Source organism: Nicotiana tomentosiformis, chromosome 10 (assembly GCF_000390325.3).
Source record: "Nicotiana tomentosiformis chromosome 10, ASM39032v3, whole genome shotgun sequence".
Taxonomy (NCBI): domain Eukaryota; kingdom Viridiplantae; phylum Streptophyta; class Magnoliopsida; order Solanales; family Solanaceae; genus Nicotiana; species Nicotiana tomentosiformis.
The window spans coordinates 23,459,002-23,531,090 of record NC_090821.1 but is presented as its reverse complement, the minus strand read 5'-3'; the positions used below and the strand labels follow the sequence as shown (position 1 = coordinate 23,531,090).

Genomic DNA, 72,089 nt, shown 5'->3' with positions numbered 1-72,089 from the left:
GAGGGACAACCTTCGGGACCCGAGCGGTGGCTTCACCACCACAAAGCACTAATGATAAAAAGAGAAGTAAGTGTAAAATCGACGTTTGAAAATAAATCGTACTTACGTGAGGTATTCCACTTCTCGGGGAATGTCCTACACTCGGCTGGGATTAAGGTTGAAGTCCTCACTCGGACAAAAATGGCCTTACCAGCCTCGATCTCAGTCCTCGTCAATACTTGAGAATGGGGCTTTACTACCCGACGCACAAGCTTTTTTACCCCCCCCCAGAAGATTCGAGGACGATATAAGCGTAGAAGATGGTCAATGGTGAACGGGCACCCATCGAATTTGTTCACAAAGAATCAGAGCGAAGGATGAATCTGACCAAGGCATACTTTGTACTTCTTGCAGAAATCAATAATGACGGGGTCCACCCGGCCCAATGTAAAGGGATACTTGTAAACACTTAGGTATCCCTCGACATGGGTGGTAATGGCTTCATCGGGGTCGGGGATCACTACGTCCTTATCGGCCCAGTTGCAGTCCTTTCGGACCATAGGGAGGACTTCTTTAGTGATCGAGCAGATCTATCTCAAGACCTCCTCACAACGGCCTTCAGGTGCTAGTTCGTCGACGGCAGCATGCAAAACAGTCTCGTCGGCCTTAGTATCTGGCCGCAAAGTAGAAGGGGTTTCTTTCCGGGGAACGGTTTTATCACGACCCAAAATCCGTTAAAGGTCGTGATGGCGCCGGACACCACTGTCAGGCAAGACAACAGTAAATAGTTACTTAAATTGTCATTTTTATATTTTTGAAATCGTAAATTTACTTCAATTTATCTAGTAAAAGACGAATTTATAGAATAAATAACAATGTTTTCCAATTTCAATACTGAACATCCCATAATCATCCCAGAATTCGGTGTCACAAGTGCATGAGCATTTTCTAGGAATTTAAAATAAAATGCAATAACTGTCCGGGATACAAATTTGGACAGGAAAGAAAATACAATACTCCGAAGGAGACTATGCTGGTTGCGGGTCGTACATAAGATGCAGCTCACCAAAATCCCCATAATAACCGCGCCTCCGTGCCCACAAGGTCACTAGTCATATATGTACCAGCACAAAGCGTGCAACAAGTGTAGTATATGTATGTAAATCAACGCGTACCCAGTAAGTGTCCTGCCTAACCTCGAAGAAGTAGTGACGAGAGGTCGACTCCGACACTTACTGTGGCCATCAATAATATAAGGTACAGTAAAGGAATGAATGAATATGAGACAGAGTAAATATATGAAACAACAAGTATAAAATACGTGGTACAATTTCCCTCTTTACAATTTACTCAAGCTCTCAACTAGCGAGTTCCCTCCATAATCGGAGCACATATATATAGATGTAGTGGATCTCATCAAAGAGGTGGTTGTCATAATTCTAATCAGGGAAAAACCCTCAGATACAATGGCTTCTTGCCAAATATTACGCACGATTCCACGAGGATAATATATATATAGGAAATGCCAAGGCGTACGGCCAGATCCAACATAAAGGTAAACTTTGCACTGCCGAGGGTCGAACGACGCGAACCATAGATGCATCTATTAACCTGCCGAGGCGAACTGCCTGCTCCCATGAGAGTGGTAGAAGGAATTTCCCCTCACGCGGATCATACTTGCGACGCGGTCAAATATAAATTTAACATTTAAAATCATATCTCTTTCTTGATTCTTTTCAAAATAAGGGAAATTTCAGCTTGTAGCTTTTTAAGGAAATTACCCCGCTCGCGAAACATACATGGGACACGGTTACACATAGATTTCTTAAGTTATTATGGTGTTCCTCAATTCTTTTCAAAAATACGAAGTTCAAATGAAAACATTTAAGTTCCCAACTTTTCCTCAATTTCAACTCCTTTCGAAACGTTTAATAAGCTAAATCAATCTCGCTTCCTTTCAAGGCAAGAAATAAACATAAATTCAACAACAACAGCAACAAGGCATGATGTAAGCCTAAAACTACCCGGACATAGGCATAGTTAGTAGCTACGTATGGACTCTCGTCACCTCGTGCGTACATAGCCCTCACAAATAGAATCGCATAATAATTTAGTTCACCTATGGGGTTAATTTCCTCTTACAAGGTTAAAAAGGAGACTTACCTTGCTCCGAAATTCCATAACCGGCTCCAAGCCGCTCCGACAAATCAAACTGATGCCCGTCGCTCCAAAACTAGTCAAATATGATGCAACCGAATTAAAATGTACTCTAATACTCACAATTAATCATTTTATAACAATTTCCAACTCCGTTCGAAAAGTTGATAAAATCACCCTCAGGCCCACGTGCCCGGATTCCGAAAATTTTTGATGATAAACTTTACCCATAACCCCACGAACTCAAATATATAATTTATTCTCCATTCATGCCCAATTTCGTGATCAAAATCCAAGAATACAAATTTTTAGGTTTCCTACCAAAATCCCACACTTTCTACGAATTTCCATGTCTAAATCTATATATAAACCATGTATTTAACTCACAATGTGCGGGAATTACTTACCTCATAATAGATGATGAAATCTCCTCTTCAAAAGCTCCAAAAATCGCCCAACCAAAATGAAATGTGGAGGGAAATGGCCAAATCCCGTATATAAAACTTCACTGCCCAGGTCCGCCCTTCTTCGCGATCGCGAAAAGACCAACGTGATCATGAAGGCCAAAGACACACTGCCCCCCAATTTCCTCTTCGCGTTCGTTTTCCTCACGACGCATTCGCGAAGCTGTCCGCCCTCACTACTTCGCGTTCGCATACCCAGCCTCGCATTCGCATAGGCCAAACATCCTCAGGCCCAGTCCTCATTTCCTTCTACACGTTCACGACTCCCCACTCGCGTTCACGTAGGTTCCTTAAGTTCTTCACCGCGTTCGCGTCTTAACCTTCACGTTCGCGAAGGCCAAATCCAGCAGCCTTAAAGTTCCTCTTCGCGAACGCGAGACTCCCTTCGCGTTTGCGAAGAAGGAAACCAAATACCAGATATAGAAACAATAAATCATTCCATTTTGGTCCGAAACCACCCCGAAACACACCCGAGGCCCCCGTCCAATCATACCAACCAGTCCCATAACATCACACAAACTTGCTCGAGACCTCAAATCAAATAAAACAACATCGAAATCATGAATCACACCCAAATTCAAACTTAATGAACTTTGAAACTACAACTTCTACAATCGATGCCGAAACCTATCGAATCACGTCCGATTGTCCTCAAATTTTGCACACAATTCATATTTGGCATTACGGACCTACTCCAACTTTCGTAATCAGATTCCAACCCCGATATCAAAAAGTCCACCTCCGGTCAAACTTCTCAAAAACCTTCAAATTTGTAGCCTTAGCCAAATGACTCCAAAATGACTTACGGACCTCTGAATTCACTTCCGAACGCACTCCCAATACCAGAATCACCATACGGAACTATTCCTAGACTCGGAATCCCAAACGGACATCGATAATATTGAAATTCACTTCAACCCAAATTTATGAAATTCTTCCAAAATGCCAACTTCCACGATAGGTGCCGAAACGCTCCTGGATCATCCAAAACCAGATCCGGTCATACGCCCAAGTCCGAATTCCTCATACGAACTTGTTGGAACCTTCAAATCCCGATTCCGAGATCGTTTACTCAAAATTTTAACCTTAGTCAATTCTTCCAACTTAAAGCTTCTGAAATGGGAATTTGTTTTTTTTCTCAAATTAACTCTGAACTTCCGAAATTTCAATTCCGACCACGCGTACCAATCATAATACCTAAAGTGAAGTTGCTCATGGCCTCAAATTGCTGAACGATGCGCTAGAGCTCAAACGACCGGTCGGGTCGTTACATTCTCTCCCATTTAAAGATATGTTTGTTCTCGAAGGTGTTAAGAAATGCTCAGGGGTTGTCGGAAATCACTGTTTAATACCTCGTGCACTTACCCGTGCTGCCACAACTCAGTTGAACACACTAGCTTGAGCCAGTCTGAAGATTCTCCCTTTTTACTTAGCTAAATAAGCCTTAGAGTCCAATTCCAACATCCAGAATTCTCTGCCAGGCCTGTTACCATCATACGAACACCGTATCAATCAATACATGATGCACGATACATGATTGCATACCTTTGCTGAATTCACACTATGCTCTGCATAACTCACATGACCATAATAACATTCTCTGATAACAATAGCCAAAATTTCACGAATCTGATGCTCGCAATGCACCTCATGACATATATAAGTTTTGTTCCAACTCTTGCAATACCGCCACGACGGAAGAGATGTGTAGAAATTCATAACCAACTGCAAAGTCAACAAATCACTGAATCTCTCCCTTTGACTAGAATCAATACCCCGTTATGAACCAAATAATGGTATTTTCTCTTTAATATACTTCATATAATCCGATCGCACTGATCCCAGATCCCAAAAATCTCGTCTCACCCAGTATAAGCTGCTCAGGCAACAAGCCACCCCAGACATGACCAAAAGTCTCATATGATGCTGTAATGTGCCAATAAGCTACGAACTCGAACGTGATACATAAGGAAAATGAATCTCTGGAAGGGACTACTCAACCCACACAACTAATTAGACAACCAAAAAGGTGTTATGAACCTTCCCTAGAAAATGGAAAACAAAACCCACGAAAATAGATATAGGGGACTGTAATCAACATCCCACTGTTGCGGCGTGCAACCCGATCCAAACAACATACCCAAATATCGGCCATAAGCCCGCTAAGTGCATAATATCATCCCCGGGGAAACAATTAGCGCCATACGCTACAAAACTCAAGCACAACTAAGGTGTGGTATATGATTTGAATCTCGAGAGCCATCCTGCTCACATAACACCATCGCTATGCGGAACCCCCAACACATAAGAAATTTACCAAGCCGTTTCACAACTCACACGGCACAATATAGTATTACATGAAATAGCCGACGACAAAATGACATCCAACGTCCGAATACTCCTCCACAAGGAGCGCTATGCTGCAATGAACACATACGACCTGATATAGAGCCCATATTCGTATTTAAATCTATCCACAAACCTCAAGTCGATTCTGATCGCGCCGTACTAGGCTAATAACCTTTCAAGGGTCCATAATAACCCTTTTTCCGATAACTCACAAGAACAACCATCATAACCGGAAAAAACTTCCACCGTCCACAATCAAGTGAACCGAGCGCCCTCCAGGCATAAATTCTCACAAGAACAATAGTACCGCAATCTCCATACTTGGTTCCAATCTTCGATCAATCCAGTGACTACATGTCACACTTATACAATCTCCCCGTGGGACGTGCTCCCACGACCTTCCGCATCAGATAACAAGTCTGCACATCCATACCATCGGCCGCACAAATGCTGAAAAGCAAATCAAAAATCCGAAATCACTACTCAAAGCCTCTTACATAGGACACCGATCTCAGGTGAGGCTAAAAACAATGTCAGCTGGCTCTAACGATCTGAGTTCTTTCTCGCTCATCCGAGCTCGTGACATTCTTGCCAACACCGAACCGCAACCTTGATCCTGAACTTCCAAATCCCATGTTGATCACTGCACTTAATCATGCCAATGCGCAAGAGCACAAAAAATTTCGTCTGAATTTCCGAACTACTAATAGGGTAAACACTTCATCACATAGAAACCTTTTACTTAACTCATTCCAAGAGAACCATTGCAACACGCGACTGAATCCTCATATCCGCAGAAAATACCAACCTCAAGTAGTTGTCTAAACCACCATAACCCTTTCGGGATCCATCTGCATATAACATGCCATAATACTCAAAATCCTCCAAATAAGATCAGTTACGTCGACCGTCAAACCTCGCACGTACCGTCACCAATCACATGAATAACCCAACACACTGAAGGAGCTGATCATTGCCATCACTATGTCAATTTAACCATTGCTAACCGAACCCGACTTCTCCTAATTTACTCTGGATCTTCCTTAGAAATAACAACAGCTCCTTTATTAATATAACAAACTCAATCCGCACTCATCCTGAGTGACCCCATCTCACGAGACCACATTGTCCCCAAAACCCACGAACCATCTCACACCCTCCTTGTGCGCACATCCGCATCTTCAACTGGTACACCCATTCTGATATTTCCTTTACGATTTCAAAGTTATTTTCTCTCATTCTTCCATTGCTACACCGCATACCGAAGATAACATAGAACACTCCAAGCCACTTTTATAATCCGCTGCAACAGCTCAATACTTAACCATACTACGGACTTGAAATCCTTAGGTACCACACTTTAACTTTTGAATCCACTAAGACCGTTGTTGAGAGTCACCCACTCTGACTTGGTCCCGAATATAATCAAACTCCAGGGCTCCACTAGGACATGAACGCCCTTTTCAAGAAGCACCCAGCTGAATCACTTTCCTTGTAAATCACCTTTACACGAAGCATAAATCCTGAATCTTCCCAAAACCTGAATATGAGTCAATAAGGCCTACTATAGAACACATTCCTCAATCCTTTGCTCAAATTATCATTGTTGTTTTCTCTTCCTTAGTCATAATATCACACCAATATGTCGATAACCAGAAATCTCACAATTAGCCGACCATGCAATCCAACCGTAGGCGGTGGAACTCTCCCACTTAGCTTGAAGGTACCATTGCATAACTCTAGAACCCGCCAAGATTCTTTCTTCATCGTTGAACTGATCTTGCACAACCAACTCACCAAATTCCTCGAAATCCTTCCATTTGACCTTTCATGAACACTCTGAATCACTAACCACATTCACATATTCGACCTTTTGCCGGATAACTAGTAGAATTCTTTCGTGACAGCCCCATCAACACCACACAACCTCTAACCTGCTCACATGAGATAACTCACCTGCGAAAATTCCATGCCGACATCATCCAATGCCGCTGCACTAGGTACAATAACTACGAAATCAGTAACCCATACTGAGCTCGTGCTCATTCACCCGTTGTATAGGTCCATTCACTCCTCATGGACATCAACTAAAGGTGCGATAATAGATTCCAATCCAAAGTCATGTTGTATCCTTCTTCATATCAAGCAACTCCCTCCTGTCACACCCAATCTTCTTCAATATAGCAGCCAATACTCCAATTTCAGTCCGTATACCTACTCACGGTCCACCATGAATCCCAAATCACTCTAATCTTTCTTAAGGCGTGTAGTGATCCTACCACAGAACCCATATGCTGCCCTTCCCTGAAGGCGAATCGAAGAAAATAATAACACCGGCGAACTTAACACATTCAATCAAGGATGAAGACACCACACCTCAGATGTCTATTCCATCATACTAGAAATAGCAAGCCTCGTTACTCCATCAACCCAAATCTGGACATTCATAGGCCAATTTCTTTTTCTCTTCCGAAATAAGATACTGAATCTCGGAACCATGCACTAAGTAAACCTCCTTCCAAGTCATTCACTGCCCCGACACATAGGCAAGCATCCTACCATCACATCAATACTGTGCGATAACAACTGCTGAGCATCATAGCAACCTGTGCATAGCCTCAAAGCTCTCAAAAGTACAGTTACTGGGCTGAAATGACAGAATATCCTTCCATAAGGTGACGACAATAGTCCAATCAACTATGTAAGGAGAAACATCCCGCACCACATCTATAGTACCATTACAATTCCTCAATTTCTGATTTACAACCAGCGCTTCTTGTCGCATAAGAGTGAATGGGAAAGAAATGAAGGCATAAGCCTCAAAGGAATCAAATCGCACGATGAGGAATCAAGAAGGAAAGTGCTCCTAATAGCCCTGTAGCCTCTCGAAGATAAGTACAGACGTCTCCGTACCGATCCGCAAGACTCTACTAGACTCACTCATGACTCGTGAGACCTAAGTGAACCTAGTGCTCTGATACCATATTGTCACGACCCAAAATTCGTTAAAGGTCGTGATGGCGCCGGACACCACTGCCAGGAAAGCCAACACTAAATAGTTACTTAAATTCTCATTTTTATATTTTTGAAATCATAAATTTACATCAATTTATCTAGTAAAAGATGAATTTATAGAATAAATAACAATGTTTTCCAATTTCAATACTGAACATCCCATAATCATCCTAGAACTTGGTGTCACAAGTGCACGAGCATTTTCTAGGAATTTAAAATAAAATGCAATAACTGTCCGGGATACAAATTTGGACAGGAAAGAAAATACAATACTCCGAAGGAGACTCCGCTGGCTGCGCGTCGTACATACGATGCAGCTCACCTAGATTCCCATAATAACCACGCCTCCGCGCCCACAAGGTCACTAGTCATATATGTACTTGCACAAAATGTGCAGCAAGTGTAGTATGAGTACGTAAATCAACGCGTACCCAGTAAGTGTCCCGCCTAACCTCGAAGAAGTAGTGACGAGAGGTCGACTCCGACACTTACTGTGGCCATCAATAATATAAGATACAATAAAGAAGTGAATGAATATGAGACAGAGTAAATATATGAAACAACAAGTATAAAATACGTGGTACAATTTCCCTCTTTACAATTTACTCAAGCTCTCAACTAGCTAGTTCCCTCCGTAACCGGAGCATATATATATATATAGATGTAGTAGATCTCATTAAAGAGAAGGTTGTCATAATTCAAATAAGGGAAAAACCCTCACATACACTGGCTTCTTGCCAAATTTTACGCACGATTCCACGAGGATAATATATATATAGGAAATGCCGAGGGGTACGGCCCGATCAAACATTAAAGTAACATGTGCACTGCCGAGGGTCGAACGGCGTGAACCATAGATGCATCTATTAACCTGCCGAGGCGAACGGCCCGCTCCCATGAGAGTGGTAAAAGGAATTTCCTCGCTCGTGGATCATACTTGCGACGCGGCCAAATATAAGTTTAACATTTAAAATCATGTCTCTTTCTTGATTCTTTTCAAAATAAGGGAAATTTAGCTTGTAGCTTTATAAGGAAATTAAACCGCTCACGAAATATACAGGCGACGCGGTTACACATAGATTTATTAAGTTATTATGGTGTTCCTCAATTTTTTTAAAAAATACGAAGTTCAAATGAAAACCTTTAAGTTCCCAACTTTTCCTCAATTTCAACTCCTTCCGAAACATTTAATAAGCTAACTCAATCTCGCTTCCTTTCAAGGCAAGAAGTAAACATAAATTCAACAAGAATAGCAACAAGGCATGATGTAAGCCTAAAACTACCCGGACATAGGCATAGTTAGTTGCTACGTACGGTCTCTCGTCACCTCGTGTGTTTGTATCCCCCACAAATAGAATCACATAATAATTTAGTTCACCTATGGGGTTAATTCCCTTTTACAAGGTTAGAAAGGGGACTTACCTTGCTCCGAAATTCCATAACCGGCTCCAACGCCGCTCCGACATTTCAAACTGATGCCCGTCGCTCCAAAACTAATCAAATATGACGCAACCGAATCAAAATGTACTCTAATACTCACAATTAATCATTCTATAACAATTTCCAACTCCGTTTAAAAAGTTGATAAAATCACCCTCGGGCCCACGTGCCCGGATTCCGAAATATTTTGAAGATAAACTTTACCCATAACCCCACGAACTCAAATATATTATTTATTCTCTATTTCATGCCCAATTTCGTGATCAAAATCCAAGAATGCAAATTTCTAAGTTTCCTACCAAAAACTCACAATTTCTACAAATTTCCATGTCTAAATCCATATATAAACCATGTATTTAACTCACAATGTGAGGGAATTACTTACCTCATAATAGATGATGAAATCTCCTCTTCAAAAGCTCCAAATATCGCCCAACCAAAATGAAATGTGAAGGGAAATGGCCAAATTCCGTATATAAAACTTCACTGCCGAGGTCTGCCCTTCTTCGCGATCGCGAAGGCCAAAGACACACTGCCCCCCAATTTCCTCTTCGCGTTCGTTTTCTTCACGACGCGTTCACGAAGCTTTCTGCCCTCACTGCTTCGCGTTCGCATACCCAGCCTCGCATTCGCGTAGGCCAAACATCCTCAGGCCCAGTCCTCATTTCCTTCTACACGTTCGCGACTCCCCACTCGCGTTTGCGTAGGTTCCTTAAGTTCTTCACCGCGTTCGCATCTCAACCTTCGTGTTTGCGAAGGCCAAATCCCAGCAACCTCAAAGTTCCTCTTCGCGAATGCAGGACTCCCTTCGCGTTCGCGAAGAAGGAAACCAGATACCAGATACAGCAGCAGCAAATCATTCTGTTTTGGTCCGAAACTACCTCAAAACACACCCGAGGCCCCCGGGACCCCATCCAATCATACCAACTAGTCCCATAACATAACACAAACTTACTCGAGACCTCAAATCACATCAAACAACATCGAAATCATGAATCACGCCCAATTCAAAGTTAATGAACTTTGAAACTTTAACTTCTACAATCGATGCCGAAACCATTCGAATCACGTCCGATTGTCCTCAAATTTTGCAAACAAGTCACATTTGACATTACGGACCTACTCCAACTTCCGGAATCAGATTCCGACCTCGATATTAAAAAGTCCACTTCCGGTCAAACTTCTCAAAAACCTTCAAATTTCTAGGCTTAGCCAAATGACTCCAAAATGACTTACGGACCTCCGAATCCACTTTCGGACGCGCTCCCAATACCAGAATCACCATACGGAACTATTTCCAGCGAAATCCCAAAGGAATATCGATTACATTGACATGCACTTCAACCCAAATTTATAAAATTCTTCCAAAATGCCAACTTCCACATACGAACCTATTGGAACCTTTAAATCCCGATTCCGAGATCGTTTACTCAAAAATCCAACCTTAGTCAATTCTTCCAACTTAAAGCTTTCGAAATGCAAATTGTTTTTTCAAATCAACTCTGAACTTCCGAAATTTCAATTCTGACCATGGGTACCAGTCATAATACCTGAAGTGAAGTTGCTCATGGCCTCAAACTGTTGAACGACGCGCTAGAGCTCAAAATGACAGGTCGGGTCATTACAGGTTTTGGAAGTCTTTGCCATTTCTTTAAACAATTGAGAAAGGTAGAGAAAGAAAGGAAGTTGAAGGATTGGACCTGTTGGCTTGAAATGGAGATGGGTAAAAATTCTTGCAAAGGACATCGAATAACCGGAGTAAAAGTGCTAAAAAGTATTGAAATCTTAAAGGTATGAGGGTAAGATTTGGATGTAAAGTTAAATTGAACAAAGGAGGGGGTATTTATAGTATTCCAGCGGTGTTTCTCATCCAGGGATGGTCGGCCGGCGGCTGACATACATTTAATGCCATTAAGACTTGACCGACGAGACGTTTCGGTTGTTTTGTCGTTTCTATCACGATATATCGAAGTAAGAATCGGAAGCTCATGCCATTTTTCGTCGTTTACTCTCTTAAAAACTAGGGGACTATCTATATACGGGTTAAATCGAGCTCATGGTATACCCTAGCCTTCGACAAGATAAGCCTGGCTCGAGATATGGCAGTAAGGGACCAAAATCGAGTCAAAGTCCCACCGGGCTAGAACCCGGGGGCATGACGCCTGTCTTTGAGGATATCGGGGCCATGATCCCGGAATCGGTCCTAGCCTCGAACGACTTCGATGAACATCGTCAGACAATCCAGCATAGCCAACAGAAGGCCGAAATATCCGTGACCAGCTAAATGTTACGGTAGGAATCTCGGCACGTATTGATAAGGAGCCGACAATTAGCGAATCAGAAGATTTTTTACCTTTTGTAGAGTTGTACCTAAAATAGGACTCCCATACTATATAAAGGGAGTCCAATAATTCATATGACACATTGTAACACGCACTAAAAAGCAATACATTATTATTTTCTCTGCCTTTAATTTCTTGTTCTTTTTTGATCGACATCGGTCGTGGTGAGCCCGGCTCGAGAGCGATTATTTCATCAAAGCTGAAACTATCCAATTCGTATAATTTGAATTTATTTTATCTTTATTTATTCAATAGCAACTTAATTTATCGCTTTGTATCAAGTTAATCCGCATATCCTTAAAACAACTTACAAATTTAATTGTTAATCGGTTTTGAGGGTAAACAAATTTCATAATTTTCCTTCATCATTTTATACCAAAAACCAGTTGTGTAAGCACAAAAATAGAAAAACAGCAGTCTAGCTCCAAACATCACCTAAAAACGACCTCTGAAACTCCATTAAAACGAGCCCCCAAATTCGTCCAAAACATCATCATTTTCAGCCCAAAAATGTCACCCAAAACCCGCCCAAAAACGCAGCAAAAAACAGCCCCCCAAACCCACGAAAATTAGCTAGAAAACAACCACAAATCCACCAAAATTAGCTCCAAAAAATGCTGCCAAAATGCAGCTGAAACAGCCTCCAAAACCGGCCAAAACCAGCCCCAAAAATGCCCAAAAACAGTGCCAAAAAATCAGATCTAAGACACCTCGAAATCCAGCTCTGTTCCACCATAAAAAATGCAGCAGCTTCCATCTTCATTCACTGCCGATTCTCTCTTGAGTTGATAAAATCCGGTGAGGCCGTTCGAGGTTGCCAGCGAGGTTCCGTTCAAGGTCGATGGCATTGGTGTCGCATTCCATTCACTTCATGGACGATTTGCTGTACAAGTTCCCTTATCAATATATTGAAACGTTTTGAGGTTCATTTTTAGCCTTATCTCTCTCTCTTTTTTTTGTTATAATTTCAAATGTCTTTAATATTTGCTTTAATTGTACGTTAATGGTTTTGGTTTGAGCACAAAGGATCTTAAATAGCTCACCTTGCTTTATTCTGTCTGTGTCATTTGGTTTCCTAATACATTGGAGGCTGGTTATTTGCGTGACATGACTTTTGCAACATTCGAATCTAGTTACTTTGTTTGATACAGTTAATATTTTTTTGTTAGTAAATGTACTGTTCTCGTTTCTTGCTTTGGGATTAGTATGAGAAGTTGGTTGGTTTAACTTTGATGCTTAGTATTAGAAGTGTACATAGGTCGGGTTGGTTCGGATTTTCAATTATCAAACCAAACTAATGGTGTCGGTTTTTTAAATTTATAAACCAAATCAAACCAACAAAGTCTGGTATTTCAATCTCGATGTTTCTCGGATTTTTCGGGTTTTCGGGGTTTTTTCCGGTAATGTCTTCATAGCATAAATTATGTAACTTGTGCTCCATATATTTCTTAAGTTCCAATAAAATACAACTATATATAATGTATTTTCCAAGAAACTAACACAATAATATGAGATAAGTCATAGCATTATACTAAATTATTCAATAACAAAGATAAAATAATAAAATTACATAAAACAAATATTGCTAATTAATAAGCCATAATAAAAATTAACATAATCTAAAAATACTATATAGGTTATGCTAAAATAAGTATAGCTAATAAGTACTAATATTAATTACATAACTAAGCACTAAAGAAAAAGATAAACCAAGTTATGCATTTTCATTATAAACCAATGTAAAACTAAAATAATTATCCAACGCTATCGTCCTTCCTAGTATTGAACTGAATTTTTTTTGTTAGCATTAGTATTGATTTGAACTTTATTTGAGTTACTATATTTATGGGCTATAAAATTTATTTACCATTCAAGAATGTGCAGTCGATACTTGAAATAATACGTTAAAAGATAAAATTGTGAAAAAGTTTAAGAAATATTTATAAATTACATTACAATAAATATTTATATGTATAAAATATTTTTAAAAATTATATAAGTATACTATCGGGTTGGTTTGGTTTCGGTTTGACTTTTTTTAAGTTAAACCCAAACCAAACCAATTATAGTCGGGTTTTATTTTTCAATACAAAACCAAATCAAACCAAATCACATCGGTTTTTTTTTGATTTGACTCGGATGACAGGTTTGGTGCGGTTTATCGGTTTTCTTTGTACACCCCTACTTAGTATGAGTTAGTAATGAATGTGAATATGGAGTTTAGCATGATTTACTTTCTAAATGGATTGAAACTGGAATCGGGTCATAGATGAAGATTAGCAGACCATAGGGTAGTGATTCAAAAATCAAAAAGTGTTGGACTTTTAAACCTAGGTTTTGATTTTAAGTAGTATGGGCCAATAATAAATTCTATCAAGCCTATTAACATCATAATCATACATCCTTTTCCACAAATTCTTTGCATAAACTATTGTCCTTACAATAATCACTAATTTAAGAAATAATCTTTGAACATCGTAGTTTGCTTTAAGCACGCTTAATAATGAATTATCGTGATTGTGGGTACGGTTCCCGTGGCATAGTCATGATACATAATTCCAAATTCAAGTGCACGTTCACGTGACTTGACTTCAACTTTAAAGTAATAATATAAAAAAATATGTTGTAGATTGCGGGTGCATTTGACGTGGCGCGATTTGCGATGTGTATAAACAACGAGTGTACGACATCGTAACTCATTTCAAATTAATTCCATAAATGCCTAAAATGGAGTAAATTAATTTCAATAAAAATAGTAAGAAGTTAAAAACACACATAGGTTTCAAATACGTGATAATTGGATAATTATGCTAGGAGTAATTGTAAAGTGATCATGCTAAAATCACGGAATCCGGTAGTGCTTCATACCTTCTTCCGGGTTAACAGAATTCCTTATCCGGTCTTCTGTATTTCACAGACCGTAATTTAGAGTCAAAATTTCCTTGATTTGGGATTCGAAATAAATGGCGACTCCGAACGCCGTAAATAATTATTCCAAGTGGCGACTCTATAAAAAGAAATAAATTAATCCCTTTTCAAATAATGTCACTTAAATTGAAAAAACTCATTTCCCCATAAAAAGGAGGTGTGACAACTCTAGCAACTCTTCTGGGGTCTAGAACCCAGAACTTCTGGCTCAGGGTTCAGAATTCGAGCTTAGATGACTTTTATACTTGGCTTTCTTGTGATTGTCTGATATTATGTGTTTGGGCCTAATGTGCTAATTACCGCTCTTTACCGCTTTGATATTGCCGTGAACTGTATATAAAACTGTTACGACACCCCTCTTCTCTCTAAGTCTTCTAAATCTTATTGGAAGCGTGGGCTTCGCCTGGCTTCTTTTCTGTTAGAGTCATACCCCTAATTTTGGAACGAGGATCGGACAAGTTGCAAAGTCAGTGAAGCTTCTGTATTCCCGGTACGCTGCCCCCCCCTCCCCCGGCTCTAGTTGTCCGCTCAGGTAAGCCAGGTCTAGAACAACACACCCCAAAATTTAAGCCTAGAATAATATAGCCTCATGCCGGATCCTTAGTATGAACGTTTGTTTGCATCACGTGCATTTGACTTAAGGGACTCAATATAGGGGTTGGGTCTGTCTAGGACAGCTGTACCTAATATAAAAGACTATCCTGATACATTTTTACGTGCTACTTGTGCATATGTTTGTTTCAGCTTGCATATTGACCGATTTCTAGAATAGGGAAAGAAAACCAAGAAAAATCAAGAGTGAGGCAGGAAAGAGAAAATTTACACGGTTTCTGAAAAATCCAGGTATTTGAAAATACCGAAACTCTGCTAAAATTTGGAAAAAAAGAAGAGAAAAAGAAAAAGTCATTTCAAAATGAGACAATATTTTCAAAAAGTCATATTTTTCCTGTTGTGTCAAAACTAACCGAACTACGCCGGTCTGATTCTCACCGGATGTGAGATGCGTAGGCAACCTTCATCGGATCCGGCCCCCAATTTTTAAAAATTGAAAAATATGTTCTGTTAATTTCTACTCAAAATTCAAAAAAATAAATCGTTATTCCTTAGAAGTTTTTCTTTCGAAAATTAAAAAGAAAATTCAAAATTCAAAACTATTTTTTTTTCTCTAGAAGTCTTTTCTTTCATAAATTCAAAATAGAAGTTCAAAATTAAAAAATATGTTCTTTCTTCTTTACTATGTTTTTTTTTCTTTAGAAGTCTTTCTTTCGAAAATTCCCAAAAAACTACAAAACATTTAGAAATCAAAAAAATATTTTCCTTGTTAAGAGCTTTCATGGTCTGAATTGTATAAACGTAAGAGTTAGTTTATTTGTTAGTTTATTTACTCTATTCCTGATCTTCCTGAACTACGTAATGATCTGATTTATGTTCAACATGATATGTAGGCAACCTCCAACGGGTTCGATAAAAATTAGTTTAAAACCACAAAAGAGTAAAAATAAATAAAAAAGAAAGCGAGGAAAATGATTGAAAAAGAGGAGGAAAGTAAAGAATAAGAAAGAGAGTGTTAAAGTCAAGATAAAATAAACCAATAAGCCGGGCTGAAGCATGAAGCCTTCCAACCTCATTTTAGAAATGAAAATGGCATTAGGTACATGACATATAATGTGTGATTAATATCTGCAAAATGCCTAACTCTAACACGTTTGTTGTTTGTTATTTAAGATAAAGTTAAACAAAGGTGGTTGGTTTGTGGTTTAAACTCGCGACTCACCTTCACAACACTAGATCAAAAGGAAAAAGTAGAATGGCAAACAACCGTGAGAATGAGTCAGATAATGATGATGTCTATGGACAATTGCTCGAACAAGGTTCGAGATTGGTTGAAGAAGTAAGAGTGCTGAAGCAACAATTGGCAGAGATGTACCAAGCCTGGGTGAATGGACAGGCACCGCCCCCACTACCTATAGGGCCATCGGATAATCTTCATAATGTGTCAGTTTCAACTCAAGTGCCCATCTCCATAACAAGTAACCCATTTTACCAACCTGGATTTAGTCCAAACATTAACCTTCCCACTATCCCCAGTACCTCCATTCCATGTCCTCCAACCGCACTCCTCAGAAATGACCCACCTACTGTACCCATTGTCCATACTTTTACTGTCCCTCAACCGGCTCTTGCTCAAAAGTTCAACAATGATCCACAACTCAATGCTCATGATGCCCAAAATTACTCTCAGGAACTGACTTTCAAGGTTCCAGATTCGTACAAGCATACTCCTCAGAACGTGTTTCCAGTTAAGAATGAAAAGCCCAAAAAAAATATGGAACAAAAGGAGATGACTAGAATAATGAAGAGCTTGGAACAAATAATGAGAAACATACACGGTTTGGGAGGCCACAAGAGTGTTTCGTTCTATGATCTATGCATCTTCCCCCATGTTCATTTGCCACCCGGTTTCAAGTCCCCCAAGTTTGATAAGTATGATGGGCATGGTGATCCCATGGCCCATCTGAAGAGGTATTGTAACAAATTAAGCGGAGCAGGCGGCAAAGAAGAATTGCTCATGGCCTATTTTGGGGAAAGTTTGACAAGAATTGCTTCAGAGTGGTGCATAGATCAAGACATATCTCACTGGCATGTTTGGAATGACATGGCTCAAGATTTTGTCCTACAGTTTCAGTAGAATATTGATATAGTGTCAAACCGCTCCTCTCTTGTCAACATCAAGAAGAAACCAATAGAAAGCTAGAGAATATGCAATCAAGTGGAGGGAGAAGGCTGCTAGGGTCAAACCACCAATGAAGAGGAAAAAATAATTGACTATTTTCTCCATGCTCAGGTTCCTGATTACCTCAATTATATGTTGGCCTCCATTGGCAAAGCTTTTGCTGAGGCGATTAATATAGGAGAAATAGTTGAGAATGGCATGAAGTCGGGAAAATTGTAGTCAGGCAGCCCTTAAGGCGACTACGCAATCAATTCAAAGCGGGTCCGGTAGTTTCGGAAACAGAAACAGGAGAGAAGAGGGAGCCATGATGGCTTCAAGCTCAAGGGAGGCCCGCATGTCATTCAACCAATCATATATGCCACCCAGAACTTTGCAACATTACAACCTGCATCATGATGCTGCATATGTCGTGGCACTACCTCACGATGTGATGATGAACACACAACCTTACACGCAGCCACAAAATCATACTCAAAGCCGAGCTCCGCCTCCCAGAAATGTTCGTCCCTACCAAGCTCCATATAATCCCCAACATAATGTTCTCCAAAACAATTCCTCACCCAAGAGTGCCTTCTAGAAGGAATCCGTTCACCCCTATTGGTGAATCATACTCGATATTGTTCCAAAGGCTAATCAGGCTAGGTCTGGTTTAGCCAGTGGCCCAAAACCGGCCGAACCCAGAGTCCCCCTTGCACCGAGCGGGTGCTAGATGTGAATACTACTTTAGAGTAGTGGGAGATGATACAGAGGACTGTTGGACCCTCAAAAGGGAAGTTGAATACTTGATTGAATCTAAAAGAATCATTCTTAGGGATGGAGAGGCTCCTAATGTAACAAACAATCCTTCGCCTAATCACAACAACGTTCTAGTCTTTGGAATGATCTATGATGATGGTGAATTTTATCCAGCATTAAAAGCCACAGTAGCCATTGCCGCAACAGAAGAGAAATCAAAAAACGGGCACCAAACCTGAAAAGTTCCCTGTAAGAAAGGAATCTCAGTAGCCGGTCTTGCTGTCTTTTCTGCTTTCAGATTATTTTAGGTGTAATCCGGATGTTTTACTTTAATGTCTTACTTTCTGATGTAAACCCTTCTATCTTTAAAAATTAAAAAAAATCAAATAAAATTAATATTGCTTTGTCCAAGAATGTCTCTTTTCTTAATCTTGTCACTTTTCTTATTCTTTTTTTCAGTTCTGTTAAATGCAGATTTTAATAACATGACATGCTTGCGGACTTCATGCCCAGATCCGAAAATGTTGTCAGACTTCGAAATAATGAATCAAAAAGAAGAATGTGTTGAAGATAAGGCTTGTAAGAAAATAAATAAAGAATTGAAACGAAGTTGAAATTTCCTCCCTTTGGACCATTGTTGAAGCCGAGATCGAGGATGACGATTGGGTCAAGACCTAATTGAAACGTCGACTTTGATTGATGAAAAGAGATTGGCCGCATTTTGCCATGGGCAATTGTACCAAAAAACAATGGCCCATGCATACAACAAGAAAGTGCGGCCCAAGAAATTTGAAGTTGGGCAACTCGAAGAAGGTAAGTGAAAATTTGCTCCAAATTGGAAAGGTCTGTACATTGTAACAAGAGTATTGCCAAAGGGAGCATTGTAATTGGGAGACATCTAAGGAAATGTCCCCGAGACAACAGTCAACGCAAATGTAGTCAAAAGGTACTATGTTTGACTCACTACTCGGTGTTAATATTCTCTGATTGGGATCACGAAGGCTTTCATTCTCGCTACCCAAACACTATCAATCCATTACAAACCCTTTGAGATGGATATTTATTCCTTGATCACCCTCTTTGGAAACTTGTATGTAAAAAGAAAGAAAAAAGAAAAAAAAGGAAAAGAGAGAGGAGAAGAAAAATAGAAAAAAAAAAGAAAAAAAACAATAATCAAAACAAGTTCATGTTAATTGAACTACGTCCGACCTGATTCCGAAAGGATAATTAGGCAATCTCATGCTAGGGTTCGGTCACACCAAAACAAAAATCCACATTCCCCCAAAAGGGAAAACTGGGGCAGATGTTACAATGGTTCGATGATGGTTTCGACCGAAAGGTTCCAAAGTTATAATTCAATCCAAATTCTTTTTACCCAAATCCTTTCATGTCTTTTTGATCAATCGGCGAGAATGTTCAAGAATTAGAGGATACAGTTACTTGGATCGGATGTAACCAAATGAGAGAAATAAAATGAGAGAGTCCTACTGGTGAAAACCCTCATGGGCACTTTGGGCTATTATTAGTAGAGAAAATAAAATGAGAGAGTTTTGTTAGTGAAAACCCGCAATGGGCACTATAAGGTGATGGCAAGAAGAGAAATGAGAGAGGTCAGCTAGTGAAAGCCCGCAAAGAGCACTATTGATCAAAAAGAGGATCCTCGCAGCCATGACATCAACACAGTCCTCAGCAAGGCATCTGAGTTTCAAGTCAAAAGTTGAGATGAGTTTCTGAGAGTCAGACGATTTATATAGATCAATTATCACGTCCAAAAGGCATGTCACGTTCATTGAAGTCCGCATGTAGTCCCAGATAAGTCCGTCTTTCTGTACCCCAAAGGGGACACCTCTTGTTTTAAACTCATTCTCTATTCCATTGTTTTTTTTCTTTGAATCCCTTTCAGTCTAACTTTGTTCTTGAAATAAGGCAAAGAAAAGACGGTAAGACCGATTTACAAGGTTCTCGTTTAAAGCGAGCTGATATATTCAAAAGGCGCCCAGCCTTGGCAAGGGCATCAAGTCGACCTCGACTGGCTATGATTGGCCGATGCTTTGAATTTGAAAACTTTGGAAGAACAAAATCAAATTGAAGCGCCAACAAAGGAAAAATAAAGTTGAAAGGTTATGTGCCCCACGTGACTAATAGCCATTGGCAAAGTTTGAAATGCCAAAAGTTCCCCAATGCTCCAAAATTAAAAACTTTGGAAGAAAGAAGTCAAAAGTGAAATGCCCACAAAGGCAAAATAAAGTTGAAAAAGGTTAAGTCCCACGCGACCAACCGTCATGGCAAAGTTTGGAAATGCCAAATGTTCTCCGGGGTCAGAAATGCAATTGGTATTCGGGAAATAACCGGTTGCAGTTGAAATCATAAAAGAAGATGACCCAAGATCAAGAGACTGAAATAATCAAGGCCATAAACCGACCACCATTTTTAAACTAATGAATCTTCCTTTGTTCCGAAAAGGAACAAAATAGTTTTAGGAAATAGTTCGTGAAAAGATGAACACCACTAAGTGAAGTTCTCAAATCCTTGATTTTCTCCCAATATACATGTAATCGTGTTATTTTTAGTTTCATTATAGGGAATCAATACCCTATCTCCAATATAGGGTACTACATTCCCTAGTTGTATTTTATTGCTAATATAGGGTACAACATTCCATGGTAGCATCTCAGAGTGCCTCAAGCCTCATATTCTACCATCATAGGGTACAACATTCCCTAGTAGCATCTAAGAGTGCCTCAAGCCTCATGTTCTACTAACATAGGGTACGACATTCCCTAGTAGCATCTTAGAGTGACTAAAGCCTCATGTTCTACCAACATAGGGTACGACATTCCCTAATAGCATCTCAGAGCACCACAATGCCTCCTCTTATTGTCAACACAAGGTACTACATCCCCTGGCTACATTACTTTCTTCCTACATAGGGTACGTCATTCCCTAGTAGAATCTTAGAGAGCCTAGAGCCTCACCTTGTTGCCAACACAGGGAACTACATCCTCTGGTTGTATTTCTTATTGCTAACATAGGGTACGACATTCCCTAGTAGCATCTCAGAGTGCCTCGAGCCTCATATTATTTCCAACTTACGGTGCGATATTCCCTAGTAGCATCCCACAGTGCCACGAGACTCATCTTATCGCCAACACAGGGTACTACATTACTTTCTACAAACATAGGGTACGACATTCCTTAGTAGCATCCTAGAGTTCCACGAGCCCCATCTTATTATCAACACAGGGTAGTACATCCTCTTGTTTTATTTCTTGCTTTCAACATAGGGTACATCATTCCCTAGTAGCATCCTAGAGTTCGACGAGCCCCATCTTATTTTCAACACAGGGTAGTACATCCCCTGGTTGCCGTCCTTCTTGTTAACACAAGGTACGGCATCCCATATTATAAAAGAAATGATGTCTTTTTCAATTCTTTATTCTGCAATAACAAAGTTAGTTTTTTGTGTTTTCAATAACTCACAAAAATTTCATAGTGCAAACTGGGACAGAAAATTTTTGTTCGTGTTGTTTGTTTGTGATGGCTTGTAGGTTTTTTGCAAAGTACAAATTAGATGTGCAAAAATAAGATTCTAGCTCTTATAAGAGAAAGAGGAACATTTGATCTCAATACCAGCTGCAACCAACTTTGACAAAATGCATGCGGAGACATAGGGTCTCAAGAATCCATATTCTCATTATCTGACCAAGAAAAAAGCCTGTGAGAATATTTCATAGTCTGTTACATCGAGAGAATCAAGTTTCAGTCTAAAGTCAATGGGGGAAGCAAGTCAAGAATCAAAACAAGACTCCAGATGAAATTTAGATAGGAATTTTGTAACTCTAAGATTTCAAGGGTATGTAATTTTCTTTTCATTTAATGTAACAGTAGGAACTGCGGATTGGAACCTCGACGGAACTTCGCTCGGCTCTACATCTAAGCATGCTCTATCAGTTATTTTCTACTTGAACTACACGTGACCTGATTCCTTTATAAATCGGGATATATAGGCTTCCTAAAACCAAGGCTCGGTCACATCTTTTTCATTTATCTTCTTTTCCTTTTTAAATAATAGTGAGGTCCTGAAAACTCTTCATGTTTCCAAATAAAGAGGGGCATGCTGTGAACAACTAATTTTTGACCGCACCCGAATTCTATACTATTTTAGTATAAATATGTTTTTTGGTCTAATCTTAATATTCTAAACTTTTATCTTACTCTTAATAGGTTTTATTTAAAAAAAATTAAAAATTACAAAAAATATTCACATTCTTAGAGTACAAGTTTTATTTCCATTTTTAAAAAAAGTTTACAAAAATATATGGTTTCTCTTAATTAGAATTATAATAAATAATTTAGCTTTAATATATTTTTTGTGTCATTTAAATTATAGTGTAAATATTTAGTTTGCCTATATATTTCTTAGCCTAAAAATTAGATAGTTGATTTTTTTAATCTTTATATTTTATCTTTTAAAGAAAAACAAAAAGAAAAAGAAGAAGAAGAAAAAAACTAAAAACTAAAATAAACCAAAAGATTAACTCGTATCTAATCTCACTAATCACTACCTACACACACAGCAGTCCTCACGTCTCAACCCCCATATCCCCATTTCCTTCACGTACTGACGTACGCATACACGCTCTCACACTTCAAAATCCTCACGATCTTACACCACTTCACAAATATTTTTTCTTAGCACTATACATAGTTCAGACACTTCACAAAAAAAAAATAGAGGGATAGCAATAAACAGAGAGATGAGAGAACAAAAAAAAGGGGCTTGAGAGAACAAAAATATATCTGAGAGATAGAGAGAGCATTGGCTTAACTGCTTTTCTTCGTCAATCATTCCTATCTTCTTTCTCCTCCACTAAACCACAATGAAATTACCTTGAATCTCATAATTTTCCTTCATCATTTTATACCAAAAACCAGCTGTGTAACTGCATAAAAAAAATAGCAGTCTAGCTCCAAACTTCACCTTAAAAACGACCTCTGAAACTCCATTAAAATGAGCCCCCAAATTCGTCCAAAACATCATCATTTTCAGCCCAAAAACGTCACCCAAAACCCACCCAAATATGCAGTAAAAAACAACCCTCCCCCTCCCCCCCAACCCACAAAAATTGGCTGGAAAAACAACCACAAATCCACCTAAATCAGCTCCAAGAAACGCTGCCAAAACCCATCTAAAACAACCTCCAAAACAGGCCCAAAAACAGTCCCGAAAAATTAGATCTAGGACACCTCAAAATCCAGCTCTTTTCCACCATAAAGAACGCAGCAGCTTCCATCTTCATTCACTGCCGATTCTCTCTTGAGTTGAGAAAATCCGGTGAGACCGTTCGAGGTTGCCGGCGAGGTTCTCTTCGAGGTCGACGACATTGGTTTCGCATTCCATTCACTTCATGGATGATTTGCTGTACAAGTTCCCTTATCAATATATTGAAAAGTTTTGAGGTTCATTTTTAGCCTTATCTCTCTCACTTTTTAAAATAATTTCAAATGTCTATAATATTTGCTTTAATTGTACGTTAATGGTTTTGGTCTGAGCACAAAAGATCTTAAATAGCTCACCTTGCTTCATTCTGTTTTGTGTCATTTGGTTGCCTAACATGTTGGAGGGTGGTTATTTGCGTGACATGACTTTTGCAGCATTCAAATCTAGCTAGTTTGTTTGATGCAGTGAATATATTAGTGTTGGTAAATCTACTGTCCTCATTTCTTGCTTTGGGATTAGTATGAGAAGTTGGTTGGTTTAACTTTGATGCTTAGTATGAGTTAGTAATGAATGTGAATATGGAGTTTAGCAAGATTTAGTTTCTAAATGGATTGAAACTGGAATCGGGTCATAGATGAAGATTAGCAGACCATAGGGTAGTGATTCAAAAATCGGAAAGTGTTGGACTTTTAAACTTAAGATTTGATTTAAAGTAGTGTGGGCCAATAATAAATTCTGCCAAGCCCATTAACATCACAATCCTACATCCTTTTTCATAAGTTCATTCTATAAACTATTGTCCTTACAATAATCACTAACTTAGGAAATAATCTTTGAAGATCGTAGTTTGCTTTAGGTACGCATAATAATGAATTGTCGTGACTACGGGTACGGTTCTCGTAGCATAGTCATGATACGTAATTCCAAATTCAAGTACATGTTTGCGTGACTTGACTTCAACTTCAAAGTTATAATAAGAAAAAAAGTTGTAGATTGCGGGTGCATTTCATGTGGCGCGATTTGCGATGTGTATAAACAACGAGTGTACGACATCATAACTCGTTTCAAATTAATTCCATAAACGCCTAAAATGGAGTAAATTAATTTCAATAAAAGTGGTAAGAAGGTAAAAACGCACATAGGTTTCAAATACGTGATAATTGGATAATTAAGCCAGGAGTAAATGTAAATTGACCGTGCTAAAATCACGAAATTCGGGAGTTCCTCACACCTTCTCCCAAGTTAACCGAATTCCTTGTCCGGTCTTATATGTTTTGCAGACCGTAATTCAGAGTCAAAACTTCCTTGATTTGGGATTTAAAATAAATGGCGACTTGGAATGCCGTAAATAATTATTTTAAGTGGCGACTCTCTAAAAAGAAATAAATTAATCCCTTTTCAAATAATGTCACTTAAATTGGAAAAACTTATTTTTCCATAAAAAGTAGGTGTGGCAGAGTTGACAAAGGTTTGACCTTTGAGTAAACGATATCAGAATTGGGATTTGAAGGTTCTTATAGGTTTCTGAGGTGATTTAGGACTTACGCGTATGTTCCGGTTGAGTATCGGATGGTCAGGGAGCGATTCGACCCTTATTATCGGAAGTTTGCATTATTGAAGGCGTGAAATTTGCTAAGTTTGACTTGGAGTGTACTTTGGTGTTATCGAACTCCAGGCGGTATTTCGGGACCTTGGATAGGTTCATTTTATTGATTGGAACTTGTGCGTGAAGTTTTTTCGTGATCCGGAATGTCTGAGTGGGATTCAGACGCATTCGACGAAGCATGAAGTTTTGAAAGTTAAGAGAGTTTAAGAAATTGAGTTTTGATCTTTAATTCTTATTTTCAATGTTGTAATTCGTGTTCGGAGCCTTTGAACAAGTTTATATAGGGTATATAAACTTGATAGAATGATTAGAATGATTCGGAGCCTCGGTTGAGTTTTGGGGTGGTTTCGGACCACTTTTAGGCCTTTTTGAACTGCTGATAACTGATGTCAGAAGTGTGAATCGCGATCGTGGAGGTCTGGGCCGCAATCACGAAAAGCAAAGTGCTTTCCAGGCCTTGTGAATCACGATCGCGGAAGGTAGGGTTGTGATCGCATAGAAGGAATTTCTACTGTCAGTGGTTTAATTTCGGAAGCTTATATTATGCAATATAAAATGAATTTGGGGATGATCCAAAAATGAAATTTGTAGTCCTTTGAATCTAGTTGTCAGAAAATCAAATCGTTTGTCATTTTGAATTTTATACAAAATATTATAGAAATAATACTGGAGCGTGTCTTTGAAGAGGAAAGAACAATTTGTACATCGCGTTTGAAGAGTTTTGGCCACGATTACGATGAAGAAAATGATGCTGGAGCACTTACTAACAGTCATCGCGTGGCTAATTACCGCGATCGTGAAGAAAGAGGCCTCCTAAGTGTATTAAACATCCAATTTTGGGATTTTGAGTTCACTTCTTTACTTTGAAGTTCTTGGAGCACATGAAGGGCGATTTGGGGTGATTCTTGAAGAGCATTTTTGCCATATATAAGAAGGTAAGTTATTCCTACTCGTTGTAAGTTAAATATATCGATAATGTATGGATTTTAACATGAACATTTGTGAAACTTGTGGGTTTTTTGAAGAAAAACCTAGAAATGGTAATCTTTGATTTTGACCGTGAAATTGGACATGAAATTAGAAATGAATTATATATTTGAGTTTGCGGTATTATGTGTAATGTTTATCTTCAAAAAGTTTCAGAATCCGGGTGCGTGGGCTCGAGAATTGACTTTGTTGACTTTTTGAGTGGAGTTGGAAATTGTTATGAATTGTTAAATTACCAGTCATTGAGTATATTTTGATTATTTTGCACGTTGTTTGACTAGTTTCGGATTGTTCGGCAATGGTTTGAAGAGTTAGAGAGGCGTTGAAGCTGGTTATCTGATTTCGGAGCGAGGTATGTCTCCTGTCTAATCTTGTGAGCGTCAATTACACCGTAGGTGTTATATTTGCTATGTGTTACATGTTGTGGGAGCTACGCACATATGAGGTGATAAGTGTCCGTACGTATGCTAGAATTCCTGATTAGGTCCGGGTAGACTTAGACTCACACCATGCTTTAATTGCAATATTGAGTTATCCTTACTTGTTTAATTGCTTTAATTTTTATTTTTCCCTGAGAATAGACTTGTGTAAATGATCGAACTTGCAATTTTAGATATTTCGCGAGCTACTTGTTTAGCAGTTGAGATTCCACTCCCTTTTATAGATTTCTCCCGTGTTGTACATATTTGTGCGAAAGTTTCTTTAATTTCACAACACACACATATATTCGTGAGTAGGACCAGTGACCCTTCAAGTCTTCACTATTCCTATGGGATTGGGTTGAACGCCTCACCAGTATCATTATGGGATCAGTACGTTTGCCTCGGCAGTATTTAAGATACATCTACGGTTCATATCGGTTGACCCTTGGCAGTGTACACGATTATGGGATCGGGTTGAATTCCTCAGCTGGGATCGGGCCATACGGCCTGGCAGGAAATCGTGCCATTACTCTTATGGGATCAGGCCGCTCGCCTCGACAGAATCATGCGTAATATTTGATAAGGAATCAATGTACTGATGAGTTTTCCTAATTTGAGATGTGACATTTTAGCTGGTGTTTATCACTATGTATTCCATTCAAGGTAGTATTCAGTTATTAAGGACCTCATATTTATTTCTCTATTGAGGATCATGTTATGTACATATACTTGTTCTCACTATTTTACTTCCCACACTTCATACCTGTCTACTTTTATTATATTTGATTTATTGGACTACTAGTAAGTGTCAATGTTGATCCCTCATCGCTACTTCTTCGGGGTTAAGCTAGTTATTTACAGGGTACGCGTTGATTTACGTACTCATGCTATACTTTTGCAATGATTGTGCACGTACTGATACATATATATTTTGTGGTCATTAGGGCGCATTAGCACAGTTGATGAGGAGACTTTGTGGTAAGCTGCTCCTTATGTTACGATGAGTCCCCGTCTTATCCATTTATTGTATTATGTTTATTTTCTATTTCAGACAATTGTGTAACAGTACAATATATTCTAGTAGATGCTCATGGACTTGTGACACCGGGCTTTGGGGATTTAGATTTTGCTCGTGGTTGTATTCTGTATTATTTCGAGTTTATATTTTGACCACATTCGAACATTTAAAATAATAATATTTATACATTTTGTGAAAACAAACAAACTTTCACTCTTTAATTCTTTCATTATTTTGAAATGTATTTTGGATTTAATATTGACGTATTGGTTTAGTTATTGGCATGCCTAACGACAGCGTTGGGCACCATCACGGCCTATAGTGGGATTTAGGTCGTGAAAGTTTGGTATCAGAACCCCAGGTTCACGTAGGTCTCACGAGTCATGAGCAAGTTTAGTAGAGTCTTGCGCATCAGTACAGAAACGTCTGCACTTATCTTCAAGAGGCTATAAGACTGTTAGGAGAACTTTCCTTTCTTGATTCCTTGTCGTGCGATTTGATTTCGTTTAAGCTTATGTCTTCAGTTCGTTCCTACTCATTCGTACACGATGTCAACCATTTGATATCAGTAGGCACCGACTAGTTGTGGAGATGCTACGGATGTGGTGCATGATGTTTTTCCCTGCGTATGCAAGCGGGTTGCTATTGTTACCTTGTGGATGGATGTTCGATTGATTTCAGCCAGTGTTACTGTTTCCCATGGTTTCGAGGCATTACACAGAGCATTGTGATGTTTCTCGCATTGTTATTGCGCAATGCTGGTCAAAATGGTAGGGTTCTTACTTATGCGTCGCAGCAGTGGATGATTCGGGAGGGGGATTTTTGGTTCATGATTGGGAGATTTGGCATTTAATTCTAGTGGAGGAGAGGCAATAGGACTATGGATTTTCAGGCATTGGTTGACGGAGTTGTGAGATTGGGTATTTCCAAACATAGTAGAATTCTTATTTATGTTGCAGTGTTGTCATCCTTGTATACACGCATTAACACTTGTTGGTATGAGGAGCTTCATTTGTTGCCCTTGGGGGTACAGTGTGGTGAAGTGGTACTTAAGAAGCGGTTATTTTAGATGATGGTGTATTGCGACTTCAGGTTCGGATTGGTATTTCTAGAGTCGATGGATCGAGGGAGATGATCCTCAAGGAGGCTTAACGCTGGCGGCAATCTAATTGTTCGGGTGGTATAGAGATGGATCATGATTCGAGGCAGCATTTTAGCAGTGGAGGATGAGAAATAACATGGTGGGATGTGTCCATCGGTGGTTGAATTGTTAGCTGGTCTAGTATGTCAGCAGAGATTGAGTAGTTCTCTTCGACGGTTGGCTAAATCGAAGTGGGAATGGGAGCGTATCGTATGGATTTGGTGGTAGGATAGCCACATGCTTTGAGAGAGCGTAGAGAAATTTGGGTCATGGTTTTTGTATTTCGGTTAAGATTGTGGCTTCTATACTAGGGAAGTTCTAATGTGAAGAAAAGAGTTTGCTTGGAAATGTAGAGGAATGGGAACATTTGATTGTCGTTTTGTGATGCAACATATCTTCGAGTGTTGAACGCATTGTTGGACCTTCAGTTGATGTAAATGGAAATAAACGAACTCTTACTGCTCGTGGATGAGTATGGACTCAGGAGGATTGACCGATTTCATAGTAGCTGTAACTATGGCAAAGTTGTTGGGGAATGTCAATATGGGGTTACACAGGTGGGCTATCTCATGTGAGCATGTTAGGGGTTGCATGATTTCTGATGAAGTTCCAATGAAGAGTTTTACTTTCTATCCAACGGGGAGCATGTACTACGATGTGAGCTTGTATCATTTGGGAAAATGACGTGACTATCATGAAGTTGAGTGTGCATTAGGACTGCAAATTCGGGATGTGCGATGATTAGTGCAACAAGAGCTTTTGAGAAATTTGGCGGAGTAATGGTGTGCAATCATGGTAACTAGAAAGAGAAGACATTGTGTGCTCTTGATTTATGTGATTGTGGATTAAAGCTAAGTGGGAGAGCCTACCATCTATGTTTGGGTCGCATAGTTATGTTCCTTTGCATTTTCTGCTTGTCGGTACATTAGTGGATTAGTTATGACTAAGGGAAGAAAATATCGGGGGTAATTCGAGCAAGGAATTTGATGGATGTGAATTAACTTTCACCTTGTTGATATGTGAAGGTTGTGGAATGACTCAGATTTTATACTTCTTGTGGATGTGATGTACAAGGGAATGAGTTCATTCGGTTGCTTCTTTGGAGTATTCGTGTGCTAACGGAGCACTAGTTGTCTGGTTTTATATATTCGGGACTAGCTGAGTAGGTGACTTTCAATAATTGTTCTAGTGGATTTGAGATTTAAGGTGTGGTGCTTTAGGAAGCCATGAAAAGGTTGAGGAAAGAGTAATAGAGGCACCAAAACCTCTAGCACCGATTCCTAGACCCCCCCACCCCCTCCATTTGCTCAAAGACTAGTTAAAAGGGTTGATGATAGCAAACTCGAGAAGTTCTATGACATCTTAAAGCAATTATTGGTGAACATTCCGTTTGTGGAAGCGCTTCAAGAAATGCCCAGTTTTGCTAATTACTTGAAGGACTTGATTACTAAAAAGAAGACCATCAAGAATGAAGTGGCGAATGTCAGCCACCGGGTTAGCTTAATAACTGCAACAACCGCTGCCCAAAAGAAGAAGAGTCGGGGCTTTAACAATTTCATGCACTATTGTATTGCGTAACTTTGCACGAGCTCTTTGTGATAATGGGACTAGCATCAACTTAATGCCTCTTACTATCTACAAGCAAGCAGGATTGGGAATGCCTAGGCCTACAAGTATGAGGCTGCAAATGGTCGACCATTCAATTAAGCGACCGGTGGGGATAGTGGGTGATGTGCTTGTGAAAGTGGGGAAGTGTCTCCTCCCTACATACTTTGTCATTCTTGATTGTGATATTGATAATGAGATCCCTATCATCTTAGGGAGACCATTCCTTGCAACCGGCTGAGCACTCATGGACTCGGAAAATAAATGCGATTAAATTCTGGGTTACTATTGAAGACGTTACATTTCAAGCAAGTAAGGGCATGAAATTGCCAAATGCATACGAGACTATATTTGTACTTGATGATGTTGATGTGGTACAAGATGCCGTTGAGGTAAAGATGGAAGAGGAATGCCTTGGTGAGGCATTAGCGGGGAATTTGATGAATTTTGATGGCGAGGACATAAAAGGATATGTGGAAAAATGGAAGGGCTTGGTTCCTACACTTATGCAACGAAGAAGCTTTCTCTTTCCTCGGAGAATAGAGCCACTCCTCCCGCTAAGCCTTCAATCGTCGAGCCGCCAACTCTTGAGCTCAAGCCACTTCCACCGCACTTAAGGTATAAATTTCTTGGCTCTAATGAAACTCTACCCGTAATTGTTTCCTCTTTGTTAAACGATGTGCAGGTTGAACAATTATTGGAGACCTTGAGGGAGCATATACGGGCCATTGGTTGGACAATAGAGGATATTCGATGGATTTTCGCCGGTATATGTGAGCACAAAATCCAACTAGAGGAAGATAGCAAACCTTGTGTGGAGCATCAGAAGAGGTTAAATCCCTCCATGCAAGAAGTGATGAAGAAAGAAATTATAAAATAGTTGGATGCTAGGGTTGTCTACCCAATTACTGATAGTTCTTGGGTGAGTCCGGTGCAATGTGTGCCAAAGAAGGGAGGCATGACCATGATTCAAAATGACAAAAATGAACTCATTCCAATGAGGACGGTGACCGGATGGAGAGTTTGTATGGAATACCAGAAGCTCAATAGTGCTACGTGCAAAGACCATTTCCTTATGCCTTTTATTGATCAAATTCTTGATCGGCTAGCAGGGAGGTCATTTTATTGTTTCTTGGATGGATACTCCAGCTAAAACCAAATCAATATAGCCTTAGAGGACCAAGATCAAACGACATTCACATGTCTGTATGTGACCTTTGTTTTTATCTGGATGCCATTTGGGCTATGCAATGCCCTGGCTACATTTCAACGGTGCATGATGTCGATTTTCTCGAGCATGGTAGAGAATTTCCTGGAAGTATTCATGGATGGCTTATCTGTAGCGGGTGATTCCTTCAAGAATTGCCTTGATAATCTTAGGCAAGTACCCAAAAGATGCAAGGAGACAAACCTTATGCTCAATTGGGAAAAATGTCACTTCATGGTAGATGAGGGTATTTTTCTTTGCCACAAAATCTCCAATCAAGGTATTGAGGTTGATCGAGAAACATTTGAAGTAATTTCCATGATTCCTCCTCCCACTTCGGTCAAGGTGTTCAGAGCTTTTTGGGGCATGCCAATTTCTATCAGCGATTTATCAAAGACTTCTCAAAGATTGCAAGACTCGTGTGCAAGCTCCTTGAAAAGGATGCTAAATTTGTGTTTGATGAAAAGTGCCTCAAGGCTTTTGAAGAAATGAAGGCAAGGCTCACCACGACACCCATTATTGTCACAGCCGATTGGTGTCTTCCATTTGAACTTATGTGTGACGCCAATGGTGTGGTTATTGGGGAAGTGCTTGGTCAAAGGAACAACTAGATTCTTCACCCTGTCTACTATGCAAGCAAGACACTCAATGGAGCATAAATGAACTACACTGTGAGTCAGTAAGAATTGCTTACTATTGTCTACGCTTCTGAGAAATTCCAGGCCTATTTGTTGTGATCCAAGGAGATAGTCTTTACTGATCATGCTTCTCTCCGCTACCATATGGTGAAGAAGGATGCTAAACTGAGATTGATTAGGTGGGTCCTGTTGCTACAAGAATTTGACTTTGAAGTCAAAGATCAGAAAGGTACAAAAAATCAAGTTGTGGATCACTTATCTAGGCTTGAAGAGACAGAGAAAACAAAGGAAGATCTTGAAATTAATGACGCCTTCCAAGATGAACACCTTTTGGAAATATCTAGCACTTCAACTCCTTGGTATGCCGATATAGCCAACTTCTTAGTTAGTGGCCTTATCCCTGAAGAATTGGAAGCTTATCAAAAGAAATATTTCTTGAGGGAATCTAGGAAATACTATTGGGAGTAACCCTTTTTATTCCGGATATTGGCGACAACATCATTCGGCGCTGTGGTCCGGAAGATGAGGTGACGCCGATTCTCAAAGCATGTCATGACTCTCCAGTTGGGGGGTCTCCATAATGGAAACCGTATGTCGGCGAAAGTGCTTGAATGTGGCTACTATTGGTCATCGCTCTACCGAGATGCAAATATAATGGTCAAGGCATGTGATCAATGTCAAAAGAAAGGGTCATTTCTAGAAGGCATGAGATGCCTATAAATTGTGTGATGGAGGTAGAGATCTTTGATGTTTGGGGGATCCATTTCATTGGTCCCTTCGTGAGCTCATAAGGCATGACATACATTCTGGTAGCAGTGGACTATGTTTCAAAATGGGACGAAGAAGTTGCCTTGCGAAATAATTAGGCAAGGAGTGTAACCACCTTCTTGAAGAAGAACACATTTACTTAGTTTGGAACCCCAAAGGCCATATTTAGTGATGGTAGTTCTCACTTTTGCAACAAATCCTTTGAGGGGTTACTCGAGAATTATGGAGTGAAGCACAAGGTGGCCACCCTTTATCATCCTTAATCAAGCGGTCAAGTTGAAGTCTCCAACCATGAGATCAAGAACATTATAGCAAAAACAGTTAATGCAAATAGGACCGACTAGTCAATAAAGCTAGATGATGCTCTATGGGCTTATCGAACTGCATTCAAAACACTCATTGGCATCTTGCCTTACTAGTTGGTTTTTGGTAAGGCATGTCAACTGCCAGTGGAGCTAGAACAAAAAGCCATGTGGGCATTAGAAAAGTTAAATCTTGACTAGGCAGAAGTTTCTAACCTAAGTATAACACAACACAACGAGATGGATGAGTTCTATTTCCAAGCCAATGAGAGTGCAGCTATGTATAAAGAAATGATGAATTATGTTCATGATAAGAAGATCTTGAAGCGACAATACAAATCCGCCGACTTTGTCTAACTCATCAACTCAAGGTTTAAGTTCTTTCCTGGCAAGCTCAAGTCCAAGTGGTCTGGTCCATTCAAAGTTGATAGTGTGTCTCCTTATGGTGCCATTGAATTAGAGTCATAGGATGGGACTCAAACCTTCAAGGTAAATGGCCAAAGAGTGAAACACTACCTCGGAACCATTGGAGAAAGGCAACTGGTGGAACAATTCAAACTCAAATATGGTCATATACCAACCTCCACAACTGATTAGCTAAAAAAAGGAAACATCTTCGTGCCGCGACGTTAAATCAAGCACTTCTTGGGAGGCAACCCATGTGTAAGAATGTTTGTTGTTAGATTTTCATTTAGTAGGCTTATTTGATTTGGTTGAAATTTTTGACATGTATTTTAGAGTGCAGGGTATTCACAACGCATCTAAGTGGGATGAAAAAAGTGAAGGAAAAATTGTGAGCTTCTGTTAAAATTTCTGCGACCACATAAGGTACCACAGAATGGCTCTGCATATAGCATTATCGTCACAGACATGAACAAAACTTTTTGGAAATAAGTTACTCAACATTGCATGGACAACCAATTTCATGGACCGCAAAATAATTTTGCGACCACATAGTGGACGCATACTACCTAGGTACTAGATCATCGCATAACACTTTTGCCACCGCATATGCTGTTTTGCGATGAGAACTACACCGCAGAATGCCCAGGTATTAAACCTACATTACTTTGCCACATTTTCATTTTCGTTCCCCTCTACCCTAATTCAAACAAAAGAATACAAAAATAAAACAAGAGAAAAACAAAAAACAAAAGAAAAACTTAAACCATTCAACTCACCTTGCTCGGAAAATCTACTTCCAAGTGGTTTGCTCAATCTCCTCACTAATCTGGTATGGATTCCTCCCCTCTTCTTGCTTCAGTGATTTGATATTTACTCGCATCAGTCTTCCTCCATGATACCCGTTCTCTCTACCTTTTTGCGTGTTTCATGTATTGGGTGATCAATTTGGAGGGCAAATGGTTAGTTAAAATCAAAATTGTGGGGCTAGGGCTAGGGTTGCTGATTTGAAAGTGGTTGTCATAATTTTTTGACAATGCAAAGTGGGAGTTAGTAGGTTGACATTGGAATCGATAAATTGGTGGTTTTGGTGTGTTAGAAATGTGAAATCATGTTATGTTCCAGGAAGTATAGAATAAAATCGAAGTCCCAAAGTTGTCTTTGTGTCGTTTCTGCCGAGAAGATGAGCCCACAATCAAAGCGACCCCGACGCAAAAGGACTGGCACATCTAGAAATTCATCTGAACCTGTCTCCCAGTTTGAAGAGGATGAGGCACAACTTGAACTATTTCCACGAGTTGACCCACGGGCCGAAGCACGTAGAAAGAATGTTGAGGATCTAAGGTTTAGTATCACCGGCTCTTGGCCTATATACAAAGAGGGATTGGATAAAAGGAAGATCATCGAAGAGAAGATGTTAAGTGAGAACGGACTTAAAGAACACTATCTGCATGTGCTAGACAACATCCAAAAGCGGGGACGTGAGTTCTTCACTGAATTACCGGGGGAATACAACGAGACACTTGTTAGGGAATTCTATGGTGCATATGCTGCTTCAAAAATGAAAAATCAAGCAAAGCACCATTCTTACTTGACCTCCATAACAGTCAGAGGAGTTGCAGTATCTTGTGGCCCCAAATCGACAAATGAATTCTATTTCGGTACATGGGAGCATGGCGCGATAGAATATAATGCAAAGATGGCAAATAAGAAAGATGGGTGTGCTTGGGTAGCCTCTATCGTAGCTCAGGGGACTTCAGCCTGGATTGTTCCACACCAGAAGACCCACAAGAGAGATTTCACCCAAGAGAGTTAGTATTGGCTAAGTTTTGTCTGTTCTCGCACACAGCCAATGAGGAATGACACCGACATCAGTCTAGAGAAGGCAATCCTCATTGCTTCAATCATGTCAGGTCTCCGGATTGATTTGGGGCAGCATATATTCCCTGAGATTGGGGTCCGGGCAAACCAGAAGGAAACTTCGCTTCCCTTTCCATGCCTCGTCACTACTTTGTGCAAAGCTGCAGAGGTTCCTCCACTTCCCAAATATGACCACATGATAGAAGCCACTCAAGATATTGAAAGCACTAGGCACAACAATGCTTTAGAGAATGTGCCCGCAGAGCACCAAGAGCAACCAGTCATCCTCCCACCGGCCTCATCCACTTCAGCAGCACCCACCACCTCTTCAGCACCAGCCACCTCTTCATCACTTGCTACCTCCACATCCACTCCCAAACTGGCTAATGCTACACCGCATGTTTCACTGACTGCCATCTCCAAGCTTAGTCTACTGGCACAACACACAAATGGCAAAGTAGAAAAATTTGCAAAAGACCATCCACTGCTCATCAAACAAGCATTGGCATCGCTCCAAGTCTCTGTAAGTGATCTTCAAAAGAAACATATTTCCTATGAAGATCGACTCCAAAAATTTGAAGCTCGCCTTAAGAAGATTGAGCGAGGTGGTGATTGGGATGTGCCTCAACTCAAAATGGATGTTGCCAAGCTCAAGTTGGAGATGCATAAGATGCAGACATTGGAGTTTGACTTGACAACCCTTCTCCCGATGGAGGGGGAGCATGGTACTGGTACCTCCCAAGTACCGCACCTTGATTTAGATTTCACAAACCTCCTCTCAGTAGAGAAGGAACATGGTACTGGCATCTCACAAGCGCCAAGACCAGCTACACACACTAATGACTAGTCAGATGAGGAATCTGTAGAGTCTCATGAGGAAACGGATGAAAAGCAAGCTTTTGAGGAGGTTGATGATCAGAGGGAAAACATAGGTAAATAGGTTGCTATTTCTACAGAGGAACAAGGTGATGAGGAGGCGGATGTGCAGACAACCATCACACATTCCCTTGAGGATATGGCTTCCATGGCTACCACCACGACCACAAAGCCATCATCGGATGAGGCAAGCATCTCCCAGGTCTAAGACCCTGCTCCGCATCTTGCAGAGCCTCCTACTTTGGTCCCGGACACCACTGTCCCGTCGGAGGATCCACCCACTGCCTGCCCAGTGTCGGCTTTCGGCCCCACGGCCACATTAATTAGTGCATCTCCTCCAAGCGCTTAGTGTGCCAGGAATCCCCTAAATATTGCTCTTACTTTTTTAATGCATTAGGGACAATGAATGCTTCTATATTGGGGTGGGGTAGAAAGAAAACTTTTGCAACTTGTATATAAGTAGTAGTCTTGACAGTGTATATGTGTATATAGTAATGAATTTCCCTTGGTTTTTCTTTGCCGGGTTCTTTTCCAAGGGTGTAATAGTAGACCCACGGCCATAGAATGAAACATTTTGACTTGTTTGGTGCTTTTGTTCTAGATTCAATTATGTGATAAGTTTTTGTGAAATAAATTATACCCTTCAAATTTTGTGAATAAATAGTCATTTTTATAAAATCGAGGTTCGTTCTTTGACATTGTGCCTATTTAGAATCTCAGTATCATATGATGAAGCTTTGAATTGCCTTATATTCATTTGATGGCTGAAAATATGCCGATTCGAGCAGTTCATGCGCTTTGAGTGGTGAGAATTTGTATGAATAATACATGTGCTCAACTTGTAATCTCTAGAACTTACCCGGTTGGTTTCTCAATACAAATCTTAGGCTGATGATTGGTTGTTGAAATGATCTTAGGCCTTCTTTGTGATTGATAACTAATTTTTAGCCAAATTGACCTCCCTCATGTATTTATTACCCTAGTCCTCCCCGTTGAGCCTTTAACCTTTCCTTTGGCTATCACACTACAAATCGTTACCCCTTTTTGTGAAATTACTCCCTCTTTTGAACCCGTCCCTCCTTGAATGTTATGAATGAGGCTTTAAGCCTAAGTTGGGGGTGTTGGTATCAATTGGAAAATGGTAGAGGAATGTATTGTGTGTAAAAGCTAATCTTTAGAAGTTCTATCTTGTGAAGCGAGAGGCTAAGTCAAGAGCCAACGTACCTTAAACAAAAAGCTTCACGTCATTCTAAACCATGAAATACTCACTCTTTCAAAAAATAAAAGGAAAATGGAGTGTTGAGAAAACATGGTAAGGCAACCAACTAGAGATTGCTCATGAACTACAAGGTGTGTTGATAGTAGTAATTATATATCAACAAGGGCAATGTGTGCTATTCGAGAAAGAATTTGTGTAGCGTTCAAGGAGGGTATAGTCACTATTTTTCCAAATATTTATCCAACCCGTCCCAAGTCTACACTACCACCCATGAAAAGTCCTTTTTGATCTACAACCAATTATTCCTGAGCTAGCAATGAGTTAAAATAAGGTCAAGTATATGGACTAATACTTGTAGCATTTAGCTTTCTTTCTGAGTGTAAGAGTGTTTGCTTATATCCCATTTACATATTTGTATTTGTTGAGTTGGGGATTTTCTTTGTTATGAGACGCATGAATTGCAAGAGTTAGCAGAAGTTAGGTTTCTTGAAGTAGGAAAAAGTGCATATCTAGCTATTAGTAGCACTCTGTCATTGCTTTTGAGGCTCGAAGCTCACAAACTGATTATTTGAACAAGTAAGAGATCTATGTCTTTGTTGAAGGGTAAATAAAGGAAGTTACATGCTTGTTAGCTAACAGTCAGCACCATCCATAGACATTGATGTTTCTTTAATTAGTCGGAAGTAAAGTAGTTTCCTTGTAGGGTGGCTTTTTAGTTGCTTGAGGACAAGCAAGAGTTTAAGTTGGGGGTGTTGATACGCCGTAGAATAGCGGCACTTTCGATACTAATTTCATAGGCTTTATCTCATCTTTTAAAGAATTATAAGTCATTCTTATGTAGTTTTGGTGTTTTACAGGAAACCGAACTTGAAGAGCCAAGAATATGAAAAAGATAGACAAAAACTGTGGACAGGGCAGATATGTGACTGTAAAAGTGGTATGCAAACCGCAGACCTATCACAGACCTAACCAGGCCATGGCAGTTTCAACAGTCAAATATGCAGTACAATATGCGGTCGCATAACTCATTTGCGTACCGCAGAATTGCCGCACAAATGCAAGAAGACCTCAGTGAAGATGAATCTTTGGTACTCTATGCGGCCATGAAATCATTATGCCGACCGCATAGTCATTATGCGAGAAAAATACGGGAATCTTGGAGATTAAATCTGCAGCGGTCGCTAATGATGTGCAGTCCGCAGATCAGTTCTACGATCTATTCTGCGGTTGTAAAATCAATCTGAAGGATTTTTTTATCACATTTGACCGCGAATTTTTGATCATTATAAATAGAATAACTAGGATTTTGTGGGGTATCTTGTCTGAAAAAGAGGCTACACTTTGAGCATTGAATACATCTTGTTTTGGAGCTTTTTGAGAGAGATTCTAAGACTTCGTCATCTTTGTAAGCTTATATGACTATAATTATTTCTTTGTTCTTGTATTTTAGTATGAGTAGCTAACTTTAAATACTAAGGTTGTGGACCCTATGTGGGTATAATGTTAATGGTGTTTACTATTGAATATGCATACAATGGGTGGTTGATTTCTATTAATTTCTTATGCTTCATTTTATGATTGATGGTTGTAAACATTAACTAGTACCGATTTACTTTATGTTAGACTAGCAAGAACTCAAGACTTTAAACTGTAACACTCCGTAAATCCGGATTAGTTGTGGATGCGTTAAATGAGTATTAATGTGACCTTTTATACATGTGAAGTCCTGTCAGGATTAGTATGTATGGAAATAGTTGTTTTGGAATCAAGACAAAGAGTGAGGTGTATAAAATTTGATAGAATACTAAGTTTACGGGAGGTCCGTCTTACAACCTTAGACAGTGCAAGGCGATGAAAACTCACAGCCTTGGACAGTGCAAGGCCATGAAATCTCACAGCCTTAGATAGTGCAAGGTACTGTCTAGGGAATTAACCTTAGCACCCCTAATAGTGCAAGGCAATGTAGTTTTGGCACCTCTGATGGCGCCTTGCGCTGTTATTTTGGCATCTCTGATGATGCCCTGTGGCGACGATGTTTACCCGAGAAACTTATATTTCCTCCTCAATTTTGGGACGTGTACACTTATTTAAAAGCCCTACCTCGTCCCCCATACTCCAAACCACAAAAGCTTACTCTAGAAAGGAAAGCTCTCACGAACCTAACTTTCCAACGTCGTTCCATCATCCAAGATAAGTTCTAACGATGATTCTAAGTTAATTTTAATTTTCCAACACCTTATTAACATAGGTATATACTTCAAATTATTAGATATTCGATCGAGACACCATAGTTGAGAAAAGAAACCCTAGAACTCAAATTCAAGAGAATTGAACTTCAAAAAGATAATGCTTCTACTCCCTAATCTTTTATAACTATGAATTGATGATTTTTTGGGAGAATAGTAGATGGCTTTGATAAAGGAAATCATATGAACTATGCTAGGGTTTTGTGTTGTTATCTTATGATTGTTATAATCAATTGCGTGATGAGAAATGGTGTTAGTTAAATTTATTTGGGATTGTAGAATCTCCTAGAAGTAGTAGAATGAGAATTGAGTGAAGAAAACACCATTAATGAGGGCTATGAGGATTTACAATCAAAAGGTATTTGATAAAATTTCTAGGTTACCAAAACATGAGCCTTAGCGCTAATATTGGTTCCTCTTAATATATATTGCCATAGATTATCATGAAAGAGAAGAAAAATATTGTGATACTCATAAAAAGGGCCAGAGTTAAGGTATGTGAGGCTAACTCTCTTTACGTTTGGGAATGTTTATGATTCTCCCCACGTCCCATTCTTTATGACTATTACGAGTTTCCTCAAAAAGTAATTATGCCTTAGTTCCATGAATAGTTGTAGAACATCTATTCTCTAGATGGCATAGTTTCATAATCTTTTAATATCCTATGAGTTTAAGTTATGATAAATCAATTTATCATGAATACATGTCTCAGTCTAGTTATATTCAGCATTTCAGTATGATGCATCTCAGTATGATTCAGTATTTCAGTATCATGTATTGCAATATGATTCTCAGTTCCTGATTCAAAATTCCTGAATGTTGAACACCTGTATTTGGGCCTGAGGCCATAGCTCATGCTTTATGCATATTTGTGCCTGAGGCCGTAGTTTATACGTTATGCATCTTTGGGCCTGCGATCGTAGTTATGTATACGTGTACTTGGGCCCGAGGCCATAGCTTGTGCACATATATATTTGTCCTAAGGCCGTAGTTTATTTATTCAGATAAACAGGTAGTTCATCATTCAGAAAAAGGAGTATATATATTCTTACTTCCTATGTTTAGTTAAGTTATTAGTTCAGTTTCAGTTTCAGTATTTACAGTTCTTTATTTCAGTTGTTTTACATACTAGTGCAATTCAAATGTACTGACGTCCCTTTATGCCCGGGGCTTGCATCTCGCAATGCAGGTAATGATTTACAAGTTGATGATTTTGCTTGCTAGGACATCTCGCATCAGCTATTTGTGAGACCCAGTCTTTCAGGGAATTATCCCTTTTTCAGTGTTTATAGTATTTCAGTTAGTAAGGTATGCTGGGGATCATGTCCCAGTACATAGTTAGCATTTCAGTATTCTTAGAGGCTTCGTAGACTATAGTCCAGTCAGTCAGATGTTAGCAGGCTTTTGTATGTTAGCCTCATCGGCTATTCATTTACACTTGTAGTCTTTTCAGTAAATTCTACATTTATGATATTTTGGTCAGACTCTTTAGTATATCATCATGTTGCATGTTTATATTCAGCTTACAGTTATACCACATGTTGATCTAGCCATCCAGTTAGTTCGCCTGGTCACATGCAGTCAGGCACCGAGTGCCGTATTACACCCAAGCCATAGTTCGGGGCATGACAAGTGTTGTGTTACGCACAGGGAGTTGCATCAGGCTTAGTGCCTAGTGCTTCAAACATGGACGTCAGGGGAGATATCCAGTTGCTCACCTAAATTGTTGCTACTCAGGCTCAAAGACAAGGAACACGTGTTGTTGATGAAACCTTCAGTTTTCACAGGGTCCAAAATGGATGAGCATCTGCAAAACATCATTGATGATGTTTAGAAGTTATTTTGAGTGATGCATGCTACAGACATCGAGGGAGAAGATCTTGTTGTGCACTAGTTGAAGGATGTTGCTAACACTTGGTATGAAACATGGGAAGAGTCACGAGGGGAGAATGCAGCTCCGACGACTTGGAAGGAGTTTGCAGACGCATTTCTTGAGCATTTTCTACCCATTGAGGTATTGGAAGCTAAGGTTTTAGAGTTTGAGAGACTCAAACAGAATGAGATGAATATGAACGAGTACTACCTCAAGTTTGTCTCTCTAGTCAAGTATGCTCCAGAAATGGTACGTGATATGAGAGCTAGAGTTAGGCGGTTTGTGTTGGGGCTTTCAGATGACATGTTTGTTGATGCTAATATAGCTGCTTGGAACAATGACATGACCATTACTAAGATGGTGGCCTTTGTTCAAGGGAACAAAGATAGGCTAAAGGAAGAAGAGCGGCTACATAAAGAGAAGGACAGGGAATTCAGGAAGAGGGCTAAGTCCGCATGAAGTTTCAACCATGGGTGATCTCAAGGAGGTGTTAATCACCAATTATTTAGGAAATAAAAATCGAGACATGCTCCATCTTTAGCTAGTGCTCCAGTTCAGAGGTCCAAGTTTAACAAGTAAAGCAAGAATTTCAAATCAGCAGGATCACAATCACATGCTAGTGTGGGATACAAAGGCCTTGAGTACCCTACTTGCAACACGTGTGGTAAGAAGCACCTAGGGGTGTGTCGTTCGCGCACAAATGGTTGCTTTGGGTGCGGTCAATAGGGCCACTTCTTGAGGGATTGTCCATCAGTAAAGCCGAACAATGAAGGCAATGTAGCTCAGTCCACTAATTCAGCAGCCCCTCATAACTCTCAAGCCCAACAAGGGCGTGGTGCAGGAAAGTCTGGTAATGTAGGCGGTGGTTAGAACTGCTTGTATGCACTGGTAGACTGTCAGGATACAGAGGCTTGTGGAGATGTTTTCACAGGTATGCTAATAGTTTTCACCTTCGATGTTTACGCTCTTATGGATCCGGGATCCACCCTATCTTATGTAACTCCATATATTGCTAAGAAATTAGGGATAGAACCAGAAAGGTTATGTGAACCCTTTGAAGTGTCTACTCCAGTTGGAGAATCAGTTACAGCTAGATGTGTCTATAGGGGATGTCTAGTCAAAGTGTATTATCGCCTTACTGTAGCATACATAGTAGAATTGGAGATAGTAGACTTCGATGTAATCATGGGCATGGATTGGTTAGAGTCCTCTTATGCCACAGTGGGTTGTAGAACCAAAATAGTAAGATTTAAATTTTTTAGTGAACACCAGTCCTAGAATGGAAGGGTGATGCAGTAGCACCTAGGGGTAGGTTTATTTCCTATCTTAAAGCTAGAAAGATGATCTCTAAAGGGTATATCTATCATCTGGTTCGAGTTAGAGATGCAAATGCTCAGATTCCCACTCTCCAGTCAGTACCAATTGTAAATGAGTTCCCAGAAGTGTTTTCTGAAGATCTTCCCGGAGTCCCTCTCGATAGAGAGATTGACTTTGGAATTGATCTACTCCCCAGCACTAAGCCATAATCTATTCCGCCTTATAGAATGGCTCCAGCATAGTTGAAAGAAATAAAAGTCCAGTTGAAAGATCTTCTAGATAAGGGGTTTATAAGGCCAAGTGTCTCACCTTGGGGAGCACCGGTCTTGTTTGCCCGAAAGAAGGATGGGTCTTTGTGCAGCATGTGTATTGACTATCGCAAGTTGAAAAAAGTCACCATCAAGAACAAGTAACCTCTTCCTAGAATAGATGATTTATTCGATCAACTTCAGGGTGCCCAGTGTTATTCCAAGATTGACCTTAGATCCGGGTACCATCAATTGAAAGTTAAGGAAGTAGATATTCCTAAAACAGCTTTCAGGGCCCGTTATGGACATTTCAAATTTTTGGTTATGTCGTTTGGTTTAACGAATGCACCGATAGCTTTTATGGAAATTATAAATAGAGTCTTCAAGCCTTATAATGATTTGTTTGTTATTGTGTTTATTGACGATATCTTGATTTATTCCCGTAGCGAGATGGACCATGCAGAACATCTAAGAATCTTATTGCAGACACCGTAAGGTCACAAGTTATATGTTAAATTATCTAAGTGTGAATTCTGGTTGAAATCAGTAGCATTTTTAGGCCATGTCATCTCAAGCGAAGGCGTGGAGGTGGATTTTTAGAAAATAGTGGCAGTGAAGAATTTGCCTAGACCCACCTCAGTATCCTATATAAGAAGTTTCTAGGGTTTAGCAGGCTATTACATGCATTTCGTAGAGGGATTTTCCTCAATCTTGTCCTCTTTGACAAGACTGACTCAAAAGAAGGTCAAGTTTCAGTGGTCAGATGCTTGAGAGAAAAGTTTTGAGGAGTTGAAGAAGAGGTTGACTTCAGCTCCAGTCTTGACGCTACCGGAAGGAACCGAAGGGTTTGTTGTTTATTGTGATGCTTCAGTGGTTGGTATTGGGTGCGTGTTAAAGCAGCATGGTAAAGTCATAGCCTACGCATCAAGACAGCTCACGAGAAGAATTATCTGACTCATGATCTTGAGTTAGCTGTCGTGGTATTTGTGCTAAAGATCTGGCGCCATTATTTGTATAGAGTGCATGTTGATATTTCATAGATCACAAGAGTCTCCAGTACATCTTTAAGCAAAGAGAATTGAATCTTCGTCAGAGAAGGTGGCTCGAATTGCTCAAGGATTATAATGTTGATATCCTTTATTAACATCATAATGGTGGCATTTTTTTCAGAACAGGGCTGAATCCTCTTTAGTAGCCGAAGTGAAGGAAAAACAGTTCAGTGCACCCTACTTATTGCAGCTGAAGAAGGGGATTCACAAACACAAGACTATGATTTTTGAACAAGGGGGAGATGATGGTACTTTGAGGTATAGAGGCGGACTATGCATTCCAGACGTAGATGGGCTCAAAGAGCGGATTATGCCTCAAGCCCGCAATTCCGGGTATTCTATTCACCCAGGTTCCACAAAGATGTATCGCCATATTAAGGAGATTTATTAGTGGAACGACATGAAAAAGAATATAGCAGATTTTGTGGCAAAGTGTCCAAATTGTCATAAGATGAAAGTCGAACACCATCGGCCTGGTGGTTTGCCTCCGAGTATGGAAATTCCTGTTTGGAAATGAGAGATGATAAAAATGGACTTCATAACAGGTTTACCTCGCTCGTTTCGGAAGCATGATTCAATTTGGATTGTAGACCGACTTACCTAGTCAGCTCACTTCTTGCCAGTGAAGACTACAGATTCAACAGAGAATTATGCCAAGTTGTATATCCAGAAAATTGTCCGATTTCATGAGACTCCTTTGTCCATTATCTCTGATCGTGGTGTTTAGTTCACAACGAACTTTTGGAAATCCTTTCAGAAAGGATTGGGCATAAGGGTGAACCTCAGCACGTCAGATAGATGGCCAGGCAGAGCGCACTATTCAGAATCTTGAGGATATGTTGAAGGCATGTGTTATCGATTTTAAAGGTAATTGGGCTGATCATCTACCCCTCATTGAGTTTGCTTATAATAACAGCTACCACTCTAGTATCAAGATGGCACCGTATGAAGCTCTGTATGGGAAAAGGTGTAGATCACCAATTGGTTGGTTCGAAGTTGGCGAAGCGGAGTTGTAGGGACCTGGTTTGGTCTATCAGTCTATAGAGAAATTCAAGTTCATTCAAGAGCATTTGAAGACGGCTCAGAGTCACCAGAAGTCATAATCGGACGTGCGGTGCAGAGACTTAGAGTTCCAAGTTGATGATTGGGTGTTTTTGAAAGTTTCGCCTATGCAAGGCGATATGAGATTTGGGAAGAAGGGGAAGCTTAGTCCCCGTTATATTGGTCCACATAGAATCCTGCGAAGGATCGGGTAGGTGGCTTATGAGTTAGAATTGCCACAAGAATTAGCTGTTGTACACCAGTGTTTCATGTGTCTATATTTAAGAAATTCATAGGAGACTCATGTCTTGTGGTTCTTATAGAGATTATAGGGGTTAGAGATAGCCTAACTTACAAAGAAATTCCAGTGGCTATCCTTGATCGTCAAATCTGCAAGCTCAGAACTAAGGAAATTTCTTTAGTGAAAGTGCTTTGGAGGAATCAAAAGGTTGAAGAGGCTACGTGGGAAGCCAAAGAGGACATGTCCAGATATCCCCATCTCTTTGAAAAGCAAGAAAAAAATGTAGAAAGTAACTAAACTTCTAATTCAGACCTTATGTTATGATCTTCATGTCTTTCAATATTCAATCAGTTCAATAACCATTCAGTTTAGTACCTATTCATTTCAGTATCGCAACAGTTCAGTAATCATGTAATCATTTAGTTTAGTATGCATATGTTCATCATATTTCGGTGTTCACATGTTTCTATCAGTCCTGTTTAAGGCCCAGAGTTAGCCATAGTTAGTATCAGGACAATCAATCGAGGACGGATGATCCCAAGGGGGAGATAATGTAACACTCCATAAATCCGGATTAGTTGTGGACGCATTAAATGAGTACTAATATGACCATTTAGACATGTGAAGTGCTATCGGGATGAGTATGGGTGGAAACAGTTGTTTTGGAATCAAGACGGAGAGATGCATAAAATTCGATAGAATTGGCTATGTTTATGGGAGGTCCGTGTTATAGCCTTATACAGTACAAGGCCATGAAAACTTACAGCCTTAGACAGTGCAAGGCCATGAAAACTCACAGCCTTGTCCAGGGCATTAACCTTAATGCCCCTGACAGTGCAAGGCAATGTAGTTTTGGCGCATCTGATGACGCCTTACGCTTTTATTTTGGTGCCTCTGATGATGCCCCATGCCGACGATGTTTATCCGAGTTACTTTTATTTCCTCCTTAATTTTGGGCATGTACACTTATTTAAAAGCCCTACCTCGCCCCCACACCCCAAACCACGAAAACTTACTCTAGAAAGGGAAGCTCTCAAGAACCTAACTTTCCCAAGGTCCCTCCATCTTCCATGGTAAGTTCTAACGATGATTTTAAGTTAATTTCAATTCTCCAACACCTTATTAACATGGATAAATCCTTCAAATCATTAGATATTTGATCGAGACACCATTGTTGAGAAAAGAAACCCTATAACTCGAATTCAAGAGGATTGAACTTCAAAAAGGTAATGCTTCTACTCCCTAATCATTTATAACTATGAATTGATGAGTTTTTGGGAGAATAGTAGATGGGTTTTATAAAAGGAATCAAATGAACTATGCTAGGGTTTTGTGTTGTTAACTTAAGATTGTTATCAACATTTGCGTGATGAGAAATGATGTTAGTTGAATCTGTTTGGGATTGTAGAATCACCTAGAAGTAGTATAATGAGAATTGGATGAAGAAAACACCATTAATGAGGGCTTGAGGCTTTACGCCCAAAAGGTGTTTGATAAAATTCCTAAATTCCCAAAACATGAGCCTTAGCATTAATATTGGTTCCTCTTGATCTATATTGCCATAGATTATCGTGAAAGAGACGAAAAATATTGTGATACTCTTAAAAAGGGCAAGAGTTAAGGTCTGTGAGGCTAACTCTCATTTGTTTGGGGAATGTCTATGATTCTCCCTACGTCCCATTCTTTATGACTATTACAAGTTTCCTCAGAAAGTAATTATGCCTTCGTTCCATGAATAGGTGTAAAACTTCTACTCTGTAGATGACATTGTTTCATAATCGATCAATATCCTATGAGTTTCAATTATGACAAATAAATTTATTATGAATACATGTCTCAGTCTAGTTCTATGCAGTATTCCAGTATCATGTAACTCAGTATGGTTCAGTATTTCAGTATCATGTATTGCATTGCGATTCTCAGTTCCTGATTCTAAATTCCTGAATGTTGAACACCTGTATTTGGGCATGAGGCCGTAGTTTATGTTTTATGCATCTTTGGGTCTGAGGCCGTAGTTTATGCTTTATGCATCTTTGGGCATGGGGCTGTAGTTATGTATACGTATACTTGGGCACGAGGCCATAGCTTGTGCACATAGATATTGATCCCGAGGCCGTAGTTTATTTATTCAGATAAACAAGTAGTTCATCATTCAGAAAAGGGACTATACATATTCTTACTTCCTATGTTTAGTTCAGTTATCAATTATCAGTTTAGTTTCAGTTTCAGTATTTTTACAGTTCTTTGTTTCAGTTGTTTTTCATACCAGTGCAATTCAAATGTACTGACGTCCCTTTTTGCTTGAGACCTGCATCTCGCGATGCAGGTAACAATTTACAGGTTGACGATTCTGTTTGCAATGACATCTCGCATTAGCTATTGGCGAGCCCCAGTCTTTCGGGGCATTTTCCTTTTTTTCAGTCTTTATAGTATTTCAGTTAGTAAGGTATGCCGGGGACCTTGTCCCGATAAATAGTTAGCATTTCAGTATTCTTAGAGGCTTCGTAGACTATAGTCTAGTTAGTCAGATGTTAGTAGGATTTTATGTGTTAGCCTTGTCGGCTACTCATTTACACTTGCAGACTTTTCAGTACTTTCCGCATTTATGATATTTCAGTCAGACTCTTTAGTAGATCAGCATGTTGTATGTTTATATTTCGCATACAGTTATACCACATGTTGATCCAGCCATCCGGTTGGTTCGCTCGGTCACATGCAGTTTGGCACCGAGTCTCGTGTTACGCCGAGGCCATGGTTCAGGGCGTGACATAAACCTTGTTTGATATAATCACTTAGGAATAAATGGGGTTCTACTTTTTATAAATTGGTTGTTCTTAATTGTAACTCTTTTATATTTGGGAAAATCATAAAGAGGAAATACTACCTAACTATTGGAAAATATTGGGTAGTCATTTAGGAACAATTTTCATATCAAAGGACCTCAAATTATAAATATATCATATTAACACCGATAGCATTACATTCCATAAAAAGGTACACAACCTTGGTTTCTTAATCCAATTAATCAATTCTCTTAACAAAATAGCTTCTCTTAACAATTCACAATTACCAAACTCTTTCCAAACTAACGGAGTAGAATTATGGCTTATGTCAAGTGACACACTATTCAAGTAACCTTTTCACACCTATTCCCTGTGGGATTCGACCCCAATCTGGTTGGGTTATAATATTTGAAACCGACTGCCTTACACTATTTATATAGGTGTAATTTGAGCGTATCATTGAGGTACACCCCTTCTGAGTCTGGGGCAGTCCCTCACTATATGTCTGGCATCACCACACTTAGAACAAGCTCTCGGTGGGCGTGGCTACTGAAATTGACTCTGGCCTGGTCGGCTAGAGTTTGCACGACCCAAACTGATGGGCCGCAATGGGCACCCGGTACCTTACTCAAACGAGTACCAACATAACGTATATTTCGTATCATACTATCATAGGTAAATGAGCCGGAAAGGCTGTCGTGAGATAACTAGAATAAAATATGAGGAAATACTTGACATAGGATGATGCAACATGATGTACCGACTTATACATATGACATACGGGCCTATAAGGCCGGCACGATCCTTTATGTGCTCAAAATATAGGTTGACAAGGCCATACAAGTATCCATATACATGACATATGTCTACAAGCCTCTAAGAGTTGATAAATACCATAAATGTCGGGACAGGGCCCCGCCATATCAATCAATACATGCCCAAATAATAATGACCAAATAAGCAACTCCGGAGCAAATGGAGCGCACCAACACCTTCTGCTGAGCTGATAGCCTACTTGGAAGACTCTCAACCTGTCTATCGGGACTTGCGTGCATGAACGCAGCATCCCCAGGCAAAAGGGACATCAGTACAAATAATGTACCGAGTATGTAAGGAATGAAAATTAGTAAATAAAAGACACGGGAGAAACATGGAGTAAAAGACTCAACTTGTAAGTCTGAATAGCTTTGTGAATCGTTTAATATTTATAATGTCGTGAATATGCGTATAAATGTCATATTATGCATAGGTATATGCGTACATAACATCGTCAAGCTTCTGAGGGCATCCTATCATATCATCTCGGCCACCGTGGGCAAAATCATCAACATATACCAGTTGATCAGGTAGTGTTGCGTATATAACGCCGTAACCTTTTTCCATATCCCATATACATATAATATACACGTATATAACGCCATCTGGTCATGGGTCAATTAACATATATAATTGAATGAAATGCATAAGAAGTACATTAATAAGATTTTTCGGAATGTCATAAGATCAATATGCCTACGGATAAACTTTATCAACTACGTATTTTTCTGAGACCCATGAACAGAAGATAAAATAATAAGACACATGGTGAATCAAGAACATAGGCACCCCTAACACTTCTATGAATAGAGTCATTTATGAAAGTTGCACATTTCCTCATTTTGTTTGCATCATATAGATCATGCTAAAAGGAAAGAAGGGATAGCCTTAACATACCTGAGCCGATTCTCTTAACAATCCCTCTAACCCACGTCTTTTGCGAAAAACATGAAACGACAGATTGATGTAGGGAAATATCCGTATGATATTCTTGATAAAGACTGTACCGTACTCCCTTAGAATTGCAATTTCACACTGCTATAGTATTAAGCAGTTTCATATGTATTGTTGAAGCAAATCACGTTGTTATTGCAAAATTTGTGTGATACTTGCTGAAGAGGATCCATTACATCGTAGATTAGATATAAGCATCTCTCTTTGTGAATTAAAAAGATTTTTTTATCTTAGTTGGTCTGAGCCCCACTTTGTATGATGACTCGGCCAACAATTTCCTCTAAATATGCCACCTAATCTCATAAATCAAAGAGTCATTGTTTGATTTTTGAGTCCTCTTTCACTTGCTGCCACGTTGGGAGGGGGGGGGGATCCATTAAGCTTATCCACAATTCTAATTAATTAACCAATTATCCACATAATTAAAAATTATCTCAAATTACTCAAAATACTAATCGCTTTTAACACATTTTATATACCTTACTATCATGGTCATGCGGTACCTTGTATGTCACTAGTCGATAAATATGGGGTATTATAGCTTGAACCGTATTTTACCTTAAAATGTCAAACTTTGACGAAAATCATTTTCTTCCACTCATTTACCCTCTGAACTTCACGGCTTTATTTATCATTTGTTATAAATAGCATAATACTTATAACCGCAAAATAATCTTGTCCTTGAATGGATGTCAATTATTTTACGACAAATCCAGCGTACAATACTACGGGGTGTAACATCATTCCCCTCTTTGGAATAGTCGTCGTCGAATGTTGGATGATGCACTTATCTGTCTTATAACCGTATAGCTCTTACGAATGGTTTTAATGCTGTCCTTTCCATCTAGGAAACTGTTTTGTGAATAAATCCAATGGCCAGGGCATTCCCCCCTTTTGGCCTCTTTCTCACACCACTACTTGTGGTCGGAATTCTTCCAATCTCGTAACTGTTGCTACCTTCTATCATGCAATCTGTACGACTTTGTCCTTGTATGTGCGCTTATGAGACTCTTTTCTCCTTTTTCCTCCAGCCTTTAGCCAATCTCTAGGCCTTACTTTGTGAACATATATAGAATTATGGCAAGCTATCCCTCTGGGTGTCTATGGCTTTACTATAGGTAGGTCATACTATACCATAACTATTACTTCAGTTTATTATTACTGAGGCCTGCTACCAAACTCTAGGTTACTCTCGTTGCTTATCCTATATGTATAAATCTAAGTCTTTTAATGCTTCTTCATTATTATTCATCTTAAGAATGATGGCCTAATCTCATCTCATACTTTGTAACTTTTATCCATCCATTGCTGATTCACCTCAATGTTGATCTACAATCTACTACTGATAACTTGAAACCTCTTACATAATACATTATCACTAGGGCTTACGTCTCATCGGGGAATATCTGAAGTGACTTGCCTAATCCACCTAGGGGCGATACTATACTTCAATAACCATTTTTTATAGCACTCCAACGTGATTTATCTTATGAGGGGTTTTTTCTTCAAATGGGTACTCAATCAAAGGCCCAAACGTCATCCTTTATCTATCGCAATTACACCCTTATTCTACTACCAAGGCAGCATTCCATCTATTCTAAATGCTATTAGTCTTAGACTCTTTTGAGTTCATTCAGGCTATACTTAGCTTTCTATAACTTAGAGAAACCATTAGCTCTTTTGTTTTCCTGGGCTTAACCGCGAGGACTTATCCATTCTCGTCACCTTCTCACTCGCCTTTCCTTATCCTTACTACTGTCTTCCTAAAACCTTGTCGCTCTACCATACTTTAGCTTGCGATCTACACATATCTATTTATACTACTCGTAACCTTCCTTCAACTTGCTTGCACCATAGATTTCCTTATGTCATTCTGGAACATCAAGCGAGACATCACATCGTCACTAACTCTTCTTTACTCTCTTAACTAGACCTCTCGATACCTAGAAACCATAGGTTGGAAGATATGCCACTAATGACACCGCTATCATTCCTAGATACTGAATCCCAACGCTTCTAGCCCTCTATCTGAATTATAGATTATTCATAACCTTCCGCACCTGAGTATCTCGTACGTTGCTCACATTTACCTTACTTACCTTGAAATCTCGCATCATATCTTCTATCTCTTTCATGACCTCCCTTTAACATAGGTATAATTCACATCCACAACTTAAAGCTCTATTATAATACTTGCACCTCTGGTGCATACACAATCCGGTGGGAGCTTCATACTAACTTTTTATGAGGCTGGTACTCTTTTCACTGGCTTTATCGCATAGTCGTTATAGAATATGGTTGTTGTACTATCTCTCTTGTACCTCTGATATTAAGAGTGATTTTGCAATGTTCTTAATCACATTTTCTATAATTTTCTGGGTCCAATAATCAGACTCATGATTTACTTAGTTGATGTAACTCTTTAGTTTCCTCTTCCCTCTAACCAGCATTTATGTAGGCTTAAGCTATCTTCCGATCTGCGGCTCATGGTATTAGTTATTACTATAGCCTTTCATGGACGCTATGGAATATCCATGATACAATCTTCTACCAATTCAATCCTTTGTATATGATCTGGACTCAATTCTTTCTTTTAACTTATACCGGAGTCTTCTACAGCTGTATGATTGTCAACACATAACATCAATAGTACTTCGAAATCTTAAGTGCGTTCATAACGTAACTAACTTTGGATCATTACTCGAATAATTCATTTCGTTGCTTCTCAGCTTTCTTTAAATGTAAGCAATTACTTTTCCTGGTCGTTCTGCCACTTGCTGCATGGATACTTGGCTCATCTTAATGCCCACACATATTGGAATTCCATATAACCCATATAATCTTGAATATCACCTTTTGATTTTTTTTTATTCTTCTTCCCGTTCATTAGCCACTATAGGTGCCACTTTCTTATGGAGTGCATACAATGTTGTTGTGAGACTGTTGTTACAAGACCATTTCCTCTGTAGGTCATTGTGCTTAGATTGAAGCCTTCTTCCATATTTCCTCAGCTAGTCTTTCGTTGTAGTACTTAGGGAGGACCCTCTGACTCTTGTAAAGCTGCGAGCTTATCACATCATATACTTAATTTTATTTTTGATGTTCTTCCTTGCCTATAATTTCCCGTAGTTACTATCTCCATGCCCTTGTGCTTGTAGGGTTGATTCTGAGCTGATATTTTGATTGTCTTCCCAGTGGCACTCTCTTTTATTTCCGTAAGACCCATACGGTACCATTAACTACCTCAACTCCTATCTAAATATTTCTCATGGGTCACGATGTCATATCTGCAAGACTGAATTCCCTATGTTAGGATTCACTACGTTTATCTTGCATGATCTGTTGAGTTATCTGTATCCTCCTATCTAGCCATAACTAGACTCTTCTTGAATCAACTACTAACTGCTCGTTGGTCCATTCTCATATCTATATTCCGCGTAATATCTATTGGGTTATTTTCTTTGTCTTAACTTACCTTTCGCACTATCTCCTTATGCATCAAAGGTTCATTCACACTTATTTATAAATAACATCCTTGGGAAAACCCTTACTGCCTTTCCCCGGCATTGTACTTGCATAATGTGCTAGAGTCGTAACATATCTAGAAGATTTGAATAAGTGCAATCTCATCCCTTTCTCATTTTTATCACAATCTTCCTTTACCATTCCATAGTTACTAGAACCACTTAACTCTGACTTAATGCCACATCACTCCATATTCCCCCATTTGGGGAGTACTAAGATTTAGTGCTACGACGATCTACCTATAAATGTTTTACCTCTTCATCTTTGGCTTCTTTTCACATCATCGATGACCCTTACTCGCCTTGCGGTAATCCTTCTGTACCAAGGATAACAAAATTCCTTACTCATGATGGTGACACCTAGTGTAACTGGCACACATAGTCCCTTAAGCTTAACTTTGCTCACATTGCTTTCTTTAGGGAAGCGTCTTCCTGAATGACCTTTAAAGGTTATTCTTCTGTCGTCCATTCTATTATCACCGGAACGCAATCTCTGAAATTCTCATGATGCCGACTATTATCAAATCACTCAGTCTTTAATTCATGTTTAGTATATCTTGTTCACCAGCACATACTGATTTCTATTATTCTTGTTACACTCCATGTTTGCATACGTGAAAGTACGCCATAAGTAAATTGATGAAAGCTCAAAAATGAGATGTTACATCCCGTATTTTCGTACGTTAACGTTTCGTCGTAAGATTAATCGACGTAGGCTCAGGAATGAGATTATTTTGAGATTATGAGTATTACGCTATTTCAAACAAGTAATAAGTAAATTCGTGAAGGTGAGAGGGTAAGCGAATCGAAGAAAGTGAATTTTATCGAAGTTTGACATTTTGAGATAAAATACGGTCCTAGCTACAATACCCCATATTTATGGACTAGTGCCATACAAGGTAACACATGACCATGATAGTGAGAAGTATAAGGTGTGTTAAAAATGAGTAGTATTTTAAATAATTTGATATAATTCTTAATTATGTAGATAATTAGGTAATTATGGATTTTTAAGTGGGAGATTAACTTGTAATTGAATTTTGTGTGTAATTATTTAAGTAAAGGTTTGGATAATTGTTGGGGGGACAATAATCCACGTGGGATCATGAAGGTTTGGCAGCAAATTTCCAATAATATCATGCCTAAGGAGGTGGTGGCACTACTTACATCTATATCTCATTTTTGGGTGGAAAATGCTTTTAAGGAAGCTTTTCTAAATTCACAAAGTGAAAGAGTCTTCTGACTTCGTGAAATTTCAGCTAACATACGGATGAAGCATCAACAAAAAGGCATACACAAGATTATGATCAAATTTACTAAATGAGATAGATTGGCAACGTGATTTTGCTTCAACAAAATTTCATATGAAGTTATATTGCGTAATAGCGATGAGATTTTCAATTCTAAGAGAACACGGTGCAATCTTTCTCAAGAATATCATATGGATTTTTCCCTACTTCGATCCCCCGTTACATATTTCGCCACAATTAACGTGTGTTAGAGGAATTGTCAAGAGAATCGATTTAGGTATGTTAAGGCTAAGACCTTCCTTCATTTTGGCATGATCTCGTAATTACATGTGTTTGATAACGAGGCATATAGAGAAGTTCATACTCCCAAATTTATATACATTATCCTAGTCTCATAAATTACAGTATTCTCCTTATCAGGACTTCATATTTAATTGAGTATTGTCTTTTTCCAGTCAAGAGAGCAGAGAGCCTATATATACAGTATTACAGTATTTTCATTACCATCGAGCTATAATCGATGGGCAGGCCCCTATTGGGCAACCTCTGATTAGATGGTAAGTTATATACCGAGCCTACTGTGGTCGAGCGCCTATGAGCGAGCCCAGCATGGCCGATATACAAAGCCTAGTATAGCTTAGCGCCTATGAGCGAGCCTACTATGGCAGGGAATTTATATATATCAAGCTTTATAAGGCCAGACAACTATTTTACTTACTATATTGAGAGAGTTGAGTCAATATCAGCAGGTGAGCATATCTTCAGATTATCTTTGACTCCCAGTTACTTTCAGTTATTATATTATCAGTTCAGTTTCAGCTTTTAGTATTGCCTTACATACTCGGTACATTATTTCATACTGACGTCCCTTTTCTGGGGGCTCTGCATTTCATGCATATAGGTTCATACAGAAAGACGGGTAGACTTCCTCATTAGATGTTTCCCGAGTTCAGCTTGATCGGTAAGCTCTATGCCCTTCGGAGTTGCCGGGTCTAGAGCTTTATCTACATCTTGTGTATATATGTATATATGATATGAGTAGGTCGGGGCCCTGTTTCGATCATAGTATATCCATTAGTAGAGGCTTGTGTATATCCTGTCAGTTAGTGCAGTATGTTAGGCTTGTAGGCCTTTTATGTATATTTTTTTGGTTTGCCAGCTATAGTAGTTATGGCGGCCTTATCAGCCCAGAATTATATTGATGTTTAGTCAGCATTCGCAATTGTCTTGAAATATGTCCCATGGCCAAAGTATGATATTATATGTTCACAAGTTGGTATGCAAGGATAGGTGAGGCACCGGGTGCCGGTCTCGCCCCCCAGGTTCGGGGCGTGACAATTCTGGGGTCTAACTTTTCCTTCTGGTAGTCGCACTGGAATCACGAACTTATTTCTCGAAATAAGGATATGACTTTATGGCCTATACTCTTTTGCTGTCTCAAGACTTGTCACCTCTCGTCTTTTCCTTCCCTTGATTATAGACTCTGTAATACTGTCTTTTTTTTTAATTTACCATTGTCATCCATGTATCACATCTTACTCATAATGCTTCATTAACTCTCTTCTTATTTCCCTGCTAACATTTCTGTCTATCACTTTATTTTGAAAACTTCAACAAGACATTCTTTTTCTTTTAGCCCCCCTTGCCCCATCCCCTGGCTCTTTGGATTGCCTAACATTCACGCTCTACTAGGGACGGGAGCCACACTAAGGTAATATTTTTTCCTTTCCAGGCTTCCAGTGCCTATCTTTGTAATAATTTTTTTTTGAACCTTCTAGTATTCATATCTAGTTTTACTATTCTAGAGTGCACCATCTGGGTATCTCACAAGGAGATCCATTACCACGTTTGCACTATCCTTCAGAAATGCCAACTAACACTAACAATCCATCCACCATTTTGGATTACTCTAACCCCAGCCGGATCCTGATATCCCGTCCTTCTCTTAAGCCATATTTGTTAGCTCCTATAGGGAATAACTGAGATCGGTGTGGCCTATTGTACATACATCTGTTACTGTTGAAGGTAACCCAAAAAGCTTATATTTCTTTGCCTGAATTGTAATACTAATAATCTTCATTAACTGGGTACGAGTTCATTAACTAGGTACCTCGTACCCTTCTTTACCTTACTTCTTTTACTTGTTGAAACTGTATCTATCTTCAGATTCTCTTATTGCTTAACACCATATGGGTGGATAGATATTCCTGCCTTAAGGCTCCTTATCAAGAAGCTTACACGTCTTAGTACACACATGTTCTGCTGAAAACCTCACATTTATCCATCATAAGAATGATGCAAAATTGAGTTGCTCTAACTCAACTCTTCCAACACCACATGCAATCTCTTACCAACTGTCCTTTAGATGTAGGTATTGTCTTATTACGAATAAAATAGAATTTAGGGGTTTGAATTCTTATAAGTGAGCTCTACCACATGATCTAGAGTAAGAAGAAAGAGTGACAGCCCTAAATGCCATGTAGCCTCCTGCTTATAAGTGTGGTGCACAACACACCCATAAACAAGACTCTACTAGACACGGCTTGTAGACTCCCTAGGACGGAACTGCTCTGATACCACTTTTGTCACGACCCAAACTAATGGGCCGCGACGGGCACCCGGTATCTTACTCAACTGAGTACCAATGTAACGTATATTTCGTATCATACTATCATAGGTAAATGAGCTGGAAAGGCTGTCATTAGATAACTAAAATAAAACATGAGGAAATACTCGACATAATATTACCCAATATGATGTACCGACTTATACATATGACATACATGCCTATAAGGCCGGCACGATCCTTTATGTACTCAAAACATAGGCCGACAAGCCCATACATGTATTCATATACATGATATCAGTCTACAAGCCTCTTAGAGTAGATAAATACCATAAAGGTCGGGACAGGATACCGCTATACCAATCAATACATGCCCAATTCATACTGACCAAATAAGCAACTCCGTAGCAAGTGGAGCGCACCAACACCTTCCGCTGAGCTGATAGCCTACTTGGAGGACTCTCAACCTGTCTATCGGGACCTGCAGGCATGAAACGCAGCGTCCCCAAGCAAAAGGGATGTCAGTACAAATAATGAACCGAGTTTGTAAGGAATGAAAATTAGTAAATAAAAGACATGAGAGAAACATGGAGTAAAAGACTCAATATGTAAGTCTGAATAGCTCTGTGAATCGTTTAATATTTATAATGTCGTGCATATGCTTATAAATGTCATATCATGCATAGGTATATGCGTACATAACATCATCAAGCCTCGGAGGGTATCCCATCATATCATCTCGGCCACTATGGGCAAAATCATCAACATATACCAATTGACCATGTGGTGGTGCATATATAACGCAACCTTTTCCCATATCCCATATACATATAATATACGCATATATAATGCCATCTGGTCATGTGTCAATGCACATGTACAAATGAATGAAATGCATAAGAAGTACATTAATAAGATTTCTCAGAATGCCATAAGATCAATATGCCTTCGGATAAAATTTATCAACTACGTATTTTTCTGAGACCCATGAACAGACAACAACAATAACAACGACCCAGTGAAATCCCACTAGTGGGGTCTGGGGAGGGTAGTGTGTACGCAGACCTTACCCCTATTTCGAGAGAGTAGAGGGTTGTTTCCGAAAGACCATCGGCTCAAGAAGACGAAAACAGACAATATCAGTATCACCAATAGAAACCATAGAAAAAATAACATCATAAAATTGAGAAAGTAGATGCAAAGCAAATGCGATAGACAATACATAGACTTGACACTATGGAAAATAAAAGAGTAGTAAAGACCCATGAACAGAAGATATAATAATAAGACATATGGGGAATCAAGAACATAGGCACCCCTGACACTTCTATGAATAGAGTCATTTATGAAAGTTGCGCATTTACTCATTTCGTTTGTATCATATGGATCATGCCAAAAGTAAAGAAGGGATAGCCTTAACATACCTGAGCTGATTCTCTTAACAATCCCTCTAACCCATGTCTTTTGCAAAAAACACGTAACAGCGGATCGATGTAGGGAAGAATCTGTAAGATATTCTTGAGAAACATTGTACCGTACTTTTCATGTTGCTATAGTATTAAGCAGTTTCATATGAATTGTTGAAGAAAATCACGTTGCTATTGCAAAATTTATATGATACTTGCTGAAGAGGATCCATTACATTGTAGATTGGATATAAGCATCTCTCTTTGTGAATTAAAGAAATTTTTTATCTTAATTGGTGTGGGCCCCACTTTTTATGATGACTTGGCCAACAATTTCATCTAAATACGCCACCTAATCTCATAAATCAAAGAGTCATTATTTGATTTTTGAGTCCTCTTTCACTTGCTGCCACATTGGGGGAGGGGGGGAGGGATATATTAAGCTTATCCACAATTCTAGTTAATTAACCAATTACCGATATAATTAAGAATTATCTCAAATTACTTAAAATACTAATCACTTTTAACATACTTTATATACCTTACTATCATGTTCATGTGATACCTTGGATGGCACTAGTCCATAAATACGGGGTATTATAGCTTGGACCGTATTTTACCTCAAAATGTCAAACTTTGACGAAACTCATTTTCTTCCACTCGTTTACCCCATGACCTTCACGGCTTTACTTATCACTTGTTATAAATATCATAATACTTATAACCTCAAAATAATCTTGTCCTTGAACTGATGTCAATTATTTTACGACAAATCCAACGTACAATACTACAGAATGTAACAAGACTGACTGCTGGTGGCACCCCGTGCAAGAGGTGCACTAGACAGTAGCTGAGCAAAATGGGCAACCTGAGACCTCGGAGTATCTAGAGAACTGCTAGAAGCAGGAAGTGTTAAATGATTTGGCCGACTCATATATCCCCTTCCATGTCGGGCTGAAATTGTAGCGTGGCCACCACTAAATCCTCCAGTACCTCGAGGCCTCTTGGCCTCCCTATCCTCTCTCTCGGCCTCGCATACCCTCCAACCTCCGAGCCATCTCTACCACCTACGAAAACAAAGTATGTGTCTCCAACTCCCGGGCCATACTGAACCTAAGACCATAACTAAGCCCCTCGATGAATTTGCGGACTCGCTCTCCGACTGTAGAAACAAGGCAGGTTCATGTAAGGACAACTTGATGAATCTGATAGCATACTCTGACACTGACATAGTACCATAAAGCAGCTGCTCAAACTATATGCGCCATGCATCCTGAAGGGTCTGGGGAACAAACTCTCTCAAGAACATCGCTCAAAATTGAGCCCAAGTGAGTGGTGTTGCATCAGATGGGATAAGTCACGCCCAACATCGGGAAGCGCGACCGGCGCTCAACCGAGTGGACCTGGTCGAGGAAGCCTGTAGATACTTTCTATCCAACTCACCCATGATCAAGAGAAGACATGATTTCACTAATCAAACAGTAGGAAGTTCATATATACAATACTAAATCGTCTCATTGGTTATATCATTTTAAAGTCCACAAATACACACATTCTTATGATTCGAGAAAAATAAGAGATCAAAACACAACATAATCTGTTTGACTTTTCTAGCACCCATGTATAACCCACATAGTGTCTACGGAGCCTCTAAAAGATACAAAAGGGTGTTATAATAGTGCCGACAATAAGGCCCCGACTATACCTCGAGACGTGATAATAATATAAACGAAAGATAAAATACGTGACCCCGGGATGAAGTGGAGCTCACCAAGTCTGTTGGGAAGAGGATGTACCATTATCTCTGATCAACACTGCCTACTATGGAACCATCTACATCCATTTAAAGATGCAGCGCCCCCGGCAAAAGGGACGTTAGTACTGTCAAATAGTACTAGTATGTAAAACTAAACACTATCTCAATAGAATGAATAATAATACAATAGGAAACAACCAAGAATTCAATAAGAGCTTCAAATAATACTAAAACATCAAGTTAAGGATCACATAAGTTATCAAGTCAAATTCCAGGTTATTAGGTTGGGCGATCTTTAGTGGCGATATACCATAATTCACAATACTACCATATTCTTACACGGAGTCCGATCACGACCCGATCGGCTAGGTCATCTCATTTGAGACATCAACAATAACCACAATTTCAATTATCATTTCCAGCACAATCACCACTATGTGTGAGAAATGGCGTCTGATCACGGCCCGATCGGCTAGGCCATCTCACCCAAGACATTACCCTTTTCAGTCAATCATCTCACATCATACTTCTTTCATATCTATTCAATTCATCGGCACTTATGGCCACAATTATAATATCGTTCTTGGCATTTGGCCGAATTTCATATTTCATGCTCCCCTTTTCATTTTCACACACCATTACCATTATCGACCACCAGACTCTTCAATTCAAGGATTTTAGGTACACATGAGAGCAATTAAGAGTCTTAGACATATATATAGTGATTTTATTCACATAATTTGGCATGATAACCTTCACTCAAGCATAACTTGAAATCGTAACAATTATAACACACACAGCCACACTTTGAATATATATACTCAAATGATAACATAGCATGAATAAATGCACTTGAAACACATATTGAACATGTATCTCTCAACACAAGATTAGTCGGGATAACCTATTTCACAATGATCAACTAGGGTCTTTCATAACTTACATGAACACCATGGAATTCGATTCTAAGAGAGGGGTTTAGCCAACATACCTCAATTGAGCTTCCTTAAACCTTTAAAACGTTCCGGAATTCTTAGCAACTTCAATCTATTTTAGAAATATAACAAGTTGAACCAAAATTAGGAAGATGATCATGATTCAAGCTCATTTGAGCATATTATCAAGCACTAGGTGTGCATTGAGGTTTTTAAGGCCCTTTTACTTAAGATTCCATCGTCCCTCAACCCATTCTCTATCATTTTTAGCTCACAACCTTCCTACATTATTTGATAACACATGCATGCAAGATAAAAACTCCCACACCCAAATATTGTCTTGCTAATTACTCCCCTTTTTAATAGATTTTCAAAATTAAGAGCTAGGGCATAGATTCATAACTTTAGGGTGAAGACTTCTTTGTTAATCCTCAATAATTGAGCAAGAATTGATGGATAATAGGTTGAAGGTTACTCCCCGACTCTAAGAACTCTTTCTCACTCTAAGAATATCAGGAATATGCTCAAAAATGGACTATGGCATGTGTTTTAACGTGGTAGGGTCGGGTTTAGAAAACCCAAAAATAAAGCCCCGAGATAGGATCTGCGGTCGCATGTGCGACCACAGAATGGATATGCCGTCCGCATATCGGCCGCACAATTTGGTGCCAAAAAAACTGGAAAAATCTATCTGGGTCTACGGTCGTTATGCGGCCCGCAGACCTGTTCTACGGTCGCATAAAGCACTGCAACACCTCCCTCCGCAAAAATCTCAAAGCTGGATATGCGATCAGAGTGCGGCCCGTGAAATGGTTTTACGGTAGCATAATGGGCCGCGAAATTGACATAAAACATGGCCCAGAAGACTGTGTCACTATGCGGCCATTCTGCGGCCCACAGAGTGATTATGTGGCCGCTTAATGGGCCGCAAAAAAGCCTATTTCTGCCAAATATTTCCTTCTATGCCTACCCCGGCATCACGGAACCCCATTTTTAGAAAATAAATTTCACAGGGCCTTACATCCTCCCCTACTTAAGATCATTCATCCTCGAATAAGGATCAAGGTTCACTATTAGCATCTTATGCAACTCCGTTTTCATACCACACACCATCATCCCCAAATTTGACTAACTCCCTAAATTCCCAAATGTTTCGCCAGAGTTCCCCTATAACTAGGTCTATCAACCTGCTAGAGAGCCCCAAAACACATCCTTAAAACATATACATAAACCAATGACGTAACATAACCATAACAACACCAACTGTGGCCTCACAAGCAATATATTACCAGGAAAGGAATACCTTTAACATCAACTGTACAAATGATACATAATTCATAGAAAGAAACTCTTAGAATTTTCATAAATTACAACTTTATAAATACATGGCTATTCAAACAAATAAGGATACTTTTTCTTCATTTCTTCCTCGCCTTCCCAAGTAGCCTCTTCAACCTGTTGGTTTCGCCATAGCACTTTCACAGATGCAATTTATTTATTTCTCAACTTTCGGACTTGCCGATCAATAAAAGAAACTGGAATCTCTTCATACGTCAATTCCTCATTAACCTCAATAGCCTCAACCGGAACAATGAGTGTCGGATCTCCAACTACTTTCTTCAACATAGACACGTGAAATACCGGGTGCACTAATGACATCTCAGGTGGTAGCTCAAGCTTGTACGCCACCTCATATCCTCTGAATGATTATGTACGGTCCGACATACCTCGAACTCAATTTCCCTTACTTACCAAATCGCATTACACCTCAAGAATACACAATCATCTTCTTTGAACTCCAAATCCCTACGACGAACATCCGAATAGGACTTCTGACGACTCTGAGTAGTCTTCAACCGCTCCTTAATGATCTGAACTTTTTCCATAGCCTGATGCATGAGGTCTGGTCCTATCAACTCAGCTTGTCCAATTTCGAACCACCCAATGGGAGATCTATATCTCCTACCATACAATGCCTCAAATGGTGCCATTTGGATACCAGCATGAAAGCTGTTGTTATAAGAAAACTCTATGAGTGTCAAATGATCATCCCAGTTACCCTTGAAGTCAATAACACAAGCACGCAACATATCCTCAAGCGTTTGAATAGTCTGCTCTGCCTGCCCATCAGTCTGTGGATGGAAGGTTGTACTATGATTCACATGAGTACCCAAACCTTGTTGAAACTTCTTCCAAAATTTTTCTGTGAACTGATCCCCTCGATCGGAAATGATAGAAACTGGAGTGCCATGCAGCCTGAGTATTTCCTTGATATACAACTGAGCATACTGTTCCGCTGTGTCGGTAGATTTAACTGGCAAGAGATGTGCTGATTTCGTGAGTCGATCCATAATCACCCAAATTGAGTCAAACTTGCGCGGAGTGCATGGTAATCCTACCACAAAGACCATATTAATCATTTCCCACTCCCACATTAGAATTTTTATGTTCTGTGCCAACCCACCAGGACGTTGGTGTTTGGCCTTCACTTGCTGGCAATTCAGACATGTTGCCACAAAGTCCGCCACATTCCTTTTCATGTCATTCCTCCAATAGACTTCCTTGAGATCATGATACATCTTCGTAGAACCTGGGTGCACGGAATACCTTAGTGTACCATCATCCAAGCCAAGAGTAAAAGCCATAGTTTTATGTTTATGAATCCCCTCCTTCAGTTGTACCAACAATGGATCGTCGTATTGCTTCTCTTTGAATTCCACAACGAGTAATGATTCAGCTCTATTCTACACAATTACCGCTCCTTCACTAGAGTCCGCAAGATGAACTTCCAAACTAGCTAACTGGTGAACCTCCCTGGCTAACGGCCTCTGACATACCTCTAAGTAAGCCAAACTACACATAGATTTCCAGCTAAGAGCATCCGCCACTATGTTGGCTTTCCCCGGGTGATATAGGATATCGATGTCGTAATCCTTGAGTAACTCAAGCCATCTTCTCTGCTAGGATTCAACTCCTTTTGTTTGAAAATATATTGAAGGCTCTTGTGGTCTGTGAATACATCCACATGGACGCCATACAAATAGTGACGCCAAACCTTCAATGCAAAAACCACCGCCGCAAGTTCTAAATCGTGTGTTGGATAGTTCTTTACATGATTCACGAGTTACCTAGAAGCATAAGCTATAACCTTGCCGTGTTGCATTAATACACACCCAAGCCCAATCCTTGAAGCATCGCAATATACTACAAACTTATCTGTACTGCCTGGTAGGGTCAACACCGGTGCCGTAGTCAACCTTGATTTCAACTCCTGGAAGCTCCTTTCATAAGCATCGGACCATTAGAACTTAACCGCTTTCTGAGTCAATTTAGTCAACGGAGAGGCAAGACTAGAGAACCCCTCCACAAACTTCATGTAATACCCCGCTAAGCCCAAGAAACTGCGAATCTCGGTTGGCATTATAGGTCTAGGCCAATTCTTCACCGCTGCAATCTTTTGAGGGTCAACCTTAATTCCTTCTCTGGAGACAACATCACCCAAGAATGTGACAGAATCGAGCCAAAATTCACATTTTGAAAATTTCGCGTATAATTGGTGCTGGTGAAGAGTCTGCAAAACTGTCCTGAGATGATCGGCATTGTCCTCTCGACCCCGTGAATACACAAGAATATCGTCAATGAATGTTATGCCAAAGGAATCAAGAAAAGGGTAGAAAACCCAATTCATAAGATCCATGAAAGCCACCGGGGCATTTGTTTGCCCAAAAGACATTACCAGAAATTCAAAGTGCCCATACTGGGTCCTGAAAGCTATTTTCGGAATATCCTGCTCCCTGATCTTCAATTGGTGGTACCCGGACCGTAAATCAATTTTGGAGAAGTACCTAGAGCCCTGTTAGTGATCAAACAAATCATCTATTCTTGGTAAATTGTATTTGTTTTTAATTGTGACTTAGTTGAGCTACCGGTAGTCAATACACATCCTCAGTGATCCATCTTTCTTCCCCACAAAGAGAACCGGTGCGCCCCATGGTGACACACTCGGTCGGATGAAACCCTTCTCTAACAAATACTTCAATTGTTCCTTTAGCTCCTTCAATTCTGCTGGTGCCATCCGGTAGGGCAAAATAGATATAGGCTGTGTGCCTGGCATTACATCAATCCCAAAATCAATCTTCTTATCTGGTGGAATCCCAAGGAGCTCATCAGGAAAGACCTCCGAAAATTCATTCATCACTGGCACAGACTCGAGTGTAGGCACCTCAGCATCGATGTCTGTAACCCAGACCAAATGATAGATACACCCCTTATTAATCATCTCCGTGACCTTAGGGTAAGAAATAAACCTACCTTTTGGCATTACATTTCCCCCCTTCTACTCAACAACTGGCTCATTTGGAAATTCAAACCTAATAGTCCTAGTTTGATAATCGAGCTTGGAAAAACATGAATAAAGCCAAAACATTCCCATAATTACATCAAAATCGACCATCCCTAATTCAACGAGATCAGCCACGGTGTCCCGACCACGTACCGTGACAACACAACCCCTATAAACCCGTGTGGCCATAATAGACTCACTAGCCAGAGTAGATATAGAGAACGGCTCATGAAGTTGTTCCGGTTCTATCCCAAATTCCATAGAAACATTAGGGGTAACATAGGACAAGGTGGAACCGTGATCAATAAGAGCATATACATTATGAGATTGGACAGTCAATATACCCATGACAACATCTGGAGAAGCCTCTGTACTCTGGCGAATACTCATAGCATAGAAATGGTTGGGTCCTCCTGAACTCTGCGCACCACCCCTAGTTGCAGCATGCCATGTTGGTGCTGGAGTACCTCGAGTTGGAGGGGGTGCTAGAGATGTAGCAGTTGCAGAACTAGATGGCTATGTTGTGCCCCTGCCCGCACCCTTGCGGGATGAACGACAGTCCCTCTGAATATGACCCCTCAATTCGCACCTGTAACATATAGGTAGGTCCATGTAGCAGATCCCTAAGTGCATCTTCCCACACCTGGGGCATGGGGGCCTCCGTTGTTGCTGGAATCTCCCTCCTGATCGGCCCTGCTGGTGGGGTCCCTTGCTGCCCTGATTGGGCCAGAAATGACTCCCCTGCTGCTGACTAGGCCCTGCTGGCGGTGCACTGGCTGAAGACTGAGCAAAACACTGGGATGACCCTGATGACCCTCCCCTAAAAGCTGATCTTTCCCCACCAAATGACTCCCCAAAGTTGCTTGCGGACCGGGCTTTACTGGTACCCTCTCGCTCCATTCTATTCTTTAACTTACGGTTCTATGTAGCTTGAGCAAATGCTGCTATCTTCCCATAGTTCATATCTGTGTTCAAGGCAGCTGTAGCGGCCTCATTGATAACCAAGGGGCTAAGGCCCTGCACAAACCTGCGCACTCTAGCCTCCATAGTGGACAACATGAGAATGGCATATTTAGATAGACGCATGAACTCCATGTGATACTCCCGCACACTCTTACTTCCTTGCTTAAGCTTCTCAAACTCTATGACACGAGCTACCCTAGTCTTGGCTGGCAAGAAATTGTCCATGAAAGCGTCAGCAAACTCACTCCACCTCGCTGGAGGGCTCCCCTCCTCCCGAGAGTCCTCCCACAACTCAAACCAAGAATAGGCCACCCCTTTCAGGCGGTAGGAGGCCAACTACACTCCCTCTGTCGCAGTAGCGCGCATAACCCAGAGAGTCTTATAAATCTAATCTATGAAGTCCTTTGGGTCCTCCTCGGGATTAGCACCCGTGAACACCGGAGGATCCAACTGAAGAAACTTGTTCACCCTGGAACCACTAGAATCCCCTTGTTAGCTAGAAGAAGTGGGTGTAACATTTGATCTCTGGGCTTGAGAAGCCACTATCTGTGTCAGCATCTGGATAGCTCCCCTAAGATCCCTATCAGAAATACCAGAACTGGAAGCTGGGACTGAAGGCGGAACCAGAATATTAGTTGGAGGAACCGATGCACCCTCAGTAGGTGCAGGAAGTGGTGTGGCCTGGTCAGGTGTAGTGGAATCAGGCAGTGTAGCAGTCGGGGGATTATCCTCACCCTTCGGGTATTCACCCGCGTCACCAAATAAAGGGTCAACTGCCACTCCTGAGGCGGCATTGGCACCTTGTCCAGTTCTTGCTCTCTTCATAGGTGCCATATACAGAAAGTTAAAGGAATGCACGATCTAGAATATCAAAGAACAGTATTATTCCTAAATGCCCAAGTAGCCTCCCACTTATAGATGTGGTCGACAACACACCGATAAGGAAGACTCTACTAGACATGGCTCCGAGACATCCTAGGACACTTTAAAATCTTAGGCTCTGATACCAAGTTTGTCACGCCCCAACCTCGGGAAGCACGACCAGCGCTCAACCGAGTGGACCCGGTCGAGAAAGCCTATAGATACTTTCTACCCAACTCACCCATGATCAAGAAAAGACATGATTTCATTAATCAAATAGGAGGAAGTTCATATATACAATACTAAATCGTCTCATTGGTTACATTATTTTAAAGTCAAAAAAATACACACATTCTTATGATTTGAGTAAAACGAGAGATCAAAACACAACATAATCTGTTTGACTTTTCTAGCACCCATGTACAACCCACATACTGTCTACGGAGCCTCTAAAAGATACAAAAGGGTGTTATGATAGTGTCGGCAACAAGGCCCCGACTATACCTCGAGAAGTGATAATAATATGAACGAAAGATACAATACGTGACCCCGGGATGAAGTGGGGCTCACCAAGTCTGTTGGGAAGAGGATGTACCACTATCGCTGATCAACACTGCCTACTATGGAACCATCTACATCCATTTAAAGAAGTAGCGCCCCCAGCAAAAGGGACGTTAGTACTGTCGAATAGTACTAGTATGTAAAACTAAACACCATCTCAATAGAATGAATAATAATACAAGAGGAAACAATCAAGAATTCAATAAGAGCTTCAAATAATACTAAAACATCAAGTTAAGGATCATATAAGTTTTCAAGTCAATTTCCATGTTATTAGGTTGGGTGATCTTTAGTGGCGATATACCATAATTCACAATACCACCGTATTTTTACACGGAGTCTGATCACGACCCGATAGGCTAGGTCGTCTCATTTGAGACATCAACAATAACCACAATTTCAATTATCATTTCCAGCACAATCACCACTATGTGTGAGAAATGGCGTCTGATCACGGCCCGATCGGCTAGGCCATCTCACCCAAGACATTACCCTTTTCAGTCAATCATCTCACATCATACTTCTTTCATATCTATTCAATTCATCGGCACTTATGGCCACAATTATAATATCGTTCTTGGCATTTGGCCAAATTTCATATTTCATGCTCCCCTTTTCATTTTCACACACCATTACCATTATCGACCACCAGACTCTTCAATTCAAGGATTTTAGGTACACATGAGAGCAATTAAGAGTCTTAGACATATATATAGTGATTTTATTCACATAATTTGGCATGATAACCTTCACTCAAGCATAACTTGAAATCATAAACAATTATAACACACACAGACACACTTTGAATATATATACTCAAATGATAACATAGCATGAATAAATGCACTTGAAACACATATTGAACATGTATCTCTCAACACAAGATTAGTCGGGATAACCTATTTCACAATGATCAACTAGGGTCTTTCATAACTTACATGAACACCATGGAATTCGATTCTAAGAGAGGGGTTTAGCTAACATACCTCAATTGAGCTTCCTTAAACCTTTAAAACGTTCCGGAATTCTTAGCAACTTCAATCTATTTTAGAAATATAACAAGTTGAACCAAAATTAGGAAGATGATCATGATTCAAGCTCATTTGAGTATGTTATCAAGCACTAGGTGTGCATTGAGGTTTTTAAGGCCCTTTTACAAATGATTCCATCATCCCTCAACCTATTCTCTACCATTTATAGCTCACAACCGTCCTACATTATATGATAACACATGAATGAAAGATAACAACTCCTACACCCAAATATTGTCTTGGTAATTACTCCCCTTTTTAGTAGATTTTTGAAATTAAGAGCTAGGGCATAGATTCATACCTTTAGGGTGAATACTTCTTTGTTAATCCATAATAAATGAGCAAGAATTGATGGATAATTGGTTGAAGGTTACTCCCCCACTCTAAGAACTCTTTCTCACTCCATGAATATCAGGAATATGCTAAAAAATGAACTATCGCATGTGTTTTAACAAGGTAGGGTCGGGTTTAAAAACCCCAAAAATAAAGCCCTGAGACGGGATCTACGGTCGCATATGCGAACGCAGAATGGATATGCGGTCCGCATATCGGCCGCACAATTCGGTGCCAAAAAAATTGGAAACATCTGTCTGGGTCTGTGGTCGTTATGCGGCCCGCAGACCTGTTCTGCGGTCACATAATGTGCCACAGAACCTACCTCCACAAAAATCTGAAAGCTGGATATGCGATCAGAGTGTGGCCCTTGAAATGGTTTTACGGTCGCATAATGGGCCGAAAAATTGACATAAAAATGGCCCAGAAGACTGACTCACTCTACGGCCATTCTACGGCCCGCAGAGTGATTATACGGCCGCATAATGGGCCATAGAAATGCCTATTTCTGCCAAATATTTCCTTCAACTCCCCAGCGTACTGTTCAATCCAAAAATACGTTTCTCCTAACTGTTGAAATGTAGTAAAAGAAACTCCGCTCACCTCCATATTACCCATGGTGCGGAGAATGTGGCGGAACTTATCTAGAAAACCTTATGCATTCTCGGTAGTCGGGCTGCTTAAAGTAGGAGGATCATACTTCTTGAACCTCTCAAGTCTACTCTCCTCATCGTCAGATGCCTCCGGTCTGACCCCAAGTTGAACCAGTATAACAAACTGTGTTGGCATGACACACGAGACCTGATCAATGTGGACCCGCTACTCTAGGGTACGGGCCGCGAGAGTCAGAGCTCCTCCCCTAGCCTGAGATGTGGCTGTTCCAAGGGGAATCAATCCTGCCTGAGTTAGGGTGCCGAACATGCTCAAAAACCTTGCTAGGGTCGCCTAACGTCCAGGGGCAATAACAGGCATCTCAGGTGCTTGTCCCTCCTCAGCCTCTGCCCTGGCCTCGCGCGGCTCTAGCTGGGGCGTAGGTGTCTGATCATCGAATCCAACAGTGCGTGTCCTCTCCATCTGTGAGAGAATAGAAAGATAAATATTCAGATTTCGAAGTCAACAAATTCACATGATAAGAAATCAAAGAAGTGGGATTTCCTAACAGTTCTGTAGCCTCTTGAAGATAAGTACAAACGTCTCCGTACCGATCCGCAGGACTCTACTAAACTTGCTTATGTCTTGTAACACCTATGAACCTAGTGCTCTGATACCAACTTATCACGACCCCAATTTCCCACCTTAGGATGTCGTGATGGCACCTAGTCTCTAGGACTAGGTAAGCCTAACATTCATTGATAACTTGATAGAAATAACAAAACTGAGATAATAAAATAAACTGATAAAGCTCATAATAACTCCAAAATGGATCTTCAACAAAATAATCCGCAAAACCGGTAGAACTGAGTCATAAGATCTACATAATGCTCTAAAATCTCTAATACAACACTGTCTGATAATATGATAATTAGTGATGAGAAGATAACAGAAGGTGACTCCTTACTTCTATTACCTCGCCAATGTTAGTTATGATACTTGCTGAGTATGTGGGGTCGGTTGTACTCATACTATACTCTGCACTTAATTATGCAGATTTAGGTGTTGGACCAAGCCACCGGTAGCTTAGGCTTATTGAAGAGTTTGTCATCCGAGAGACAAGGTAGAGTTGCATCTCAACTGTAGTCTTGGTGTCTATTTTCATTTTGCACTATTATTTTCTATTCAGACAATATTGTTTTTTAGCATTTCAGACTTGTATTACCATTTTGGAGCTCATGACTCTTCGTATTGCATGAGAGGATAGTGTTGTTGTTGGCTTTCTTGATGTTGATAGTTATCCTTTCACATTGGTTGCATATCTTCCACAACATTCACTTTCTTTGTTTGGCTTTCAGTGAACATATTTGTCAACACAATGACATTGGTAGCAAGACCGGCAATCAATTGATCTCTTTCTTGATTTTTCTTAACCATTTGGTTGAAGGAGTACCATATGATATTCCACCTGTGGTGTCTTCCGAGTGCCAAGCTTGGTTTTGTTCGGCCATCTTGTCGAGGATTTGAGTAACCCTTGCAAATGTTTGGCTATGGATTGATTCATAGGATCCAAACCCATGTAAAACTTCTCCAACAAAATATTTTTTGGAAACACATGATTTGGTGATCTCACAAAATACAACTTGAATCTAGCCCATGCCTCTTGTAGTTGTTCCCCCGGTAATTGCTTGAAGAAGAAAATTTTGTCCCGAATCTCGGACTTCTTACTTTGTGGGAACCATTTTGCTAGGAAAACTTGCACAAGTTCGGCCCAAGTGTGGATGGAGTTCGGAGTTAGATTTTGGATCCATTGCCTTGCCTCGCCGGCTAAAGAGTATTTGAACACCCTCAACTTTAGAGCATCATCCAAGACATGATTCTGCTTATGCATTTCGCACACACCCAAAATGTTTCTGAGGTGTTGGGTCGTATCATCGTTGGTGGAATTTCGGAAAAACCTCTCTACCTTTAGCATTAGGATGAGACT

At 39.9% G+C, this 72,089-nt stretch overlaps 1 protein-coding gene and 1 long non-coding RNA gene across 2 annotated transcripts; both read left to right on the top strand.

The window, feature by feature from the left end:
* The first annotated feature begins 22,876 nt into the window (after positions 1 to 22,876).
* LOC117279273 (uncharacterized) lies at positions 22,877 to 27,592 on the top strand. Its single transcript, XR_004509689.2, has 3 exons — positions 22,877 to 23,603; positions 26,239 to 26,309; positions 27,324 to 27,592. It is a non-coding gene; the product is annotated as an uncharacterized lncRNA (long non-coding RNA).
* A 4,540-nt stretch (positions 27,593 to 32,132) lies between these two features.
* On the top strand, positions 32,133 to 32,456 carry LOC138899882 (uncharacterized). The gene has a single exon (XM_070186579.1). The coding sequence runs from the start codon at positions 32,133 to 32,135 to the stop codon at positions 32,454 to 32,456; it is 324 nt and encodes a 107-aa protein (XP_070042680.1).
* The last annotated feature ends 39,633 nt before the right edge of the window (positions 32,457 to 72,089 follow it).

What these genes read in the sequence shown, in the direction of transcription:
- LOC138899882 (XM_070186579.1), top strand. Translation starts at nt 32,133, where the DNA reads ATGGTGAAGAAGGATGCTAAACTGAGATTGATTAGGTGGGTCCTGTTG.